Raw genomic sequence first — 72,089 nt, forward strand, 5'->3', positions numbered from 1 at the left:
GGGGTTTCAGTGTGGACAGCTATGCGTGAAGCTAGACTGCAATAACATAGCCATAGCTTCATTCTAGGGTGCATGGATAGGTGACTGTGCCTGTAGCCTGTGTCCACAGATGTTGTGTAAGGTATACGTACCATAGGCTTGGCTGGAATTCGACTGCAGTGTTCTATTTCTTGGTCCAGTGTGATTGGCTGGTCTCTACATTTACGGTCTCCCATGAATAAAAGTCAGAGCAGTGGGAGAGGGGCCTGAAGGGATGACAGGGCGGAGGGTGAGGAGAGGTTGATAGGTTGTTACACTGTGCCTCTGTTAATGCCAGCATCCATGGGTATTGGTGGGTAGGAGTGTTGCTGTGTTTGAGGAGGACGACAGTTTGCTACACAGTGCCTCTACAAATGCTGCCGGCATCTGTGAGGACATGGTGGGTAGGAGTGTTGTTGTGTTTAGGTAAGGATAGGTGAAGTAAGGGAAGATATGCATTAGGATGCGTATGTGGAAGAAACAGGTCCCAGACATGGAGTTGACTTGTTGGGAGAGGGATACATCTGTGCCCAGTGTGCATCTTTGGGGACACAGTGGGTTGGAGTGTTTTGTGTTTGGGAAAGAAGAATTTGGCATGGTGTAACACTGCAAACTCTGCAGGCATTCATGGGGTGTTGGCGAATAGGAGTGTAATTGTGGTTCCGCATTTCTGTGCACCTATCAAGAAAGTAGAGTGAGGTGCGGTTTGAAGGGGGGGCAGTTTTTGGTGGCCTTTCTGAATACTTGGCAGTTGTCAATATTGCAAATGTGTAGGGGTGGGGAGTTTCAGATGATCGGCACTTGGATGGAGAAAGAGGATCCACCAAGTCTGAAGGAGTTCTACTGTGGGACTACTAGGAGAGATGCTGCGCCAGATTGGAGAGTCCTTGACGGGTGGTAGCGGGTGACTTTGCCTTGACGGAATTCCAGCCCTATGTTGTGGATGGCCTGGTGGGTGATGCACATGGCTTTACACGTAGTGCATCAGCCTCTATGGAGCAAATGGATAGTAGGGCTGATTTGTTCTCTAGGATATAGGTTAATGAGAAGGTGGGCTACAGTGTTTTGGATTCTCTGCCATTTCCTCAGATGAAACGCTGGTGCGCCTAGGTAAAGACAGTTTGTGTAGTCTAAGCAGGTGAGGATGGTGGAGATTCTGGCAGATAAATGGTGAGGATAGGTGAGGTAAGATAAGATACACCTTAGGATGTGTAGGTGGAAGAAACAGGTTCTGGAAACAGAGTTGACTTGTTGGGAGATGGATGCTTCTGTGTCCAGTGTGCATCTGAGGCTTTTCACAGAGGTGGAGGTTGCCAGTGAGGGGCCTAGAGATTGTGGCCAGGGAATCGGTTGGGAGAGGAGTACTGGTTTCCTGCAGACTAGGATTTCAGTTTTCCCAGGATTGAGGATGAGGTGGTTGGTGGTCATTCAGTAGTCAATATCCAAGAGGCACGATGACAGATCTGGTGGGTTGGGGACATTTAGCAATCAGACTATCTGAATTATTACCTGTACCTAGACTATTCGTGGGGATTTTAAAGATGATCTACGTGTCATCTGCGTAGCTGTAGCAGGTAAGATTGTGGGAGCAGATGAGCGCGGGCAGAGTGTTTAAATAAATGTTGAAGAGCAGGACAGATAGGGATGATTGGGATGCTTCTTGTGGGACACCTTTTGTTATTGGAAGTGAGGTGGGGTGAGCGGGTGGAGGAGCTTGATTTGTGAATGATTAGAGATGAAAGAGGAGATCAAGAAAGGGCTGATTCTTTGGTTCCTAATGAGTGTAGCCTGCCTAGGAGGATGGTGTGATCGAGGGAATTGAAAGCGGCAGAGAGGTCAAGAAGTACAGTGCAGCCTCCTGCATCAGCTGTTCTTTTTAGGGCATCACAGATGGACACTAGGGAGGATTCTGTTCCTCAGAGCATTCTGAAACCAGATTGCACAGGGTCCAGGAGGTTGTTGACTTCAGTAAAAAAAAACAAGCTGCTTGTATGCTTTAAGGTCCATGAGTTTGGCCATGAAGCGGGTGTTGGAGATGGGCCGGTAGAACTGGGGGAGGAATGGGTAGATTGTAGGTTTTATGTAGGAGGATTTTAGGGCTTCTGGGAAAGCTCCCGATGTTAAGGAGTAGTTGAGGATTATTTTTGTGGAGGGCGGTTGGGCAGGAGTCCTCAGGGTAGCCTGATAGTGGCTTTGTGCTAGGAGTGAGAGGTACTCCTGCTGTGTGTTTGGAGTGAAAGAGTTGAACATTTTTTATCAACAGGGTTTTGACGTGGGTTGGGCTGTGGGTGGGTGGGGATTGAGGGCATGTGTTCCAATTTAGAGATGATGGTGGAATGTCTGTCAATAGTGACATTGTGGAAGGGTTCTGATAAGGTGTCACATAGGGATTGGGAGATGGGTGGACGGGGTTTTAGCAGGCAGGGGAGCTGAATTCAAAGATGATTCCATTCAGTTCCTTGTTTGGGCTCAGAGTGTTTAAGATTCTTTTCCCATAGAATGCTTTCTTAGTTTTTCTGATTTCAAGTCTCTATGCTCTGGTTAGTTTTGCTAGGACATTTTTGTTCTGTGCTGTAGGTATGGTTCTCCAGGTCCCTTCCAGCCGGTGCTTGAGGGTTTTGAGTGATTTGAACTTGATGGTGTACCACCTAGGTGTGGGTCCTGTTTTCCTGGGGCGAGGACATTAGCATTTAAGCACCAGAGGAGGGTGGACCTTCCTACAGAGGTGTTGGGAGAGAAAGACAATGAGGAAGTTGGCTAGATCTGGGGTGATTACAACTTTATTCCATAGCAGAATGAGAGGTATGGGGGTTGGTGGAGGTTGGGAGTGACTTTGGGTGCGAGCCGCAGTGGTCTGTGGTACATAAAAGAAGATTGCTGAGTGTTTGGTCCCTGATAGGGGCATGGGGGAAGTTTGGATATGTTTGTAGTGGTGATGATCACATTGAGGGTATGAATTCCAGTGTGGGTTGATGTTGAAATGTATTGTGTCAGGTTTAATGCTTCTAAGTTGTCTGTGAGAGATCGGATCATGAGGTTCAATGGTGAGTCAAACCAGATGTTGAAATCTCCTAGGATTGTAAGGGTTGGATGGAGATTAAGGATAGTTGTCAGAACATCACTGAACATGTCTGCAAAGTTTATGTTGTAGCCAGGTGGTCTGTAGATGAGTAGTAAGCTGTGCAAGGCAGAGGGTGAGAGTTGGAGTTTTACCAGAAGGGATTTGTGGTCTATGGTGTTGGCTGAGGTGTCCTTAATTGTTAATGGGAGTTGGTGTTTGTGTTGTATTGCAAGTTCTTCACCCCTTCACCATCTGAACCGAACAAAAATGTACCCGGGATGTACCCAGGTGGGAAGGCCCTGTGCGCAATGGGTTTGTAATAGTCAGCAAACCAGGTCTCTGTGATGAAAAGGACATCTCGATTTCCCTCTTTGATGAGGTTGAAGATGTGGAATTTGTTTTTGGAGACTGACCTGGCATTGATGAGTGTGCAAAAGAGTTTGTGGGGTGTGTTTGCAAGAGCTGGATAGAAGAGGTTGGGAATGGTGGAAGGAGTGCGAGTGGAGGAGGGAGGGTGCTTGGGATTTGAGGGTGGGGGTTAACAGGAGGCAGCATTGCGGAAAAGAGGTTGGTTGGGGTGGGTAGGGGCAAAGAGATGGGTGGTGAAGTGTGTGGGGAGGAGTCATTGGAAATTGGAGTTGCACCACAGGGGATGAGTGAAGAGGGCTAGCACTGTGTTGGCTGCCGGATGGGAGGTTTGAGCCCTATAGTGAGGTGGCAGGTTTTGGGATCTGTGTTGGAGGATGGGAGAAGCAAAGAGGGAACTGTTGTGGTCTTGGTCTGGGCGTTCCCTTGACTTTTGGGCAGCCCGTGATGTGTGGGTGATAGGGGGGCGCTGTGGAGGTTGGGTTTTTGGCCAGTGATGCTCTTGCTATGCTAAAAAAAAAAAGAAGCATGGCTTGAGGGCAGGGGTGCTATTTCACTCTGGTGAGTTGCAAACAGAGGGTGCAGGTGAGTAATTAGCAGGCGGGGGTGGGAGGTTTGGTTTACCTGGATCGCTGGGTGGTCCAGAATATTCCGGGGTCAATGTTTTCTGCTCCTGCTCTCCATCTTGCCACTCTTGTTTGAGAAGAGCAAGATCTACTTGGACGGTGTAGCAGGTGGGAGGTGGAAGGCTAGGATGATGGCTGGTCCGTTTGGGATGGCTGAGTTAGGGGGTGGTGGGTTTTGTCAGGCCTACTGGTGCACCAGGGAGTGTCTTTGATTTGGCCAGGGTTTGGCATGGTGTCTAACCTGTGGGAAGGGTACATCAGATTGTGTGACTGAGTGGAGGGGACACATCCAAGTGGGGTACCCCACTAAATGTGTACTTACCTGTTCTTGAGCAAATGGTCATGGTATTAGAAGCGGATTTGGTGTACCTGGATAGAGGGGGGGCACCTAAAGGGGGGTAGTACAGCAGGCAGTAAAATGTAGTAGCTCCTAGATGTGGGATTCCTGGATAAAGGGAGAGACGCTTAAATGGGGATACAGCAGTGGAACAGTAAAATACAGCAGCACTTAGATGTTGGACACTTAGATAGAGGGAGGTAGGACTAAATGGGCATACAACAGTGGACAGTTAAATGCAGTGGCACATAGATTTGGGTCACCTGGATAGCAGGATAAACACCTAAATGGGGTTGAAACAAACAGTAAAATACAGAAGCACCTCGATTTGGAAAACCTGGATAGAGAGAGAGAGGCCTAAATGGGGATACAACGGTAGACAGTAAAATACAGTAGCACCTGGATTTGGGACACCTGGGCAGATGGAGAGAGGGCTATCTGGGGATACAATGGTAGACAGTAAAATACAGTAGCACGTGGACTTGGGACACTTGGATAGAGGTAGAGAGGCCAACATGGGGATACAATGGTAGATAGTAAAATAGAGTAGCACCAGGATTTGTGAAACCTGGAGAGAGGCCTAACTGGGGATACAATGGTAGACAGTAAAATGCAATAGCACCTACATTTGAGACACCTGAATAGAGGTAGAGAGGCCTAAATGGGGATAAAACAGTGGAACAGTGAATATAGTAGCACCTAGGTTTTGGACACCTGGATAGCAGGATAAACACCTGAATGGGGTTCAAACAGTTAGACAGTAAAATACAGAAGCACCTCGATTTGGAAAATCTGGATAGAGGGAGAGATGCCTAAATGGATATACAACCGTAGACTGTAAAATACAGTAGCACCTGGATTTGGGACACCTGGGCAGATGGAGAGAGGCCTATCTGGGGATACAATGGTAGACAGTAAAATACAGTAGCACCTGGATTTGGGACACTTGAATAGAGGGAGAGAGGCCAACATGGGGATACAATGGTAGATAGTAAAGTACAGTAGCACCTGGATTTGGGAAACCTGCATAGAGGGAGAGAGGCCTAACTTGGGATACGATGGTAGACAGTAAAATGCAATAGCACCTACATTTGAGACACCTGAATAGAGGCCTAAATGGGAATACAACAGTAGAACAGTAAAATACAGTAGCACCTAGATTTGGGACACCTGGTTTGAGGGAGAGAGGCCTAAATAGTCATTCAACACTGTACAGTAAATTGCAGTAGCACCTAAATTTGGGTCACCTGTATGGCGGGAGAATGCCTACATAGACCAACAACAGTAGACAGTAAAATACATTAGCACCTAGATTTTGGACACATGCGTAGCGGGAGAAACACCTAAATGGGGTTGCACCAGTTAGACAGACAAATACTGTAACACCTCATTTTGGGACAGAGAGAGAAAGAGTCCTACATGGGGATACAATGGCAGAAGTAAAATACAGACACACCTAGATTTGGGCACCTGGACAGAGGGAGAGAGACCTAAATGGGGATACAATGGTAGACAGTAAAATACAGTAGCACCTGGATTTGGGACACCTGGATACAGGGAGAGAGGCCTAACTTGGAATACAATGGTAGACAGTAAAATGCAGTAGCACATAGATTTGGGACACTTGGATAGAGAGAGGCCTAAATGGGATACAATGGTAGACAGTAAAATACAGTAACATCTGGATATGGGAGGTCTGGAAGGACTGTGAAATGCCTAGATGGGGGTATAGCAATTCAGGTAGTAGTTATACGGTTTGGAATCGCAAGGGAGAATGGTAAGTGTCTTTTATTGCGAGTACAACTGTGGAAAAGTGTTGCTACCTCACCCAATCTATATAGATGCAAGATATGTCTGACTATCACAATTTATCTGGATACGAGACATGGCTGGCTAACACAATCTATCTAGTTGCAAGATATGGCTGGCTAACACAATCTATATGGCTGCAAGATATATGATATGATTTGGTATGGCATTCATAATGCGCCTATACACAGGTGTTTCAAGGCGCGATGAGGCAGGGAGGGGGACCAAAGGAAGACAGACCAGCGATCCTACTAGGCCAGGTGTCATTCAGATCGCGCAAGTGCATGGGAAGGGGGAAGGGAAAAGTGCGAGGGGGAAGGGAGAGGTGAAAGTTCAGTACATGGGATAGAAGAGTAAATTAGATAAATAAAAATGCCAACTGGTGGTAAGTGCAAGGTAAGTGCAGGCATAAGTGCTGGTAGGGGGACTGTAGGGATACAGAACCAGTCCCCAGGTGCAGGGATGGCCAGGGAGGCAGTGCAGGTGCGCAACTGGCGGGGCCTGGGCCCAAGATCAGAAAGGGTGGCCAGGTAACCAGTGCAGTTTCAGATGGGAATTCAGCAGGGGGCAGGGGAGAGAAAGCAGAAGCAAAGAGGAAGGTTTTAAGGTGCTTTCGGAACCGGAGATGGTTCTCCTCGAGTTTCATGGAGGCAGGAAGGCTATTCCAGTGGGAGGCCCCTGCCGAAGAGAAAGCTCTACCACCAACTCGTTGCTTTGAGAAGCGACTCACCCTGTGGGAGTTGGAGGCGGATGAGAGAAGAGCTCGAGAAGGAAGATATATAGGAAGAGAGAGTTGAAGGTATTGCGGCCCCAGGCTCCAGAAGGCCTTGTGGGCAATGCAGAGGGTTTTGAACTTAACCCTCGCAGCCACTGGGAGCCAGTGCAGAGATTTCAGTCCTGAAATGGCTGGTTAATTCGATCTATCTAGATGTGAGACATGGCTGGCTAACACAATCTATCTTGATGTGAGACATGGCTGGCTAACACAATCTATCTAGATGCGAGATATGGTTCATTGACGGCTGGTCTATTGGTTTGATGTGGCTAACATACAAATGTGCAAATGTAATGATAGGATAATATGTTAACAAGATAATAAGATTGGTTAGACAGTCTTAAGGGGAGCAGGAATTGTTGTCCCCTGTCCAGATCTTGCCTACCTTTTCAGTCGCTGCTGGTTGATGTCTATAGGTGCCACAGGCTAAAACGGGCAGACACAGTCAGTAGCTGCTTCTTCTACAGGTGCCATCTTTTGGCTCTGGGTCCTTCACCGAGAGAGTTGCAAAGGGCAAGGGGTGCCCTAGTGTGATGTTTAATAAGGGGCAATGGGTCAGGGGAGGGTGGGGAGGCTGGGAAAAGAGGGGGAAACACTAGGAAATGGGTCAGGAGCAAGGGGGAGCACAGAGGGGTAGATGGAATACTTTAAACATTAAACCATGCTCTAAACACCACAAACACTACAAACTGGCACCTAGACAACCTGCCTCACCTTAACTTTCTCAGATTGGTATCACCATTGCATGATTATGGTAGCACTCTGCAATACCTTGGCTTCAACTTTCTGTATTCCAATTTTGAATACTCTTGCAATACTGCCATTAGGTTTGCCACCTAATTTACTTAGGTCCAACCGTAACCGAGCAACTTACTGGCACACGTAACGGTATACGCTAGAGGGTGTGTCGCCTTTGGACTAATCATGTCCATTACACATCACCTGATATCCGTATGGCATTTGTTCATGGAGGCACATTCATACCTCATTCAAGCTGCCTTGCTCGCGCAATGTTTCATTCATTTTGCACTTTTTCGGACATGCCTCCAAACGGCCTTCGTTAGAGCACATTTCCTGTAACAGTACACCCCTAGTAAGGGTGTGTCGCCGGCAATCTATCAGGGCTGGCCACATCATGATACCAGCACTACTCACTCCACGAGGGAGGTGTGCCGCCCACAACCAATCAGGTTCGCACAAGCCAAAGTGATTGCCACCTGCTACCTATCAGGGCTGGCCACGTCATGAATCCAGCGTTGCGCATCCGGGGTGGGTGTGCCGCCCACTACCTATAATGTTCGCACAAGCTGCTTTAGAACACACACTGTGCACTGTTAACCAGTTCTCCCCGGCTACAGCATCCCTTGCGTAGCTTCTCTCCTTCAATGCTGCGGGTAAGTGTCCTGGCTCCACTCTGTGGACACACTGCGCCGCACCTTATCTTCATTTTCATTTTTTCTTTCTCAAACATCCATGCCAGCACAGTGCCTCGCCCCCTGTTGTAGTTAATTTGCTTCGAACTCTGTATAGAATTCTTTAACCACAATTCTCAAAGGGGTTTTCATTTGCTTTCCCCGCAGGTCTCCTAACTACATATGGAATTTGTTTACCTTTATTAACAAGACAATCCGGACAAGTAAGCATTATTGCATTGTTCTTCCATTTTTTTGCAATTTTTAGATACCTTTAAATGTGTAGCATTAATACCAGTTTATTATTTTTCCTACCACATTAAAAACTGCTAATCAACTGCTTTCAACACTGGTTTCCATGGCGAACCTACTATTTAAGAATGTAATCACTCAATGGGTATCACAGCAGTATTGCCACAAAGGTAGGCATCTGCCTGTCCCCTTTCTATATTCATGCAAGCATTGGTTTTGAGTCCAAACCTAAACACAAACATTTTGAATTATAGGTTTCACAGATGATTAGTGACTTTGATCACTCACTATGCACCTGTGCTCCTGATTGGCACTGAGGTGATTCTTGCGTCAGAAAATATTGTCCAGAAGATCCCCCCTCATTTATTTGGGTATGGTTCCTTTTCTAGATAAGTCAAATTAGTAGTCATGGCAAGCCCTTTCAAGAACTTGTTTATGCACCCTGTCAACTGAAGATAGTCTGTATAGAAGTGTATAGGAAGCCTATTTTATAGGATATTCAGTATTTTTGTTTGTCTGCTTCCCTGCAGGGATTATTACTTCTTACTTTGCCCTGAGGAAGGCGTTTTTTTATATCAACGGCCTTACAGGTGGCCCGCCGAAACGTAATCAGGTCTTTCTTTGTTGAAATCCTAACCTTCCGGAAGCAACATCATTTTGAGACCGTTCTTCTGACATTAGCAAATGTGAAGAGCTTACGTAGGCAGACATGTGAAGTTAATTTACACTTTTGCACTAATGTATTTATTTATTTTACATTTTGTTTGTGTTTCATTTATTGTTCAATCTTTGTGTTCCAATTGTTTATATGCACTTTTTCACCAAAATTGAATGACAACCCGCAAATATGATTTTTGAAAAATTCATGTCCTTTTTTCAATAAACAACTGTAATTATTTATAACATTAGCTCTATCTTCTTATATTTTCTTAGATTATCTTTTGGTTTTTCAAGGAAGAATTTTTGGATATCTTTGATACCAAGATCATTAAGTATGAAAATTAGACCATAGTCTATGAACTCATTGTATCACAGCTTTTGGATCTCTTGTTTGTATCACGTTAGCGAGGAACCAAAGTGGTGTGTTTAGCTGAGGGTTGCTGGTCTAAGCCCTTGTTGCTGGAACACATAGAGCTGGCCAATCAGGGTCGGGAGGAGGGTGGGAAGGCAGGGAAAAGAAGAGAAAGCACTAGGAAACAGGTCAGAAGGATGGGGGAGCACAGCAGGGCAGATGGGATTCTTTTAACATTATAAAGTGCTCAAAACAGCACAAACTGGCACCTAGAGCACCTGCCTCACCTTAACCAGGGACCAAAGTGCTGTGTGCGCCAAGGGTTGCTGGTCTGAGCTCTTGTTGCTAGAACCCACAGATCTAGCTAATCAAGGTCGAGGGGAGGGTGGGGAGGCAGGGAAAAGAGGGGAAAGCACTAGGAAACAGGTCAGGAGGATGGGGGAGAACAAAGGGGCAGATTGAATGCTTTTAACAATCACATGTGCTTAAAACCGCACAAACTGATGCCTAGTGCACCTGCCTCACCTTAACCAGGGACCAGAGTGGTGCAGTGGGCCGATGGTTGGTGGTCTGAGCCCCTGTTGCTGGCACACACAGAGCTGGCCAATCAGTGTTGGGGGAGGATGGAGAGGTAGGGAAAATAGGGGTAAACACTAGGAAATGGGTCAGGAGGAAGGGCGAGCACGGAAGGGCAGATGGAATGCTTTTAACAGCACAAAGTGCTCTAAATAGCACAAACTGATGTCTAGAGCAACTGCCGTACCTTGACCAGGGACCAATGTAGTGTGGTGGGCTGAGGGTTGCTGGCCTAAACCCTTGTTGATAGAACACACGCAGCTGGCCAATCAGGGTCAGGGGACGGTGGGGAGGTGGGTAAAAAGAGGGGAAAACACTAGGAAACACGTTGTGATGAAGGGGGAGTACGGCGGGGCAGATGCAGTGCTTAATTTGTGGGGGTGGTTGCCAGTGCCCAACACCGGCACTCTTTTTATGGGCACCGGAACTCATGCGGAGCCAGCGCGCGTGCCATTGCTTTGTTTGTTCTTCCACTTCGCTTTGCTTCGATTATAAATCACGGGGCACTGCATTACTGGGTTCCTGCAATGGGGACGTACCGGGTCATTCCAACATTGGAGGACCCGGTAATTCCTCCTTGCAGGAACCATTCCCCATTCCCATTTGAGCCCCCATAGGGCTCAATGGGAATGGGGAGGGAGGTTATAATGGGCACATTACAAGTGGCCCGTTATTACCTCCCTCTTCCCCTCGCAGGACCCGGAAAAGACGTCTGGTTTTACCAGATGTCTGGTCCGGGTCCCGCAAAGGGAACCTCGTAATCGGCACTCAAGGAATGAAGGGTGCCCGTCCCATACCGGCACCCTTAATTCCGTGAGCGCCAGGGTCGTAATGAGGCCCATTGGGATTTGTGATTCTGATCTCGATCTCTCTCGTGCTTGCAGGTTGCAGGCCATGGCTGGCTGGGCCTGGGAGGGGCCAGCAATAGCAATGAACAACAAACTGTTACAAACAGCCAATGAAAACTACCATTCTGTTGTTACTATGCAGTATTTGATACATTCTGTATAGTAACACAGAATGTGTAGTTTTCATTGGCTGATCATCTGAGCCAGTGAAATTACATGGTGACGTGTTGTTGCCACAGGAGGCAGTGTAGCGCCACCTTCATTTCACAAGTTACTGTGAAGTGAAGGTGTCGAGGCGTGGCGTCGTCGGTCCTGACTTGTGAGAGAGAGAGCCTGCCCTGCTGCACTGTGTGGTGCAGCCTAGTTGCTTCCTGGGGCCCCTTCTGCCTGCTTTTTCATTTGTACAGGTGCCAGTGTGCACACCCGGCCTGAGGCCCCAACAGGAGACCAAGTCACAGCTGGCAAAGCAGGAAAGTCTCTTGTTGCTGCGTGCGGTGCAGCTGGAGGCTGTCACAGTCAAGTGATCAGGCAAGGAAGGCCCAGGTCGGGGCCCAGGCAGCGGCATGGTCCCCTGGTGTTCTGACTGCCCAGGAGTCAGGACCCCAACAGGGGCCCATCCGCGCCCGGGCTTCTGTCTGTGTGACCTGTGTGCAGTGTGCTGCTGACTGCAGTCAGTGCCAGGCCCAGGCCAATTTCTATGACATGGGGCTGCTGGCTGCCGCAGACTGACTCTGCCGCGGGCGGCCGGGCCAGTGGATTGTACCCAAAAGTATGTTTTCTACTTTTTTCTTTGAAAACCTGACCTTCTGTGGGGCCGGTGGCCGGGGCCCTGCCCACAGAAGGTAGGTTTACAAGCAATAACTTATCTTGAGTGGCGGCTGTGGCCCATCACTTCGAAAGTGATGGGCCCCATCCGCCTAAATATACATTTTTTCTTTTAAAATCTTACCTTCCATTGGGCCGCTGCACTGCACACCTATTTTTGTCATCATCAGGCTCAGCATGGCGGTGGTGGCCCCATGGAAGATAGCCTAAGTGATTGAGGCAAGGCAGGACAAAGCCCAGGACACGGGCACGGCACGGGCAGCAGCGTGGTCCCACTAGTGTCTGTCACAAAAAGAATGAATTGTCGTTTGCAACTTTGGCCACTTTTTCATTGGTGCCGAGCCCAACTCGAGACATTTGTATGCCCCAGTCCGACCCTGGATAGCATTCATCTAAGCGAAACATGAACTATGAATTTTTGCCTGGGTGTTTCCCGTCTTCCTTTTAATGTTATCGGCCTCATTAGTTCACAAACGAGCTTCAGCGAGGGGACCCGGAACAGTGCACGTATTCGGCCGAAACCGAACTGGCTGCACTTCGCGAGAAAAGCCAATGCAAAGACAAACTTCTGAAATGCCTTTTAAGGCTTAAAGATACACACATGGAAACTAGACGGGGATAAACATGGTGCACGTGCCCAATAATCCGTCGTCATAAATAAAAGCACTAGTTGAGTATTTGTGTATAATTCTCAACCCTCTTTTGCTGTCATTTCTTTACATAATTCCAGTGCATGTTTTATATCCTGATGTGTGGTTTATACACCAGATGTGGCCCCTTAACCTGGGTACAATACGCTCCGAGCATGTGCTCCAAATGAGAGCGCATGCAATCCTCGGATAGAAATCCTCAGATAGGGAAGTGGGTGTCTGTTACACCCCAGAGTTTAGTGAAGTATGTCAAGAACATGCAGTGGGAATGAGGTATCCGAATATGCATTCTCCTCTGGCTCCTGAATATTGGGTGACAAAACATATTTAGTTTTTCAATATGTGGTAAAGTGGAAAGAGGCCCTAAAGCAGAAGTAGCACAGGCTGTTGATTTCACAACGTCTTGCAGAAATGACTTTTTCCAAGTTATACCACACCATGCTCATTCTTGAAGGAAGGGTGAAGGGGGATGCATTTATGAGATGTGATGACTGATAAGGGCTTGAGAGTAAATTGATTATAGAAAACACCTGGATGAGGTGCCTGAAGAACGGGCTGAGGGAGGGTGCTCTTCCTGGAGGTAACCGATTAACAGTACTTGGTTACTTTAACAGACTGTCAGATGGGGCAGAAGGGGTAGAGACAAATACAGTGCAACAGTGACTGAAACAGAATGTTTTTTTATTTATTTGCATTTTAAAGCGCTCACACAGCCCGGGGGCATCGAGGCGCAGTTACAGGAGGAGCATGTCTTAGTTGCGCATTTACTACTAGCCTGTGCCAGCAGTTGCTGCAGCACCAAACATGTGACATGGAGCAGCAGCTTTGTGATGGGCTGGTGGTGGGCCGATCTAGGTAGGTCTAGAACTGGGGCGGCAGGCGCGCCCGCGCTGAGGGCAGCACCGCGCCAGCACTGAGGGCGGTGCTGTGCCCACGCTGCGGATGGTGCCGCGCTCGACATTATGGGGCCAATATTTTTTGGGCACTGGCACTTATTTTTTTACAAATTAAGCACTGGGCAGATGGGATGATTTGAACAATAACAAGTGCTCAAAACAGCACAAACTGGCACCTAGAGCATCTACCTCACCTTAACCAGGGACCACAGTGGTGTGTGGGCCAAGGGTTGCTGGTCTGAGCTCTTGTTGCTAGAACACACATAGCTAGCTAATCAAGGTCGAGGGGAGTGTGGGGAGGCAGGGAAAAGAGGGGAAAGCACTAGGAAACAGGTCAGGAGGATGGGGAGAACAAAGGGGCAGATTGAATGCTTTTAACAATCACATGTGCTTAAAACCGCACAAACTGGTGCCTAGTGCCCCTGTCTCACTTTAACCAGGGATCAAAGTGGTGCAGTGGGCCGATGTTTGGTGGTCTGAGCCCCTGTTGCTGGAACACACAGAGCTGGCAAATCAGTGTCAAGGGGAGGATGGAGAGGCAGGGCAAATTGGGGAAAACACTAGGAAATGGGTCGGGAGGAAGGGGGAGCACAGAGATGCAGATGGAACGCTTTTAACAATAAAAAGTGCTCAAAACAGCACAAACTGGCACCTATACCACCTGCCTCACCTTAATCAGTGACCAATGTCTTATTGTGAGCCGAGGGTTGCCAGTCTAAGCCTTCATTGCTGGAACAAACAGAGCTGGCCAATGAGGGTCGGGGGAGGGTGGGGCAGCAGGGAAAAGAGAGTTAGAAATTATGAAATGGGTCACGAGGAAGGGGGAGCATGGAGGGGCAGATGAAATCCTTGTAAAAATAAAAAGTATTTAAAATAGCACAAACTGGCACCAGAGCATCTGCCTCACCTTAACCAGGGGCCAAAGTGGTGCGTGGGCCAAGGATTTCTGGTCTGAGTCCTTGTTGCTAGAACACACAGATCTAGCTAATCAGGGTCAAGGGAAGGGGGAGGCAGTGAAAAGAAAAGGGGAAAGCACTAAGAAACAGGTCAGTAAGATGGAGGAGTACAGAGGGGCAGATGGAATGTTTTGAACCATCAGATGTGCTTAAAACAGCTTAAACGGGTGCCTAGTGCACCTGCCTCACCTTAACCAGGGACCAAAGTGTTGTGGTGGGCCGATGGTAGGTGGTCTGAGCCCTTGTTGCTGGAACACACAGAGCTGGCCAGTCAGTGTTGGGGGGAGGATGGAGAGGCAGGGAAAATAGGGGAAAACACTAGGAAATTAATCAGGAGGATGGGGGAGCCCGGAAGGGCAGATTGACATGCTTTTAACAATACAAAGTGCTCTAAAAAGCACAAACTGGTGCTTAGAGCAACTGCTGCACCTTAACCAGGGACCAATGTAGTTCGGTGGGCTGAGGATTGCTGGAACACATGCAGCTGGCCAATCAGGGTCAGGGGACGGTGGGGAGGTGGAGAAAAGAGGGGAAAACACTAGGAAACAGGTTGTGATTAAGGGGGAGCATGGAGGGGCAGATGGGATGCTTTTAACAATAACAAGTGCTCAAAACAGCACAAACCAACACCTAGAGCCCCTGCCTCATCTTAACCAGGGACCAAAGTGGTAAAGTAGCCTGAGCATTGCTGGGCTCAGCACTTGTTGGTGGAACACACAGAGCTAGCAAATCAGTGTCGGGGAGGATGGAGAGGCAGGGAAAATTGTGGAAAACACTAGGAAATGGGTCGGGAGGAAGGGGGAGCATGGAGGTGCAGATGCAATGCTTTTCACAATAAAAAGTGCTCAAATCAGCACAAACTGGCACCTATATCGCCTGCCTCACATTGACCAGTGACCAAAGTGGTATTGTGAGCCGAGGTTGCTGGTCTAAGCCTTCATTGCTGGAACAAACAGAGATGGCCAATAAGGGTCAGGGGAGGGTGTGGCGGCAGGGAAAAGAGAGTTAAACACTAGGGCATGGGTCACAAGGAGGGGGAGCATGGAGGGGCAGATGTAATCCTTGCAACAATAAAAGTGTTCAAAATAGCACAAACTAGCACCATAGCATCTGCCTCACCTTAACCAGGGATCAAAGTGGTGCAGTATATGTTTTCACATGTATGGATTCTGGAAGATGTCATTAATAGGTATGTTTTTGTTTGTAGTATTTGTAGTAAGTACATTAAGAATGCTTTTTGATCTTCCTTGTGTTTGTGGTGAATTTTAGCATTCCTGCACAGTAGTCAAATTTGTGCTTTGTACCTGAGACACTGTAGGTGCTGTCAGGATAATTTGTGCCAATTGTATAAAGGATGAGCATTTGCAAACACAACTGGTCCAAGCCGTTAAACAAAATGTTGTGAACATTTGCTGGCAATGGTAAGAGAAGATTGATCTCTACATTTACGTAGCAATTTAATCCAGTTGTGTTGTTGAATTTAAATAGACCAGAGAGTTTTGCCTCTGTATTATTTGACACGAGTGCAGTTGTTTTTTTGACAATGTGTATCTGTGTCTTTTGATGGACATGCAGTAACTCATACCTTCTTTGAAAACTGTGCTGCCAGTCTCAATAAGTGTGTGATCAAGTGTTACATCTATCAACGTATACATAGTGACAGCATATGCAAGAGATAGAGAGAATTGTTGTCTGTGTACATACATGTCTTTGAAAAATAAGGATACATTGTATTGTGTAGCCTATTATTTTAACTTCTGTAAGTTTGTCAAATGAATGTTGAGAAACTGAATGTTGTTTTCATGTGGATATGTTTGGAATCAAAGAACTGTACCAATTGCTCCATTCGTTACATCTTGTTCTACATTAAAGTTTGGTTTTTTTGAGTGCACTTCTAGTTTGTCTGTGGAGTTAATATATGCAACATGCTAAGAATCAGGGTGAAGGAACCGTAGACAGCTGTCAAATTTTGAAGCTATTTTATTTTGCCTCCAAAACGATTTTGCACAGATGAAAAGGAATTAAACATTTACAAGACTTTCGATAAGCACAACAGTTTTTGGACAGACGTTTGTTATACAAGGGAAATACAGGTGAGTATCGTAAAATAGCTTCAAAACTCAACAGCTGTCTATGGATCCTTCACCCTGATTTTCAGCATTTTGCATACAGGTACCCTCCTGGGCATAGCAGGACTCCGCCAGGTGCCCTTTATATATTTGTGTGGAGTTAATATGCATAATGGGTTGAATTTCTTTTTTCAGCATTGTATCGTTGAATTGGCTACAGCTTGCACACATTGTCATTATGCACATGCATTTTAAATTTTGTTGTGTTAATTGTTCCATGACTTCATGGGCAGGTGTGTCCCGTACATATAAGTCATGGATTACTTGTTTTTTTAAGATGGATTTTGAATCTTTCATAAGCAGAACAGTTTGAATGCTTTTTAAAATGTTTGAATAGGTTAGATCTACAGACAGACACATGCTTTGAGTTAGTTCTATGTAGCAAAAATGTTGTTGGAGATTTATATTTCCAATGCTGCCAGGTGAATTACACCATTGTTTGTGTCCTAATGTTTTGAAAATAGGTTGACGATTTACTTGAGTTAACTGTAGGAGGTCTCTGAAAACAATAACATGTCTTCCTCCAGTTTTTCACGGTTAGTTTTTAGGACTTCTTGCATTCTAAGATGAATGAAAACAAGCATGAGGTTGGAAACCATGCTTACTTCATCAATCGGGAGGGCTTTCATTTGTTTCAGAATTCTGCGCACATCAGTAGCAGCTTCTGCTGAAATGTGCGCCTCTTGTGTTGCAGGCACCTATACCTGTGAGGACTGTTACAACCACTGAAAGATCGGTTTGTGTTAAGTCTTGTAGAAATGTGCTGATTATTTTAATAAATAACATTTTTCAAGAACCAACTTCCTACTTACTTACAGGAGTAGAGCTGTGTAACTTTTACAGGTGCATGTTTTAGTTTCATGTTTAAGTCCATGTCTAATTTCGGCAGTGCCTTCCAGGTAAATGGTGAGTTGTTAATCATTTAGCTGTGATATGAGAACTGATAAGTCTTCTTCAGGTGTTTTAGATTGATACATGGTGTTTTCTACCTCAGTCATAACTATTTCTGCTTCATTTAGAATGCATGGTTTTCCAAGTTGTTCTTGGCTTTCTGCAAGAGAAGGTTGACTGCCTTCAGAAGTGTCTTTATCTAGTAGAAGTTCAATTTCTTCCTCTTATTGGGGTACATTGTCCACCATTTGTTCATATTGTTTAAAATTGACATTTGTTATACTGCTTTCATTTCACTTGAATGCAGAGTCATGGTCACCTAATAATTCTTCTACTTTACTCAAAGGTTTGAAAAGTTGTGGAAGGGCCATGTACTAACATTCTCTATGTTGTGGAGATTTAAATGATAACTTTATATAATTAATTAGGCTTGGCTTGGCAAGTTTTGTCAGGCTTCCTTTGTAAGATGAGACTGAATATTTGCCAGTTGTCTCCTCTGGCATAACATGGTTTTTGAAGGAGTAGTTTTGGGCTATGTCTTAGAGGCACATGCTTTCCAAAGCAGTACTTCAGTTTGCCTAGTATGTGTCAATGAAATTGTTTTTAATATATCCTTGCGGTTGAGATCATTGGTAGCTATAGTTTCTATCTCTTGGTACCCTTTTTCCTCCAAGGTTTAGCCAGACTATGTTTTCACATACCCCATATAAAGGTGTACCTGATAAATGGTCTGTAGTTTCATAGCACCTGCATTCTCTATTTGACAGAATTTGTATGTCAAAGCTGCACAATTGTTGTGACAGTGTTTGTCAGATGATATGTCATCCCAAGGGTGTGTTAGCTCTGTCGTTTCATCTTTGGTGAAATAGGCTTTGACATATCTTTCAACTGCAATGGAATTGTCTGGAAGGTATTGCATGTCTATATTTGCCTACCAGAAGAGGGTAATGATTGCTTGTTAATCATTGATGTACTTGGATGCATTGTTTATTTTAAGGTTGTATGTGTTTTTAGGGAATTTGCCTTTTACATTGTGTCTAAGAGAAGACATCAAGTAATTTACTTGTTTTTTGTGTAAAACTGGTCTTGGGAAGCCAAAACGACATTTGGTATAGTATGTACCTCTTTTTATTTTAACACCGGCAGCATTTCCCCCACTTGTGTCTTTGTAAACGTATGATTTGTGTATGCAGGTCAATCTGTGTGGTTTGTGAAGGGATGTTACAGGTGATGTATTTTTGAATGAATTGTAAACGAGTGGCATCAAATTAAGAAGCATATTTTATTCACAAAAGCATGTGGATGTGTAGTGCTGCTCTGGATTGTTATTTTTTTCTGCAAAAGAAGTGCTCTACTTCTCTGAGTGCATGGGTAGTTTTATTGCAGATGAAGTGCAGCATGGCAATGAAGCGATGGTGGATGTATCTTGAAACATTGACAGGGTCAAGGGAGCAGAGTTCTCCTGGTGTTGTTATTTCTATTCTGTATTTATTTTGGTTTGCAGTGTTTAAGAAGTCCTGGAAGTCATCGCATGCATATTTTGCACAACTTAAAGTAACAAACCATGTGGGTGGGCCTAGGTTCCTTAACATACAACTTACATTACAGTGACATCGGAACGAGTATTCTTTTGTACAATGCATGTTTGCCAAGTGATTTCTGATAATTGACTGCTAAACTTCATCTTTGTCTTTTATCTTTTGAAGCAGTTGTGTAGCTGGCATGTTTAAGAAATGAGAGCCTGTTTTCAAAATGTGTGCAACTGCATACGATTGAGTTGCTAGTTTGCTTTCAAACAGGAAGTGGAAAATATATTCTACATTTTGTCTGAATCTTGGGTATTCAGAATACATTTGTAAAGAAAGATATTCTGATGCACTAATTTGTGTGGATTTTTTTATCATGCCTTCCTCCATTTCCTGTAGGAAAGAGTAGAGGAAAAGACCGTGCTTCTACACTTTTCTCCCATATGCTCATTGGGGATCCTTTGGCTTGACGCATTTGATATGTTTCTGATACATCTTCTACTGTGTCTTTTGAATGGATTGAGTGAATTGTATACTGGTCTAAAATGTTGGCTACTGTAACAGGATCTGCACGTTCGAATTGGCCAGTTGATGGTGAATCTTCAATTATTTGGCTGATTTATCTTAGGTTTTCCTCTACGTTTATATCTCTGTAGTATTCATTGTTTTCTTTTATATCGTTGGGCTTTTTCTCTTTTATTGGTACACCATTAACTAGTACAATCATTTAGTTGTATTGTAGCTGGAAATGGATTTACTATTTGGGTTATAATGCTCTCATACAAGTTAAGTTGTTGTTGAAGAGCGTTTGGAAGTGGAAAGATTTTAAGTTATTAATGCTGGCCCATCATGGCATTTGGTTATTATTAAGGCTTGTCTTGCAATACGTACAAACTTTTGAGGGGTCAGTTAATTTACATTTATTTTTTGCTGTTAGATCTAAAGCTTATTGGAACCATTGGGATTCCTCATTGTCTTCTATTTTGTAGGCCAAATCTACTATTTTGGTGCACTTTTTATTAAAAAAAAGTTCTGTGACAACAGACAGATTTGTTTTGGTATATCAGCAGATGTGTTTTGCAACTTTGCTCTTTCTTTTTTTTATTTCTTTGTAAGTCGGTTGTTGTGTGTGAGGTTTTTGCTAATGGTTTGAAAAGTTACAGAATTTTCAGTTCCAAAATCTGTACTTTGGATATGTTCAATTTCTAGAAGGAGTTCTTTGGCTGTTCCATATATGTTATGTTAACAGTACTTATATAGCACACCATCACCAACGGAATTGGTCCCCAGGCGCTCTCGAGGATCTGTGAATGAGAAGGTGGGTTGGGTTAGTAAGGTGAAGAGGCCGTAGGATAGTGAGTGGAGTGGTGTACTGGGTATGACATTCTTTCATCGCCTGCTTTTACATGCCCAGGCTTTTAAACATGCACATTACATCGAATGTGCTCATCAATTTTTTTAGGGGGGTGGGAAAGGTCAAATAAGGGTTTGGGCGGGTGGGCAAAAGTAAAAAAATAAGTGTGGGTGGGGGGTTGAGCATGTTTAAAAGGCTGGGGATGTAAAAGCAGGAGATGAAATGACATGGAACCGGTGTACTGTTGGCAGCTTCAACTTGGTAGACACCGGGTGCTGAGCTTTGGTGTGAGTATTGGATCAGTGTCAGTCCACGTGTGCTGTTGGTGCGGCTTATGTCTTGTTGCAATGGGGTGAAGTGCGTGCAGCTGGTTGTGCGAGAGATGGTTGTGTGAGTTTTTTAAGTATGCAGAGAGTTAGAGTTTATATTGGTTAGTGGGTTATGTGACATTTAACTTGCAAGCATTCACAGTTCTGTCTAAGTGTAGCACTTGCTGACCTACACAATTCAGTCTGAGTGTGTCACTCACCAACCCTCACAATACCATCCCGATACCGCACAGGCCAATGTTCATATTTCTTTTCAAGTTTGGGACATGCCAACATTCTCAATTCACTTTAAGTGTAGTGCTTGGCAATCTTCATAGTTCTGTCCAGGTGTGGCACCCGCTAACACTCACAATTCCATCCAGATACAGTGCAGGGTAATGTTCTCATCTCTAAGTGTGGTACATGCTAACATTCACAGTCCCGTCTAGATACGGTGCAGGCTAATGTTCTCAACTCTAAGTGTGGCACATGCTAACATTCACAGTCCCGTCTAGATACGGTGCAGGCTAATGTTCTCAATTCTAAGTGTGGTACATGCTAACATTCAAGTTTCATCTAGGTGTGGCACATGCTAACATCAACAATTCCGTCTAGATGCGGCGCAGGCCAAAGTTAGGAATTATGTCTGAGTGTCGTACATGCTAACATCACAATCCTGTCTAGATACAGCGCTGGCTAATGTTCTAATATATAGGAGAATGTTATTTCATGTTTTCAGTTCTAGATCAGGACTTTTTGCATAGTACAATCTATGCATAAGGTTTTGTATAGGGGAATAGTGTGTTGCTAACATTTTCATGTGATGAAAGGTGCTTTTGCAAGCAGTTCCTGAAATACAGGCTAATGAATGTCCTTGTAGCCCGGTGTGGATGCATACTGGGCAATAGTCCATGGTTTGTACAGTTTTGATTTGACATTTGTCTCTTAGTTTCACATATTGATTGAGGAACTATTGTGAACATTTGAATGATTGTTGGCATACATTACATATTGAGCTGCAGGTCCATTTGTACACTAGATGGCTTGTTTGGACAAAAAGCGAATTTGGTTGAACGTTTGTTAGTGAAGTTGTTTCCATAAGGGTTTCTTTTGCCATAATGGTGTCTCCTGCCACTTCATAGCCTCACCCATAATTGTCTATCACACTTGGGTTAATTAATTCTTCTTATTCATTGAAATATATATTCATCCATTTATTTTTACACTTATAAAGCACACTAAGCCTGGAGGCATCAAGGCCCTGTTACAACTAGTTACACTTTAGACATCAGTGGGAGTGCAGAATAGGGAGGAAGGGATGGTTCAAGGGAAACAGTGGGAGAAAGCACAGGATCAGGCTGAGTGAGAGGCCCTCAAAACATGGTTAGTTGAAAAGCCACATTCTCAGTGTTCCCCTGAAAACCCAGTATAACTGTTCTGCTCTCAGGGGTGGTGGGAGTGCATTCCAATGTCTAGCTGCACATTTGGGGAAACTTGCCTCACCAACTCTTGATGTTTTGAATTTAGAAAGCTGAAGCCTTTTTGTGTATGCTGATCTGAGTGGCCTGTCTGATTGGGGTCTGTTGATCTACTGCAAGTGGTAGGGTTAGGCTAAGTCGGAAAGGCATGTGTTTGTGATGGAAAGATGATCCGTTCATGAACTGGGAGCCATTGGACCTTTTTCCTGGCACAGGAGATGTGCTTCCTTTTGGCTATGTCGAGGGCCGCTCTGATTGCATTATTCTGAATCACCAGCATCTTACTGATTGCTGTTGTTTAGCCTTGCCCCAATGATTTCTCAGGCGATGTTGAGGTGACTGACCTGGGAGTGGAAGGCTCTGGGGGCATTGATGGACTTTGTGGTGTGTTCGGTGGATGAGGCAATGGCATTCACCTGGCGTGTGAGTGAGAAGGTGGCATTGTGGTAGACTGCAAGGGTCTAAATATGATTCTGTGCTCCTTGTGTGAAACCATTCACCTTCACAGAAGTTTTAAAAAGTATCCATATTGACATTGCTCATGTTTAGAAGTACTTGTTTGTAATGTATTGATTAATTTAGTTAGTGCTTTCATTCTGTTTGAGATCAATATAAACAACGTTTTCTTTAGTAGAAATGTGCTGTCACTCTGAGCTTTGAGAATTTGTATTGTGCAATAGTTTTTAAGCGTAGAACATGACTTTTGAATTTTTTCATGAGATTGTTAAGAACTCTACCGTGGAGCATTTTCTGTAAAATTGTTTTTCAGGAATTTTTTATTGTGGCTATATTAACATTGGTATATATAAAGCTAGGTTAATTTTTAGTTCTACTTTGATTTCTACATGTTTTTACTTTTATTTTTTGAAAGAGGGGGCTTACTCTTTTTAGTGCTGACTGGTTTACTTTCATTGAGTGAGGTTACTAGCTGTTCTGTTTCAATGTTTTCTATACATTGTTTGAGAGGTGTGTGACTATATGGCTTGTTCTTATTTTTGTCTGCTCTATATTTTGTTTGTTTTTTACAAAGTTGTTTTTTAGTAGGCATTCTGTTGTGTCTGTTGGGAAAAAAGAAAGTGTGCATTTCAAAGTTGTGGAATGTTTATCCATGTATTATTTTATAAACATGATGGGTGTGTGGTTGCCATATTAGTGATTAAATTAATGCTTTGTGATTGCGTAATGGGATGACAGGTGTGGTTGAGAAGGTTGCAAGTGCACAGGGCTGCTTAGGTGTGATGGGCTTGGGTAAACATGAGATTGAGTTAGTGTGGTGTTGTATAAAATAAGTATTTTCACGTGATGGAGAATGGGTAATAAACTGTTTACAGCAGAATGTGTTGGATAGTACTGCTGATATCAAGGCAGTGGTGGTGTATTTCAGTAAATAGGAATGTTATGTGTTGAGGAAAACAGTGATTGCTGTAATGGTGTGATTTAGTGTACAGGTATTAGGGTTCTGTGGGGGTAATTAAAAAGGTGTGAGGAAGAGTGTGCATGAGTAGTAATGTGCGTTAACAATTTGGATAGCAATGAGTGTGAACATTGATGGGTTGGAATTGAGGACTTGAGGGTGATAGAGGTATGGAAGAATAAATAAATGAAATTTTGTTACAGAAGTTCATGAGAGACAGTTTTGTTGTTAGGCAGTAAAGTATTGGTGGCATATTGGTGGCGTATTGAATAAGGAGCAATGTTGACACAGGATTAGAAAGAATGTGAATGTTGCATTAGAACGAGTAAGAGTTAAATACAATATTTTTGAGTAGAAAAGAATACTTTACGCTAATTTATAGTGAAAGTACATTACTACAATTAGAGAGATATACTTGCTTTATTTACATACTTACTTTGCAGGATGTAAAGCGTTTTCTTTGTTCAGTAGATGTCTTTGTGAATCTTCTTTTTTTTCCAGTAATTGTTAAAGAAAGTTAGTTGGTATATGTGGTATTGGTGAAGTAGTTTCAGTAGCAAAGATTGTAATTTGTTAAAGTAGGAGGAGTTATTGGAAATAAGAGTGAATAAAATGGCGTTATGTGTGGAGTGTTTGCACTATGCAAAGTGTAGTTTGTCATATTATAAGCAACATGGTCAAAATTGACATAGTGTGAAAAGGATGCATTTTTGGTGCATTTTTGCAGGACAGGAAAGTTTGCAGTAGGACTAATTTAGAATGCTATTAGCTGTACAGCAATGCTTGCCTTGATGCAAAAAAGCATGAAAAATGTATCTTTTTGCAGTAGGGCAATTTTTGTCCTAGTATTTTAATATGGAAAATGCACTTGTGCTGCAATGGATTTGTAATGTGTTGCAAGTAGGGGAAACTGTGCATCTTGGTAATAATGTGAAGCTTTGCAGTTGCAGCAGTGCTTGTTGTTAATATATGGTTTATTTTAGTAGTGGTTGTAAAAGACTGGTCTTTTTATATAAGCAACAGTGTTGAATTTAGATTTCCATGTTTGTAGTAGGAATTTATTGAAAGGGGAAACATGTGTAGACACATTGGCACAATGCACATACATGTGAGCAAGTGGTGAATGGTGGTACTGTAAGGGATGTGATGGCAAAGGTTGGAAAATATTATATTTATATAGAAGGAAAAATGATGTTGTTTTAAAAATGTTTCTTTTTAGGCACATTTTGCTAAAAATAAAAAAAGACATCTTTCTGTAGAGGTACAGTGCGTGTAACTGTTTTGTACAAGTAAGAAAAATGCAGTTGCAAAAGATTTGTACAACACTGATAACTGGCAGTTGGTGTGAGGAAGTCTATTAAGTTGACAGTGCATGTAAGTAAATGCCACTTGATGTGCAAGGTGCAGATTGTTGTAATATTTGGCATTTGATAGCAAAGTGGTTAAATACTCATTGAGATGCTTATTGTAGAGTAAGTGGTAGCAATCCTGTATATATATTTTAAAAGTTGTTGAAAAAATGTCTTTTAAAAATGTAAGTATACCTGTACTATGTCTTGTTAGATGTAGATAGTGTTTACTCTGCAAATAGAAATCTTGGAAGGTTTCAGAGTATGTTTTCATGTAGGAGGCTGTGAATGACAGGAGACATGTACTCTGAGAGTTCAAATGTACATCTGAAGTGTTGAACTGAGGTGACAGGGTTACATGTAATGATTTGGATGTGATTGGTGGATGGATGTGTGAATGTTTGAAAGTATCCAATGAGGGAGTGTTACAAACATAAACGTGAAAAGGGTAAAACAGCTGCCCTGTGCTACGGCATCTGTGGACATCTGCGATATTCCACAGGTTCACACATAGCATCAGGGTCCTTTAAGTACATCCGGCATGGAAATAGGTCTGCGGAGACTGTGGACAGTCAAAAATGTCTGTGGACATCAGGGATTGTCCAATCAGGTTTTGTGGTTGTGGGAGGGGATGTTGAAGTGTACAGGAGCTCAGGATAGCAAGTGCTTTCTTACTAGTGTGAAGTGAAGTGGTGGAAAGATCGTTATGGCTATGAAGAAACTTAGTGTGGAGATGCTGGGAGATTCATGGGTAGACTAGTTAAGGGTTTACACCGAATCCTATGGCATCTCTGTTAATTTTGGATTGGAAGAAGTGGAGGTTTCCTGGTATGAGTTTGAGGATTAAACTTGGTGGGTTTGTTACTATTGTGCGAGAATATGGTTTGGTTTGAACATCCTGACATCATTATTATTCATTTTGGAGGATCTAGTTTGGGGTATGTGATTGGAGCGTCATTGCAGTTTGCCATGACGAACATATTTAAAAGACTAATGGAACTGTTTCAAGATTTGAAGATTCTTTTTTCACAGATTATGCAAAGGCAAATGTGGAAAGGTTCAAACTTGTTTTGTCCACAAATTGAAAACGCAAGGTGTAATGTTAATAACGTTGTCTGTGCTCTTTTTACAAGATGTGGGAATTGCATATGTCCACAATGAGAATATTTTTCATAGGGATGGGGTTCATTTGACAGATGTTCGAAGAGAGATTTTTCTTTCCAATGTTCAGAATGCCTTGAAACTGTTTTTGTGAAAGAAAATAAAAGGGAACAGGTGAACTATATAGTACATCAAAGCACATTAAAAAGAAAAATGTAATAAAAGTTTGAAACGGTTTTTACAAAAGTTATTATAAAAAAAAGTACAGTACAACATTTGGTAGTATAGTACATAAAACTAAAAAAATAAGTTGAGTTTAAACCCACCGCCCTTTAATTCCCCAAGATGTCAGTGGACAGTGAGACTGTCTGGGAAATGTATGGCTGCAGAAAAGGGAGGGTGACTCATTTTCTAATGGTAGCGTAATATGAGTGGGAAGTATGAAAGCTATAAATAATGCCTAAACACTTCCTATGCATATTACAGTTTACATTTCGTATGGCAGAGAAAAGGGGTTGGGACAGAAAAGTATCACTGTCTCTTTTTCTTTGATAAGTTATGCTACTGAAAATTGTAGATGTTCTTGAAGAGTCTTACTACTTTAAGTATAAATATAAAGAAAATGGAGCATATATGATTTTCTTTGCTGATTATATTTTTAAACTTTGAAAGTCATTTGTTTTTTAGTTTATTGATATTTTTCATTTTTGTTTTTTTGCATAGGGAAAGAGAGAACGAAGCAGAGAGGGAGGGTGGGAGAGAGGGAGGCAGGGAGAAAAGGAGGGCAGGGGCACCAACCATAATAAGGTAGGGAGAGCAGAACAAGGGAAGATGTAGGAGTAGAAAAAAACTATGGTAGAGGGTAATCCTTTTCATGTGCATTCATAGCTGTCTCAAAGGTGTGTTGGATGCTCTCACATCTGCCGATAGTTGTGTGACACTGTATACACATGACTGTTGACCATGCAAGGTATGGGTCAACAGCCTCCTGTATGGACTCTGAAACAGCAGGAGGAATGCTCTGTCCTACTGCAGTGTCCCGAGTGGTGGCAGGAGTGGTTGACGATGGTGTAGTGGCAGATGTAAATCTACTCCATGAATAGAGAAAGGCCTTTCTCAGATCTGTCATATGGAAGGTGAGGGTGTGTTGGGGTATGGAGTTAGTACTAATGGAGCACTGCCCCTTTTGTGCGTGACTTGATATAATTGTACACACAGTGCAATGGATGTGAGCAGCTTGAGCCTTCAGTACTCCTCCAATGTGATAAAAAAACTCCATGCCCACGACTCCTTCTGCCAACCTGACATAGTAGGAATTCCCTCCACTACATCTTTGTCTTTCTCTTCCCCCTGCATGTTACCTGCTGCAGGTCCCCTACTCCCTTGTCCAGGTCCTCCAGGTGGTGGTGGCCTCTGGGAAGGAGGAAGAGTCATGGCTATTGCATATGCAATTGTAAAAAAGTCTACAAATATGTCTGCTGTGCTCTCTCAAAAAATAGGTCCTCTCTGCTGTTGTGCCAGATTGAAAAATAAAAGAAGTGGGTGGGTCCCCTTGGAGGAAATGTCTGCAGACTACCGTCCTGTCCATGGACTTCTGTGCACAAATAATGCCTTGAAAAGGTGCAAGTGGGAGTGGTACTGGGAGCTGTGAAAGGGCAGAGATTTCACTTGAAATCAAATTTAAAGATGTCCATGAAGCCCAAAAATTGAGCGCGGAGACATCATCATGCCACATGGGTGTGTTCATGTGACAATTGTTAGGCAGAATTATATGCAGTACCCTTTGAGAACACCACACACAATTAGGACTACAAGTGACAGTACAATTTCACCTTTGGTACAAGCCTGTACTACACAGTAAAGTGGTAGCGATAGCTGAGCAGCTAGATTTATTTCAAGAGTAAAGTGAGCAGATCAATAGTTACATAAAGGGCAGCAATTATTATGATTCAAACAAACACTGTCTCAAGGTTTCTGAGTAAAATAATATACATTTATTTACACATCAGTTATAAAACATTTCTCTATTATGAAGCAGTTGAAAAATCACGATTCTAATAGACTACACCGCACCCAATAGATTCTGGACAAATTAGGCTGAAAATGAAGTGTGAGCAAAATGGCACTCCAGTAATTCAAAAGGAGGGAAAGAAAAGTTAGACAGAAGTTGAGCAGCACCAACAAGTAAGTAAGCAGGGCAATCTAGAAAAAGGAACTACACTGAGGAAATCAAATCAAGAGGCCAGGGCCAAAGTCAATGGACCAAAGTCTTTGCAGAGTATCACACAGTTCAGGGTAGTTTGCGGTTAAGTCTTTGTCAAGAGTTCAGAACGAAGTTGGCCAGACGAAAAGTTACTTTAAAGAATAGAGAAGGACAGGCCCTCGGATTGGCGTAAGATTTTATACACTTTCACCGCAGCTGGACAAAACGAACATCCGGGTTAGCACAGTAGCTTCAGAGCAGAAAAATGCTGCAGCTGAGGCAGACGTTCCTGGCAGGTCCTGCATGCTCACGGTTCCTGAAGCGACTGTCGGACTGACAAGAAGGAGGAAGACTGGAGGGTCCTGCACTGCCCAGGGAAGAAACCAGCAGCGGATCAAAGCGATGAATAAATGGTGCGCTCCTTAATACCCAAGCAGGGTCCGATCTTCCTGGCTATCCAGTTCACTGTAGGTGTGCACAGCAAATTCGACCAGAGCAGGGAGGCCTGACTTGTAGTTTGGCGAACTGGTTGTTACCACCAGTTTAAGGGGAGAAGATTCCTTGCAGATCTTCCGTGTCATCAAAGTTTGGAGATTCAGACCCGCAGCAGGGCTTCACCGGTAGGTTCAGTCATGGAGAGGTCCTCTTCTGTCAGCTTCTCGTCATTTCTCTCGATCCAGTGGAGACTCTGCCTTCTCATTCCCAGAGACCTGCTTTTTATGCAGTTTTCCACCATTCACCCAGCCTGGCTGTCAATCACACAGTAGGGTGGCTGTTCCGCCGGGACAGTCACAAGAGCCAATCATACCAGAGTGCAACATGGTTCTCCAAGGAGACCCTGTGCAGGGAGTCTCAAACCCCTACCTCACATCCTGTCCCCCTCAGACATAAAGATGCCTAAGGAGGGCTTCTGTGCAGAAGCCCACGAAAGGCTAGTGAACAAAGGAACCAAACCTGGTTTGGCGCGCAGAGTAAAACATGAGAAAGAGTTTTACAAAAAGAAATGGCGAATAAACCCAGCCGGAACTGTATAAAAGTAAATATGGGCCAGCGGGTTTAAGTTCAAGGCTACCAAGATAGCCTAAAACAATACCAAGGCTATTTAAAATAACCGCAGTAGGAAAAATAAACCACTGCCACCAGCCAAATCTTAATGAAAAGGGAACTAAACAATGTTCCATGAGAAATAGACAAAAAAGGATAAATATTGACCCTTTCCAGAACTCTATGTAAGATAGTTTGTACTGGGTCGTTGAGTTTAAGAAGACCAATAAAGTCAATAACAACTTTACATGTTCTGGGAGACAGTAGTCAGTCCCAGAAAATGGAGTCTGATTTGGGAAGTCAAAAAAGACAACCCTGTGTCACTGTACTGAAGGTGCTGTGTAACCCACAGTAAAAAGATGATTCCTATGGAGTAGGTGAGGCTCCAGAGTCTATGAACACAAAAATGTTAAACACACACAGCAACATACATGTAAGAGTGGGAGAAAAGGCTCACACTCTTACCAGGGTAAAAAAAATGAATCCTAGAAATCCAGCAAAGCTGCTGAGGGACTCAGTAGGTAAGGGCAATTAGCCATTTTGGAGAATTTTCCCTAACACTGCCCCCCCCCCAGACTAAGGGACTGGAGGATTGAATCCACTCCTGGATGAATATCTTCACTCTAGTTGGTTAAAAACATCCTAGTGAGACTATCAGTATTTTGGTGGTGACATCCTGCCCTGTGCTCAATGGTGAAATCAAACCCTTGCAGGCAGATTGACCAAGTTTTGGGTTCTCCCCGTTCATTTGCATTAACCATCTCAATGGTTGGTGGTCAGTTTGAATCACAAAAGTAGATCCATACAAGTATTTTCTAAACTTCTTCAAAGACTACACAATGGCAGAACATTCACGTTCTATGGTTGCCCACCTTATTTCTGGTTCCTTCAGTTTCCTACTGATGAAGCAAATGGGGTGCTCCCTATGTTTCTCATTCAGTTGACTAAGGACTGCACCTGTACCTGTAGTGGATGCATCTGTCTGCACAATGAAGGGTTGGTGATAATCAGGAGCTCTTAGGACTGGAGCTTTCTTCAGGCTTTCAAAGGCTTGAGTGCACTCTTCATTCCATCTAACATTTTTAGGGAATTTTGGAGAGGAGATCACATTCAAGGGAGTAGCTATGGTTCCATAGTTTTCTATGAAATTCCTGTAGTACCCAGCACAACCTAAGAAGTCTCTCACTTGGGATTGAGTAGTACAGGTTGCCCAGTTTTGTACAGCTTGTACTTTGCTAGGCAATGGCCTTATTGCACCTCCTCCTACCTCATGACCAAGGTAAACCACTTTGCTCTGACCAATTTGACATTTGCTTGCCTTTATGGTCAGATGGGCCTGCTAAAGAGCCTGCAAAACATATCCCAAGTGATCAACCTGTTCTTTTCAAGTAGGGCTGAACAAGTATGCCATTCAGAAGTCCTCCATCCCATTCAAAACTTCATTGACCATCCTTTGGAATGTAGCAGGTGCATTCATTAATTCAAAAAGCATAACCTTAAACTGGTAGAGGCCTGCTGGGGTTGATAATGCAGTTTTCACCTTGGCATGGTCTGTCAGGGCTATTTGCCAATAGCGTGACGTCAGATCAAATGTACTGAGGTACTTGGCTGAACCAAGTCCATCCACCAGTTTATCTGTCCATGGCAAAGGATGGGCATCAGTCTTAGTTACTGCATTTAGAGCTCTAGAGTTCACACAGAATCTCACATCCTTGGATCCTGCCTTTGGTACTAGAACAACTGGATTATACCATGGAGTTGTAGAGGCTTCGATAACCCCGAGATCAAGCATCTTGTTGACCTCTCCTTTGATGTGGGATCTCACATGTTCTGACATTCTGTAACCTCTGCTTTTCACCACAGGTAGACAGTCACAGTGAGAATATCATGCAGGCCCCAAGAGGCCAAGTCTGGTGAAGGTAAAAACAGGGAGGCAAACTGATTTAACAGAACGTTGCACTCTTCCTGTTGTTCACATGTCAGTTGAGAAGAGAGATTGACTCCTTGAATGTTTTCATCCAAAGGTTGGCCTCTGAGGAGCTCAGGTAGAGGTTCACTCTCCTCCTCCTCTTGAGCTGAAGCTAGAAGCAGAGCTCCCACTTCTGGTCTCGAGACATATGTCTTCAAACGGTTGGTGTGAAAGGCTCTGGGAGCCTCCTTAGGTATGCCTAAGTCCACCAAATAGTTCACCTCTCCAAGTTTGCCCACACCCTGAAGGGTCCTATCCGATTGTCCTGCAAGGCCCTCTGCCTTGTTGGCACCATAACTAATGCAAGCTGGTCTTGAGTAAACTCAACCATGCTGGCCTTCTGGTCATGCCAATGTTTAACCAGTGCCTGACCTGCTTTTCAGTTATCACTAGATTCTGCCATCATGTGTGACATTCTCCTCTTGAGACCTATCACATAGTCAGTCACTCTGACTGGCTTGGGGGAAGGAGCACTTACCAACACCTCCTTAATCAGGGCCAAGGGGCCTCTGACTGGATGGCCATAGAGAAGTTCAAAGCGACTGTAACCAACTCCCTCCTGAGGGACTTCTCTATAAGCAAAGAGAAGGCATGGCACTAAAAGGTCACACTTTCTTTTAAGGGGTTCCTCTAAAGCACCTATCATGCTCTTCATAGTACGATTAAACCGTTCTACCAGTCCATTTGTCTGTGGATGGTAGGCTGTTGAGAACTTGTAAGTGACACCACAGTTTTTCCACATGGCTTGCATGTAGTGGGACATAATATTGGATCCCCTTTCAGATATCACTTCCTTAGGAAACCCTACTCTGGTAAAAATACCAAGTAGAGCCTTAGCCACAGCCTGAGCTATACCAGTCCTCATAGGTATTGCTTCAGGATACATATTAGCATGGTTTACTACAACCAGGGTAAACCTGTTTCCTGAAGATGTGGGAGGGTCAAGGGGACCGAAAATGTTGATGCCCACCCACTCAAAATGAACTCCCACCACTGGGAGAGGCACCAGGGGTGCAACATTCTTGGCCCACTCTTGCCAGAGGTTTGGCAAGTGTGACAGTTCCTACAGAATTTGTCAACTTCTGAACCCATTTTAAGCTGGTAGAACTATAAGGAGAGCCTTTTTTTGGTCTTTTTGAAACTTAAATGACCATCCAAAGGTATCTCATGGGCTAACTGTAGGAACTGGAGTATGTTTGCTAGGGGCACTACAATTATTTTGCACTCCCCAGGGATAGACTCAGTTGGTTGACTGTAGAAGAGGCCATCTTCCCAGCTCAACCTATGCTTTCCAACTTCTTGCCCATCAAGTTGAGAAGCAGCCGGTTGTCGAAGACCTTCAAGAGTAGGACACTCTCTTTGTCCTCTGCTGAGTCTGCCCTTTTGGGTCCACCTTCTGCTAGTAAAGACTGCAGCCAGGATGGTCAACAGGGTCAAGATCTCCAACCAAAACAGTGTCCTCCTCCAGATCTGACACTTCAGAAACTGGATCAACCTCACATGGTTATACTTCAAACTTTGCCTCAGCAGGTGGAGGAGTCACAGGTGTGACTTTGGACAATCTTGGGGATGTCCTTGTTGATAGCACAGCGGTGCTGTCTGTCTTTTTCCTTGAGGTCTTGGGTTTCCCCTTTGCCTCTTTCTTGCCAGAAATAGCAGTGAGCAACTGCTGTTAAGTGGGAGTGATAGCTTACTCTATCTCCTCCTCGGGAGAGCCTCTTAAGGTACTCTCCCTTGCAGGCCCAGTGAGCTCCTGTTTCCTTTTAGTGGGAGGCCTGGGGGTGCTTGACACAACTCCAAGAGTTGTCAGGTCATTACCCAACATGACTCTCCCAGGCACTTCACTCAGCACACTAACAGTTATTTTGACAATCGTATCATTACACTGGATGAGAGCTGGTAACTGGGGAAGCATTTCCACAGGGCCTCCAGCTAACTTTGTGCGGCATTTGGGTGCCTTAGCAACATCCTCCACCTTGAAAAATGATTCATCCACCACAGTTATGCTGGCTCCAGCGTCTCTAATGGCAGGAGTCTCCTGGCCATTCACAACAACACTATCTTTATAATACTCTTTCGTATTATCTGGAATGCAATTATAGACATCTAAATTATGTTGTTCCCACAAGCCGAGGGACACTAAAGAACCACTATCGGAGACCCGCTTGGGCTCATCAGCCAGTAGGTGAAAGTTTCCACTTGCCATAGGTACTTTTTCCTCTGGGCAGAAGGCTAAGGAGACAGTGTGTATCCCTGAAGGTTTAACCTTATATCTTGGATGCCCTTTCACATGGTTAGTTGACCTACAAACATAACATTTCCTACATTTCTTGATAAATGGGGGTTTGTTGTGACCTCCATCCAGTTTGGGTCCAGATGGTACACTAGCCTGATTTGGTTTCACTTGTGGTTTACCCTTATGTTGCTGTTTGTGGCCCTCTTTTGGATTGGAGGTATTTGAATTCTCCTTGTTATCTTTCTTTGGATGCTTTCTCGCATCCTTCTTCTTAGTTGCCCCAGAATCTTTGAGAGTAGCCCTGTTGGTAACCCACAATTCAGCAGCCTTAGCTAACTGCTTGGGATCTATCTCCTTAGAATCAGCCAAGTGCTGTCTGTGCTCAGGATAGCAGGCATCATAAATTGACTCCAACATAACAAGATTTCCCATACCTTCATAAGTGTTAACTGTGTAACCCTTAACCCAACCATCTATGTTTTTCAAACATTCACATACCCAGGTATCCCAAGGGGTACCATCATGCTTTTTGAGGGTCCTAAACCTCTTGAGGTACTGGGAAGGGGTCTTCCCAAATATAGCAATTAAAGCTAGCTTCACAGACTCATAATCCATCCTAGCCACCTTCCCCAACTCCATCACAAAATCAGATGCAACAGTGGGTAGCCTAGAGAACAACCAAGGAAACAACTGATTCCCTGTAATGTCTTGAATCCCATCGTTATATTCAAACATTGCCAACCAATCCAAAATATCAAGCTTAGCCTCATAGATACCCAACATTTCTTTAGGCATACAGGGTCTCTTAGGACTGGAAGACCTAGAAGACTCTGGGAGGGAAGCATTTTCCAAAGACAGCTTTTTAATTTCTAAGGAATGATTCATCTCCATTTCTCTGAGCTTAAGTTCTTGATGCTTTTGTTCAGTTTGAGCATTTAAACATTTAATTTCCAATTCAAGCCTCATCTTTCTAGAGCTACTGAGTGTAGGACCTGTTAGGGGTCCCAGTAGACAAAGGTTGAGGTTGCTGAGCAGGTAAAAGAGCAGTGGGGCCTACATTGTGGGACACACCTGTTTCATCTAACTCATCAATAATAGACACATTATTATCCTCATCATTTTCCACATTTGCTGTGGGATCAGGTATTTCAGAGACACCCTCCAGACTTTGTTTCTCTAACAACCTTTCAATCAATTCAGACTTTTTGCCTTTAACAGAGAGATTCATTTCTCTACACAGATTTTTCAGATAATCCACAGTATAACTAACAATGGTCTCCTGACTGCAGCTTTCCATATCAGACATGATTAATATTGCTTGTTAATGATGTTTAGCCTTGTGGTTAGTTGATCCAAATTAATAGCAGCACTCTAAGTGTAATCACTATAATTGATCCTCACCGCTGTACACCAGTGTTAGGCAGAAATATATGCAGTACCCTTTGGGAACAATCTTAATTCAAAAGGAATCCCGGTAGTCAGTGGTCCACTGCAAACGTGGAACTCAACAAACTACTCTGTCTATACCCGGGTCGGGGAAAACGTGAATATATATAAGAGACAGAGCTCAAAGAGAGGTTGTACACTGACCTCTGAATAATACTGGCTGATCGCCAGCACGCATACTTTGAAGCAGCCTTCTGCGTCTGTTATATGCACTACCCCTTCCTTTCTTTGGGGTGATAGATATTGTGCTTACATCATTTCATCCCTACACTATCAGGTAATCTAGACCATTATCTCTTAATTATTATTCTGGTTGACGGGCAGTAGGTTGCACGGGATCTCCCTCCACCCAAGCCTTATGCCCCTCTCTAGGGGGGTATCATTTGTGTATTATGAATCAACTCTACTGGTTTTTCAGACTTATTGTGGTTATTTAAGCTTTATGCTACGCAAACTGATGTGAATGAGAAAACATTAGCATTGTTTATGTTTAAATCTTGGAAAGAGTGTTACACTTGATTTTTCAGTTTAGAAATTCTTCAACTTTTAGGTTATAAATGTACAATATACCTTGCCATATTCTATTTTTTGTAATATGTATATTTGTTTATAGTCTGTTTAGGCCTAAGAAATAGAGGGGTTCATCCTCGAAACGCATCGCCTATTGAAAGCAGACTACTGGCAACATTTCTTCAAATTGTTCTTTTTCTGTAATAACATTGTGATTGTGATTGGTTTTGTCTTTATACCTAATTTGTAATTTAAAACAAAATATATACACTTTTGTATTTTAGAAAATTTGTTTTTGTTTATTAGCATTATTTACAAACAGAAATGCCTATCTTTAGGTCATAGTGGTTGGTTTATCCACCACATAATAGTGTGCAGGGGACGGGAGGGTTCAAAGCTTGAACCTTCTCCTTCTTTGTTTGTTATTTGTGTAGGTCTTGTGCCAGGATCTCAGTTCCTCCCCCGCACCTTAAAATAAATTAACAATATTATTTACCATCTTTTAAAAAAAGTTCCCCACATTAGGAGTGCACCAATTTTGGAATCTTGTTTGAAAATGAAGTGTGAGCAAAATGGCACTCCAGTAATTCAAAAGGGAGGGAAAGACAAAGTTAGACAGAAGTTTAGCAGCACCAACAAGTAAGTTAGGAAGGCAATCTTGAAAAAGGAACTACAGTGAGGAAATAAAATCAAGAAGCCAGGGCCAAAGTCAATGGACCAAAGTCTTTGCAGAGGATCACACAGTTCAGGGTAGTTCACAGTTAAGTCTTTGCCAAGAGTTCAGAACAAAGTTGGTCAGACGAAAAGTTACTTTAAAGAATAGAGAAGGACAGGCCCTCTGATTTGCGAAAGATTTCACACACTTTCACTGTGGCTGGATGAAACGAGCAACCGGGCTAGCACAGTATCTTTAGAGCAGAAGAATGCTGTAGCTGAGGCAGACGTTCCTGGCAAGTCCTGCAGGCTGACAGTTCCTGAAGTGACTGTCGGACTGACAAGAAGGAGGAAGACTGGAGGGTCCTGCACTGCCAAGGGAAGAAACCAGCAGCGGAGCAAAGCGACAAATAACAGGTGCGCTCCTTAATACCCAAGCAGGGTCTGACCTTCCTGGCTATCCGGTTCACTGTAGCTGTGCACAGAGGAGGCTTGGCTTGCAGTTTGGTGAACTGGTTGTTCCCACCAGCTCAAGTGAAGAAAAATCCTTGCAGATCTTCCCTGTCGTCAAAGTTTGGAGATTCGGACCTGCAGCAGGGCTTCACTGGGAGAGGTCCTCTTCTGTCAGCTTCTCATCGGTTCTCTCGATCCAGTGGTGACTCTGCCTTCTCAGTCCCAGAGACCTGCTTTTTAGGCAGTTTTCCCCCATTCACCCAGCCTGGCTGTCAATCACACAGCAGGGTGGCTGTCCCACCGGGACATTCACCACACCCAATCATACCAGAGTGTGAAATGGGTCTATAAGGATACTCTGTGCAGGGAGTCTCAAACCCCTCCCTCACTTCCTGCCCCCTCAGACATACAGGCCGAAGCCCACAAAAGGCCGTTGAACAAAGGAACCAAACCTGATGTGGCGCGTAGAGTAAAAGACGAGAAAGACTGTTAGAGAAAGAAATGGTGAATAAACCCAGCCGGAACCATATAAAAGTAATTATGGTTCAGCGGGTTTAAGTTTGAAGCTACCAAGATAGCCTAAAACAATGCCAAGGCTATAAAAAATAACCTCTGTAGGGAAAATAGCGTAGTTACTACTGCCACCAGCCAAATCTTAATGAAAAAGGAACTAAACAATGTTCCATGAGAAACAGACACAAAGGGATAAATATTAACACTTTCCAGAACTCTATGTAAGAATGTCTGTATTGGGTCTGTGAGTTTAAAAAGTCTAATTAAGTAAATGGCAACTTTACATGTTCTGGGAGACAGTAGTCAGCCCCAGAAAATGGAGTCTGAGTTGGGAAGTCTAAAAAGACAAACCTGTGTCACTGCACTGAATGTGCTGTGTAGCACACAGTAAAACGTTGATGCCTATGGAATAGGTGAGGCTCCACAGTCTATGAACACAAAAATGTTAAACACACACAGCAAAACAGTGAGAAAAAAGGCTCACACTCTTACCAGATGAAACAAAAAAATCCTCGAAATCCAGCAAAGCTGCTGAGGGACTCAGTAGGTAAGGGAAATTAGAGATTCTGGAGAATTCTCCCTAACAACAATGTCTGGGGACGGATGTCATGTCTGGGGACACCCGTGATGATTTTACGAGATTGCAGATTTCCGGTGCAGGTAAAAGTGTGTAGAAAGTTTATAGAAGCACTTGCAATGGTTGTAGGAGGTGTGCAAGGGCAGGGTTTGAACATTAAAGTCCCGATTCTAGACAAAAATTGCATTTAAAGATTTCAGTTAAGCACAGACATTGATTGCGTACATGTCATTGAGACGTATAGGCATCTCACATAATGATGTCCGGGGACGTCTGCAGGCTTGCACGATGACCGCAAATTACCACGTGACCTATGACATAGCATGCACACAGTATGGCGCCTGCATCCAGACGATGATGTTCAAGGATAAATTAAAAAGTGTGTAGTTCACTCCGCAGACTAGGAGGTACGTGTGGAAACACTGAAACATCCACACTGTCTCATTGGCATGTAAATATGCAGAAAATGTCTTTATTATAGTGTGCAGACTTCAAAATGGTGCTTACATTTTTTGGAGCAAAAATTGGGACATTACATTTTGTATTTACATTATTTAATTACAAAGAAAATCATGTATGGAGATATATATATATATATATATATATATATTCAGTGAAAACACTTTGTTAAAGGGACGTTATGGTTGCAAGTAAAACCGAAAAACCCCTGAAATTCGCCAGTTATGGTAAGCTAAGCAACCATAACTCACGCCACCACCGTGCACTGTTAAGAATAACACCCATGACATCAAAGATGACATCACAAATAGGACTGATGACATCACATGTGCATTTAATTTTCATAGGAAGTCCCTACAAGGGTTTGTGAATGTAATGTTGGCAAAAAAGTGTCAGGGGTCATCTGGAGTTGTGTGATGAACTACATACTTGATTATGCAATGTATTGCTCCAAAGAACATTCCATTGCAGTGTTGTTTCTAGAACAGGAACCTACTCATACAGAAATAATAGGCATTGGCTCCAGCATACACCATAGAGATGTACTATTTCTAAGTTTCTCATGTTGGATAGTAAAACGGTGAATGCTTCTGTATCACACTTTTGCATATTGTGAAACCTTCACTAAGTAGGTAATAATGCATCACTTACTGCATGCTTGTACTACTACACACAAAACATTAAGAGACCACAATGTATACAAATATGGGGATTATACAGGTAGAGTAAAGTAAGTAAACAAGAGGCAGTATCATGAGCCACTGTGTGTAACCAGCATGATTACTTTTAAGCATCAAAATGATTGCTGTGTTTCAGGCCTGCTTCTTCCCCTATGTATGTTCATCATAAGATGTGATTGAATTCTAAGGAAAGGACTGTAAGAACATGTGACAATAGCAACGTCTACAAATGTAATACCTTTTGAATTTGATGTTTTGACTGTCAGTGAATAAACTCACCTGGCCTAGATATGTCAATGAACAAAAAAACAGGGGCTAGATGTAATGTCATCAGTGGTGTCATCAATCATATTTGTGATGTCATCTTTGATGTCATGGGTGTTATTCTTAGCAGTGCACGGTGGTGGTGTGAGTTATGGTTGCTTAGCTTACCATAACTGGCAAATTTCAGGGGGTTTTCGGTTTTACTTGTAACCATATCGTCCCTATACCAAAGTTTTTTCACTGAATTTGATAGGTTTTTAGTAGGTAACATAGAAATTAATGCAGCAGCGAACAGGATAATTTGGAATCCTTCAAAACTAGCAAAAGCAAATGAGATCGCTCAAGACGAGCTAGTGAGATTTATAGTACAACAAGCAACTGATCCATGCCCAAACAAAATAATAAAGGCATTTGAACAAATTGTTAAGAAAATTAAATTAGTCACTGCAAAAAAATGGAAATACATCAGTATTGGAGAAAGATGGAACCTTTCACATAATACAAATAAGACTTTTGACTGTGAAATTCATAAGGAAAAACAAAGGCTTAGACAATCTATCAAAGAGATAGCAAATTCTGGAATAGATGACACTGCCAAGCTAATAAAACAAGAGAAAAAACAATATGGGATATGGCTACAGCATTATCGTAAATATAAAGAGGAAGAAGCATGGCGATCTATTGCATTATGTGCGCAGATCGATGATCATTGTGGAATGTGGGCGGCAATTAATGCCACCAAGAAGAGTTGTTTACCAGTAAATAGTGTACCTGAAAACAAATGGATTCATCATGTTAAATCTACCCTGGGGTTGTATAGGAGAGAAGAGAAGATCTATGAGGCTGTAAGAGCGGAATGGGATGGTAATTACACCTTAAGGAGCCTGAAGAAAATGATTGAAAAACTATATACCTCCAGAGCAACAGGCCCTGATGGTACATATAACGCTCTTCTGAGGCTATCTCCTGAGCTATGGGCAAAGGTATTGTACTGTTTGTACCGCTTTATAGGAAAAGCTGGTGTCCTCCATGAGACGTGGCCTGAAAGTATAATTCTCCCCATATACAAAAAAGGGGTCCAGAGTGATCCAAGAAACTACAGAATGTTAGCTAGGTTAGATATACCAGCTAAAATATTTGCCACGGTTCTACTTATTGAACTAAATGAATGGATCAATAAAAATAATATACTTCCCAAAAAATCAAGCAAGTTTCAGAGCTGAATCATCTACCACTTACAATGTCATTAACTCAGTATCCGCAGTGGTATATTCTTGGGAGGTAAGGAAGCTACCAGTATATGTAGTCTTTATAGATTTCACTGCGGCATTTGACACCATCATAAAAGAAAAATGATGGTGTAAGTTAAGGAAGTGGGGGATATCTGAAGGTCTGCTATATATGATCCAACAACTCTACCTAGACACGTCCGTACGTATAAGACTTGACACTGAAAGTAGATTGTCTGAAGCTATACCTACTCATCGATGTGTCAAACAGGGATGTACACTGGCGGCGACACTTTTGAATTTATACTTGGCAGATTGTCTGAATGAAATATGCAAAGGGAATGCTGATATGATCAAGACTGCTAATCTGCAGCTGTGTTGGTTGGGATATGCAGACGACTTAGTTTTATTAGACTGTACTCCACATGGTGTACAAAATAGGCTGAATAGCCTGGTAGAATTTGCGAAAGTAAATGAGCTGGAAATAAATATCAGCAAAACTAAGGTGATGGCCTTTCTAGACAAAAGAAAACAATCTAGATCTAACAGATATAAATGGAATATTGATAAAACACAAATTGAGCAGGTAAATTGCTATAAATACCTAGGGGTGATTATTGACGATAAACTAAGCTGGAAGCAACATTGGCAAGAGATCAAAATGAAATGTATGTAAACTACGGGAGTCATTAGTGATTTTATTGGCAGACAAGGAGGCCTCTCTGTCAATACAGTTCTATTATTATATTCAACAAAAATGATCTCATGTTTACTCTATGCTGTCGAGATCTGGGGGAAAATGTTTAGCAATGAAATGCGTACGTTTGAAGGAAGGATTTTAAGATCGCTTTTTAGATTACTTAATGCTGTTTCTTGTGAATACATTTTACTTGAAGGTGATTTTAGATATGCAAGTGATATTTTAGAATATAAAGTTGCCATGTTATTTGTGAAATTATGGACTTTAAAAACCACACTTTTGAAGTTGATTTGATGAAGATGTTCAATGAAGGAGATAATCTGCAAAGTCTAAAAAGCATCTATTACCTATATACGACTTATGTGAAATGGGCAAAACAAAATGCATATAGTTGGTTATTCTATTCCCATGCAAAAGTTTAAAGGCTGTTGAAAGAAACAATATATACCTTAGCAAAAGGAAAAGATATGGTAAATTTAGCTGCCAAATCTAATAGTGGCATCTTCCTTGAATACTGGACTTTGTACACTGGAAAACCTAAATATCTATATGCATATCTGCGTGTTGATATAGTGAGATCTTACATGCTTTTTGAATATAACAAATGTGATACCATGGAAATTATTGGCGCTAGATTGGGTGTAGCAAGAAATTTAAGAATGTGTAGACTATTTGGCTGTGGAATCATAGAATCTGACAATGCGAGTGTGAAAGCTTAAAGAACTTAAGGAATTTATACTTGAAATGATATAATAACACCTCTACAACAGCTGAAATGGAAAAAATATGGCAATGCCCGTTAGAAGGCAATGATATTAATTTAATCTATCATATGATGAAATTTTACAATCTAATTTTAACGGTTTTAAGAAATTTGTCATTAGGAATTTTATATGAATGAGTGGATATGTTAAATCATGTTTTAAAAATGCGTTTAGTGTCAAACAGATGTATTTATGTTTTGTATGTATGTAATATGTAAAGCCAATTGTGCTATATGCATATTTAATAAATAAATAAATACAAAAAATAATTACAGGGTCACTACCGCAGGCCCTGTAATTTATATTATATATAATCATATGGGCTGAATATACTTTGGTTTTACTTTGCAAGGCCCTATGGGAGCCACAGAGAAAATAAATACATCTACCAATTTAGCCTTAGCCACCAGTACGTTTGGGTGAGCATTTGTTAGACCGCTTTAGAGGTGTTAGTTTTGGCTATACATTTCTGTAAGACAGTATGCGGTTGACAAGTCTGTGTCTTTTTATTCACAGAGACTAGAACAAGTATAAACTGACTCAACAGATCTAGAAGTTTGGGGTACGTACATCGGACAGCTGAGGGAGTTGTCTGGTGAAGAAGTTCTATGTTAGCAATATGTTAACAAATTGTAAAAAGTGTCCAACAAGTGTTTTATGTGTCACAAATTGTTGATATGGTTTGCGTTCCCATGAAAAAGGATAGGTTACTCTCAAAACGTGTTGGGTGTTTTAGAATCCACGCTTTCCTTGACTAAGAACATTACCTGAAGCTATGTTTAATTTAACATGAATCACTAAGGTGATTGGAGGAGAAATCAATGTTAGAAACACTGTGAACACACAAACAGTGTGTATAGCCAATTGCATAACAATATCATTTTGTATACCTAGAACATTTTTGTGTGTATTAAGATTTTCTTTGTATGAAGTATTTCTTTACATTTTGTGAAAAAAAAAACACTTTCTATCTTTACTTTTATTGTTGTCAATTAAAAACACTGCTTTGCATGATGTCTTGAAGTGGAGAGTAAGTTTTTGAATCCTTTGAAGTTTTTGAATTACTTGAATTATTGTGTTCTATACATTGTTGGAATCATTGACTTATTTATATCCTTTATACATGTGTTGTGTATATCTTCATTTAGATATTATTGCAAACAATTGTTTTAAATTGCCATACAAAGATAGAAGGGGAATTATTCCCCCTATTGAGTGCATTTGAATTACTTGTTATGCCAAATGAGTCTTACTGTTGTGCTATAATTGTGTTTTCCCATAGGACCAAGGGAAACATCCATTTGCAACTGACACATATTTATATAATCTATACAATGTGGTACCCTTTAAAGGACTATAGCGCTGTGCACTCCCATTTTTGACAATTCGTTAAGAAGAGGTTCAAATGGGTGGCTTAACCAGTCTCAACTGCATCAAAGGTGAATCAAAGGGGCAAGGATCTTGCAACATTACCTTTCTCAGTTATAGGTTGTTTCTTAATATTGTGTTAGTGGGTTGAATCAGGTCCTAATGCCATGAGACGTGGTGATCCAGACTGGGAACGGGTGTTGAGTTACGTTTGAGATTAAGTTTGTTGCAGTTCCATTAAAGATTTGAGGGATGCAGTTTGAGTGGTGTGGGTCCATGAAACCAACAGGTTTGGTTGAACGGTCTCAATTGGGTTGGATGTTGAAGATGCTTGTGGCTTGATGAACTGTTCAAGATGTGGCAATTTGAATACTTCCACAGAGGCAAGAAGCCTGGGCTCAGGGACAAGATTGTTCCTTCTTCTCCTTCGTCCCAACCCAAGAAAGTCTAGCTATCATCTGGAGGCATCCTTCACCACCATTGAGGAGCTTGCGTGCAAATGCAGCTTGCAGAGAGAGTCATATTTAACAGCTGTTCTGATGGAATGTGCCCTGCGTGTAGGTTGGCATAAGAACCTTCCTCTGCCTTGTAACACCTTCCTTCACCTCTCAATGGTGCACCTCTCCTTATCAACCATTAGCGGGTGCTAACGCCTCCGACCAGACCGCCGGGTCACTGACGAGTTGGATTGAAACAGCCATCTATGCATACTTGACCATGCACTCTAATTAGTAAGTGTGCAGTAATACCGGCCCGACTAACGCTGAGATAAACTTAAACTGTAATTTGATGTTCCAATTGGGACATATATACCACACCATACCATATAGTAAACACATATGATTACAGATTTACCGGCATTGTCCCGCTGGTGACTGATATGGAATTTTCCTGAGAACATCACGAACACTTGCAAGCCACGACAACATATGTTTTTTTCTCTCTCTGGACTGGCAGGTAAACACACACCTCTTGATATCATAGTTGATAACATACCAACAGGAAGTTTATGGACAATAATACTTTACGGCAACTTGCTTTATTGTTTTTCCAGTGAATTTGGGCACTGACCCATGAGGAGAAGACAAGTTGTTACTAGAAAATATCTTTTTACACCTCTTGCTAATTGCAGGTATATTTTTGTTTAATAGAAGAGTGTGACAATGGCCTCCCCTAAACAGTCTCAATGTTCTTGTGTTCTTGCTTTCTGACTTATTGTCCTTGGGTTCTGACTATATACGCTCTGGCAAGTCTGACCTAGACACAACGATCTATTTCGCCCAAGAGATTTTTTGATGCAGTAACTTATGGAAAAATAAATGGAAATTATTCACTAATAGTTTATTAAGTGGAACATTTAGCCATATTTATAATGACTATATTGACAAGCTACTTACAAGGTTGCAGTATGTTTACTTATCTTTCCCCTTTTTTTGTTCCTTCCTCCTCTCCCCCTTTTTTGTCTCCAAAATAGAACATCTCAGAATTTGTTGGATTACAAAAGTCAAAAACTGTCTTTTTGCTTTCATATATCTTGTTAGTGCTTGTACTAATTATACTGTCAATGATACAACCAGTACAAATAGGCCCTGAGGACGACCTTAGAGGGTTGAAAGACTTTTTGGCAAACGTTTTCTATTGTGGCAGTTGGCAAAATCATATATGTGGTAAACACTCTCTATGTGGTAATTGGAACAATGGAAAACTGTACTTATATGAACAAATTAAAGACGTGATAATGAATACACTGAACACAACAAGCAACTGTATTTTATGAATGCCACACACTGATGTTATTAATTGTGTCAACATATCATCAGGATAAATAATACCTTTCCCTTGAGGATGACACACATGACTGGCATGAACGCCTGTGTATAGAGTTTTTCTTTTTTTAATTTTATCTGTCTTTCTTTGACATGTATCAACAAACACAGTACTTCAAATTGACAAAGATACTTTTTCATGTCCTTCACTTCTGAAAGTTTGCGCAACTAGTGAGGACACCCTTTAGACAAACTACACTACAGAAACTCTAGACTCTGATCTAGACTTACAAGATGCTACAAGCCTCTTACCAGATCCTTACCCTCAATCAACAAAAGATCCAATATCCAGAAGGTAAATATCACCAACCTCAATATCCTGAGGCCTCAAAGCCCTACCACTAAAATAAAACCTACTCAAACCACTGCTGTGGCCCCCCCTCTTAAAGGAGCACTGATAAATGTCAGATCCCTGACGGCACATGCCACAGATATCTGCAACCTGATATTGGCCGATAATCTGGACTTTCTTGCTATTACAGAGTCTTGGCTGCATGAAGCAGCAGGACCCTTACTTTCATTAGCAATCCCGGATGGTTATACCATAATGAGACAGGATAGAAATAAGATGCGAGGAGGCAGCATTGCCATCATCGCTAAATCCAGCCTAGATATAAGAACTACACCCATCCTAGTTACTGATTCATGTGAAGTGCTCACAATCAAACTTCCACTACTTAACTCCCAGACATTGACAATCCACTGTATCTATAGACCACCTGGCCCTATTGGAACATTTGAGGAGGATATTAACAGCCTACTCTCCAATAATCTTAAAATCTCTACCCAATTAATCATCCTAGGGGACTTTAATCTGGGATACAATGACCCTCTAGACATATATGCCACCTCCATAGCCAGCACCTTCACTGAACTGGGTATAACTCAAAAAATCACTGAACCCATCATATTAAAGGGAGAATTCTTGATTGGGTGGCAGATTACAACTGCACCGCCAACATCACAACCATTTCCCCACAACTTTGGACGGACCATTTCCTCGCGTCCTTTGAACTCTCCACCTCTAGACCACTCCCTCTAGCTCCTACCATGGTCCCGCCATGTCTATCTAGGAATAAAAAGAGTATCACAATGGACAAAGTGATTCCTGCTATCCTACCTACTCTCAACCGATTAGCTGATCACCTAGACCCGGAAACGCTTGTTGAGGAGTAGAATAACAGTATGTTAAATACATTCGACTTTGCCCCTCTAAAACTCAGACTGAGCAAACCTAAATTCCATCTAAACAAATGGTTCACCCCCGAATTAAAGGATTTACGACAATTTAAGAGGAGTTGTGAAACCTCATGGAGGTTATTCCCCTCAGAAGATTGTAAAAATAAAGTAATGGAAATCTTGTCTCATTACAAAAAGGAAATCCACCTGGCCAAGCGCAACTCATATAATAAGCGCATATCTAATGCTAATTCGAGCATGAGGGAATTGTTCACCATCCTGAAGGAATTAGAGTCACCTATCCCTATTCCGGACACATGTTCCAAAGATAAAACATGGTGGTCAGACATACAACAAGCACTATAAATAAAGTAACTATGCTCCAAAACAAAATAGTTATGAAAAAAGCCACACTCAATCACCCATCCCAGTCTAACAATTTTAACAATGACCCCCCCCTTAAAGGAACATGACTCAGTGCTCGATTCATGTTCACCAAAACTTCTATCCTTGAGGTAGAGAAAGTCATCGTCTCACTCAAGCCATCCAATTTCCAGGGCGACTTTTGCCCAGCCCAGCTTATAAAAGATGCAGCCAGAGATCTTTCCCCATTTGTATCCATACTTATCAATGCTTCATTTGCATCGGGTACTGTGCCCACCAACTTGAAATAATCTTGGGTGTTGCCTCTGCTCAAAAAGCAAACCCTAGACCCACTCATACCTACAAACTGCCGTCCTATCACGACAGTCCCATTTATGCGAAAAAACATGGAAAAGATTGCCTACAACCAAATTCATAAATTCCTTGAACGACACAATCTCTTAGGCACACGTCAATCAAGATTCCCCCCCCAACATGGTACCGAGACTGCCCTCATCGATTTGAAGGCAATAGATGAGCTACTAGAGAAAGGTAAAACAGCCCTTCTCCTTCTGCTTGACCTCTCGGCTGCATTCGACCTTGTCGACCACAAGGTCCTTTGTAGCTACCTAGATTAAGCTGCACACTTTTCCAAAGAGTCTATAAGCTGGATTGAGTATTTCCTTAGCAATAGGACTATGAGGGTGTTCTCCCCCTCTGCAGCGGCAGACCCGATCCCCATTATGTGCGGAGTACCCCAGGCTTCTTGTGTCTCCCCTATATAACATATTTACTAAGCCCCTTTTTGATGATCTGGACCTTCTTGGTATCACTTACACTAATTATGCAGATGATACTCAGATTCTCCTCCCACTTTCCGTGGATTACAAAGAGGATTTGGCCTTGGTAAATAGGGTGTATCTCAGCATCCAGGCATGGATGGCAACCCACAGTTCATGCCTGAATGATGATAAAACAGAGCTAATCATTATAAAAAGTTAGGCCAAGACTACACCTCTTTTGAGATCAATGGCAGTATCATCAAGGTGGCCAAGGAGGTGAAGACACTTGGCTTTTACCTGGACTCCACCCTCTCCTTCTCCAAACAGGTGAAATCCCTGGCATTAGCCACATCTTAAACAATATAAGCTCATCAGAGCAGGTAACCACTTTCTCTCAGATGACAACTGTATTATTTTAGCTAGAGTCCTTCTTCTATCCAGGCTCAACTATTGTAAAGCCTTCATCAGTGCTAACAAATCGATCACCCATGGAATTCAAATCTTACAAAACAATGCCTTGAGAGTGGCTATCGGTGTGCCTAAAAGATCCCACATATCTAAGATAAGGTAGCAAAATAATTGGCTTTCCACCCAAAATAAAATCTACTTAAAAGTTACATCCCTTACTCACAAAGCTCTGAACAATGAAGCACCCATATATTTTACGGATAGATTTCTAAAGAGAAGCTCCACCCGACCTTCAAGAACAACTAATGCCAACAGCCTTATCATACTGAGATTCAGGGTGGCTAAGGCTGGGAGCGGCAGCTTCCCTATCCGAGCGGCACAACTATGGAATTCATTGCCACATATTTTACGAGAAGAGCAGCCTTATCTCAAATTCAGATCTAATTATATTAATCTGCTGAAGTCTTCGGACAACTAATTTCATACTAGCTTATACAAGACTCCCGCTCCCACCTTGTTTGTACATACTCCTTGTCCAGTTGCCCATTTGTACATTTTCCCATTCGTCTTATTTTTTCGACCTATTATTGCCTTGTATATATTCCGTTTTGTTTATAATCTGTAACCATGTAATTTAAAGCCTTGCATATTCTGTACTGTTGCGCCCGGTTACATTCAGGTTTGGTGCGCATTATAAGTGAATAAAACAAACAAAACTAACAAGTAAGATTGCAGGTATGTCTGAAGATTTACATATATTGGCAATGATGCCCATTCTATTTCCTAAAATGCAGTTCTCTGACATAGATAATATATTTGTGGGCTTTCTAAACCATTACCATTAAAGGCACGGCCCTGCACGCTCACACCAGTATTAACACTGCCGGTAGGGACAAAGGCCTAAGACACGCTTGCAAGGATATCAAGTATTTATTTATACAAAATATAAATGCATCAGCAAAGAACTCTGCAGCCACCAAACGTTCTGAACTCTGTAGCGACGTGCAGCACAGTACAAGCTCCTTTGAATCCTTTGATTCTCGGACAGGAATCCAGCTGCCTTGTCCTCGGTGGGGGGCGTGGCAGCCCCTCAGCCAATGAGGAGGCTCGAAGCGGGGCCATCCCCGCTCTGAGCCTCCCCACGGCTGAGAGGCTGCCTCTGCCCCCACCGGGGACTCGGGTAAGCTATTTCTTTTTTTTTTCTTCCCTCCCTTCTCCCTACCCCACCCCACTTACCTTCTTGCTCCTACATCACTGGTGGGGGACGATGGCAGCCTCCAGCAGTGTGGAGACTCTGATCCTCCACACAGCTGGAGGCTTCCATCGTCCCCTGGCAGGGACGAAGGTACTTTTTTCTTTTTTTTTTCTCCCCCCTTTCCCTCCCTCCCGCCCTCCCAACCCCACTTACCTTCTGCTTCTTTTTTTTCGGGAGCGGACGTGCTGGGAACACTTGTGTTCCCAGCGCGTTCGCTCCCGAAGGCCGCCATGGAAAGAGAAAACAGACTCCCGTTTTCCCTTTCCCGGCGGCCATTTTCTTGGTTGTTTTTTTTTTTTTTTCTGTCCCGAAATGCTGCGGCTTTTCGGGACAGAAAAAAATCCTTTTAGTGCCCCGGTTACGCCTATAACTATGGGCCCCGGGGCATTACCTGAGTCGGTAATGCCCCCGCCGCTCGGGTCATATTGCTTAAATAACGTCACTAATGATGTAATCATATATTGTACAATTCTACAATCTTAACTGTACAAGCTCTACAAATATAGGGCCTGCTTCATATGGGATGCCAGGCCATGGGTCCACCTTCATCAGTTCATCTCCATTCACGGGGGTGCTGCTGGGCTAGTCATCCAAGGTAAGGTTGGCCTAACAATTAAGTGGCTGCTAACACAATGCTATTTTATTTTTATAACAAGCACCTGGCAGATACAGGGATGGGCTTGAGGGAGAGCTGTAGTCACACTAACTCACGCTCTTCACTCGCTCACTCGCTCCCAGACAGATCAGCAACTCCCAAGGTCTTCCACCTTAGTTTAAGACTATAATTGTGATGCTACCCTGCACCTCACTGAACAAATCACATGACCTATTTCTGAAGGTGCAATTGCCTTACCTTCTGATCTTACTGATCAATCAAGGGATGTAAAGGTTTATGCTCGGTGGTCTAGGTTTGGACATGCTATGGCATGCGGGGGTCATGGGATGAAAGCATGGCAAAGCTGTATTTCTCTTGTGGTGATCATTGGGGGCAGGAGGGCCTTGTTATCTGCTCCCATGGGATGATACTGTCAAGAAGCACTCTGCTCCCTTCTCATGAATTTGCAGGACACATTCTTTCTGGGATGCGAGGGCCTGTAACTCTCTTATAACAATGGATGATTTAATGGATTCTGTGGGAACTGGCTGGGCTAGGATGGTGTTCACGCTCATGCAAGGGGTCTAAAACGTATACACAAAATGTTGTTCACCATGCTTCGGCCTAACTTCTAAGATGGCTGCCGCTCACCAAAATGGCGTTCATACCTGCATCTACCATATAACTTATGCTGCATGCACTGAGGTGATTGCGCACCCTCTTCTTTGTGCACCCCCATCCCCCTGCTTCCTGGATGTACTCTCTTAGTGTTTATTTCTCATTTGGTATTGCCCTCTCTCCTTCCCCACATCTTAAAGCTAACATAAAGCTTTGAATCCTGTGAACAATCTCTAAGTGTGGAGCCACCCGGTTTAATACTTGGTAACCTTCAAATCTTGCCTATACAGAGAGGGTGGTCAAAAGGCTACACAGATCATCTCTCACAAACATTTATCTTTACTTTCCCATATGTATATCTATGCTGAAGTCCATTTTCTCACATTATGAATATGTTGCCAGTCTCTTCTGCTTCAGTAAGATTATTTGTTTGTTTCCCTATAGTGGTGGACCAATGAAGCTTTTGACACAAACAGATACCTTTCCAAGACTTGCTATCTTGTCAGTTTAAGTTTTAAAAATTGCCTGCCAGGACAAGATGTTGTTCTGTGCCTGAATATGTGTTCTTACATGGGAATGACCTAAGCAAAAAGAAGTGTCAGAATGGTTTAAACTATTTGGTGTCAGGGTTATTAGCCTAGCAGGTTTGTAAAACACCCTTTAAAATAGGACTCTACCTAGTGCTTTAAGTATAACAGAAAATGTGGCACTGGGTCTGCAACAAGATGTGTTCAGTGGGGTCCAACTTTAGATGTTCAGGATTCTTTCTATATTGTATTTTCTAATATTGATACTGCTGTATCTGAGGATCTACGTAATCATTACCACCTTAAGGCTATAGCACCCTAAACACTTATTTTTTTTATTTTTTTTGAAACTTCAGACTTAAATGCCTCAGTGCTCACATAAAGGTTTTTGTTGGATTCTTCGCTAAACATACAATTTAGTATTACCAATGACACTTCAGCACCATGAAAACAAAAAAAAACAAGGAAGACAACACATTTTCGATCAATAATCATATAAAAGCCTCCAGCTCCAAGGAGTCTATAAAGTCCACCACAGCACAACTTAATTTCACTGAACTGCCAGCCATTGCATATGACCACCAGTCCCGAGATTCAGAATTCACTAGACTGAAGCTTCCCAAGTGCAGAATCCATTTTTGCATGGTCTGAGCACATTTTGTAAGTAGATGTTCTAAAGATTCAATTTCTTTCAGACAGAAGCGACACTTATTGTCATTTACTTCTTTTGAGTGACGAAGCCACATCATCGCCCTGGTTTTTATTGAATTTAGACGAATACGCAGAAATTGCTCACGATGATGTCAGGAAGGACAATTTGTTAGGTAGCGGCATGGTACACCTAGCTTATGTGCTCCCAACCCGGAGTCTAAAGTCGTTGGCATCTTTAGGCGTTCGTCATTGTTTTGAATCCAGCATGAAAGTTTGATTTTTTTTTTTCACGGATTGTGGTCTCATTACCAAGGCTTCTACTGTTAGATCAGCGTGTATTAGTATTTGTTCCATACATTGTTTCCACTCTTCAAGAAGATTTGATTTTCCTGTGCCTGGTCTGGCGGAAAAAACTTGATAAGCTGGTGGAATTGGCGTTGAGATCATTTCCCGCAAAGCCATCAAAGATTTCCACATGAACCATGCATGAAGAGAATTCAGAGAGAGTTCATATCTTAGCTGCCTCATTGAAATATAAGCCGGTAGCTTCAAAACTCGCCGCCAAAAGATGCCTTCTAATTTCTGCCAAAAGGTGATGTCAATGTTCCATCCCGCTTCAGACCCAAAAGTTATAGCCGGTACTACTTTTTGGGTATAAAATGTCAGTACGGGGGTTAAGGTGAATTTTCCGTAGGTTTTATACAACAACTGAGCTTGGATACTAAACTGAATCATTCAATTTGTCATGTGGCTCTTCCAATGCTGTTCGCACAATGAATTGTTAAATGAAATTCCCAGGTATCTTATTGAGTCTACCACATCCAGATGTTTCTTGTCAATTTCCCATCTAAATTGACGTTTATTTTTGGTATGTGTTCGACCAATGATGATAATCTTGTTTTTTTCAGTATTTAGTACCAAATCATTTTTATTAAGATAGTCATTTAGATTTGTTATTTGTCGTTGTAAACCTATCGGGGTCTTATCTAAGAGAACCATGTCATCAGCGTAAATAATGCATCCGATTTCTGTGTTGTTTAAAGTAGATGGAAAACATCTTATGTTTTTAAGATGAGCTGGAATACCAGCAATAAAAGTTTGAATAACTCCGCAGCCAATGGGCAGCCTTGTTTCATGCCCATATTTGTAGATATCTGGTTAGATAAGGTGCCTTGGTTATTCAATCTTATGCTGATGACGGTATTTGAATACAACGCTCTTATAGGTTCAATTAAGTTACTGGGACATTTCAAATTTTCAAATTTTTGCCACAATTTAGATCGGTTGATGCTATCAAAGGCACCCCCTAAATCAATGAAAGCTACATACAATCGTGTTTTTGTTCTTAAACTTTCAAGTCTCAGAATAGTCATTAGTAGGAGGTTCACTTCGACACCAACATCTTTGGTAAAGCCTGTTTGCCGTATGTCTGGAATTTGTTCCACTACAGACCATTGTACCAGCTTCTGGTGTAAGAAAGAAGCAAATATTTTCCCAATAGTATCTGACAGGGCAATCGGGCGATAGTTTGTTGGATCTGTCCGATTTCCCTTTTTATAAATGGGGACAATTATTGCTTCGCGCCAAGATACCGGAATCGTCATTGTTACTGATAACCGTAGGAACAATGATTCCATGAACATTTCCCATTCCTCGTCATGTTTTTTCAACATTACGTTGGTTATTAGATCTGGACCAGCGGCATGTGAATTTTTCAGGGTCCGTATTACAGCTTTTATATCTTCGGCTGAAATTTGCATGTCCCATGATGATAAATTATGTTCAGCAGGTCTTATTTCTTCATGCTGTGGATTACTGAAGATTTTTGCAAAGTGAAGTTCCCATTGCAATGCATCGATCCCATTTGACAAAGTAGAGTGATGTTTTGAGTTTCCTGTGTTCAGGATTGCCCAGATTTCTCGATAATTCTTCTGGACTGTTTCATTAGTAACTCTGCTTTGTCTTGCTCAATAATCATTTTTTGGGATTTTAACCCAAACACTTGTCGATGCTTTTTAATGGCAATTTTGATGGACCCTATTGCAATACACGATTTTTTCAATTTCCTCATATCACGGCGCATCGCCTTTTTGGTTAGCGTCAATAATGTTGATGACAGGTGTTTATGTTTTTGTCCCATGACAGAATTAGACGCTCTTTCAATGACGAAATCCGAAAGCAGGGGAACGTAGTCAACCGACATTGATTTGTCATAAAGAAGTTTCTGATTAAGTATTTGTATTTTGGAACCATCTATCCTAAGGCGATTTCCGCCAGCATTCACAGAAACTGGCATATCGTGTATTCTTATTTAATTTGTCCATTCCACTGGGCAGGCCAACCGCAACAAGTTATGGTCACTACTTGACATAAGAGATATTATCAGTGACAAGTCCTTTTCAAATAGATTTTGGGAAACCCAAAAAAAGTCAATGATTGATTGTAAATTGTGGTCCGACCACGTTTGCTTTGGCGGTTGATCACCTGTCACATGACCGTTGACCATTTTACAGTTGCGATTTCCTAATGCATGGCTCCAATAGTGCCCTCGACTACTTACTTCATTGTTTGGTGGTAGTTTAAACACCTGGTTAATTTGATCGTATTTGAACCACGTACAATTTAAGTCTCCAGCGCAAATTATTGAAAGGTTCTTATAATTCAATGTTGCTTTGTCAATAAGATATTTTATTGAATCCAGAAACGATTTTGTGCTGATTTTTTTCGGGTTCCAATATCCATTTAAAATTAGCAGGTGCTTCTTTATGTTCATATTTTTGTTATTTGTTTGAAGTAAGGCTCCTTGCACAAATGGATTAGGACTAAATGAGTCAATGAGCCGCCACCATGTGTTTATCCTAATCAACATCAGCATTCCAGAGGAAGGATGCCCCTTTGTGTTTTTAATTGCAGGGTTTAAGAGAATCACAAATCCGTCTCTAGCTGTTGGATCACATAACCATGTCTCTTGCAGGCAGATGACAAAAACCTTTTCTATCTCGACATCAAATTGGTTGAACAAATGAGTAAATCCTCTCGTATTCCAGGACAAAAATTCCCGAATACTTTCATTTTCAATTGCTGGTGGCTAGTGCCAACCATCTTTGTTGTTTTGTGTTTTATATTCAATGGCCTTCTTTGTGCATGATCTTTGGGAGTCTGACATTTGCATTGCTCGACGTAGATTAGCATATCTTTGTTCTGAGTTATTATGAGAGGTACTCTTCAAACTGGTCCTAGGAGTCTCTGAACCAGAACTAATTGTTTCAACTGATATATCAAATCCAAACATCAACAGTTCGTCAGAGGCATTCAGGATAGTACTGCGAACACAAGCTGAGGAAATGTGCAATAGCACTTGGTCACAACACCGCTCAGTTGCGTACTCCACAATTCTTATTTCATCAGATGTGATTGTTCGAAGTGATGGGATGCAGGAAAGTAATTTCATCACATTATTGCGGTTTAAATTCAAATCTTCTTGATGGAGATTTTGCAATCTCAATTTACAGTTTGAGGATTTGTTATCTGATCTCAAGGATGTGAAAGCACGAGAAAGGTAATGAACTTGCTTATTGTTTTGAGTTCTTGTTTGTTTGGGGTTCAAAAGTGATGGTATTTTTTCAAACTTTTCTCAGTCACTGTTGATCTGTACTCAGAACTCCTATCTTTATGCATCTCAGATGTTAGAATTTGTGGTGGTTGAGCATGAGGGGTTTCAGGAACCATACATTAAAGTTTGTCGATCACTTAAAGTGTCATACGAGTATGTAGAAAGATCACAAATATCAATCGAGGATCCTGAAGAGTGAATTCTGATACTTTCCGGTCCTGAGTCCACTCTTTGACGCTTGCTATAAGGAGCTGCAAATCGCAAAGGGTCCTTTTTAGGATTCACTTCAGCACATATAATATTAGGTGCACTTGATTTGGACGGCTCAGAGCGACTGAACAAGCTTAACCTGGCATCTCCGGGTACATTTCAAATAAAATTTCATGGTTTCTGAGACTGTACATCCTTGTTAGTGACAGGCCTCCTTTTGCCTTGCGCTGGTTTACGCTGGTTTTGCCGATTTTGCGTGCAGTCCACCTTCTTTGTTGTGGTCTCGATTGACTTGGCTGATCCTTGAAAAATTCCAAAAGACATCGAGGGCATCACGGAGACTGCACTTTTGGTTTGGTCTTCCATTTGTTGGCTCATTATTTGCGCTGGAGCGGAAACAGTGCAGCGGATGTCAAGATTTATATTATTTGCTGGCAGGTCCACATTAGGGCATGGTATAGTTTGAGGAATCGTCATAGACGTCATTTCCACGTCTGTTCCATTTGAAGACTGCTCATGTGATTTATTGATACGTTCAGTTGAATTTTTTGATGTTGTTTTTGATACTGCATCACGTTTTCCTACAAGAGTTAATGCATTTTTTTGTAACTCGATATTAGAGTTCATCAATGTGGAAGAGTGGCGCATCCATTTCACTGCGTCGAGCAAGCCATGAGATAGAGAGTCATTCTGACAATGGTGGCGTGCGGCCAGATCGCTTAGCCACTCTTGCCAACGCAGTGTACGTTTAGCTTCCTGGGTCAGCTGAGCTTGCAGAAAATGTGTTGCCGAGTCAAAGCTATCCATCTTTTCCTTTAATGATATTATGAGTAAGGTCTGATCTTTATGGGCTTCATGAAGAGACTCATAAATCTTCAAAAATGGCAGAAGAGCTGCAGATGAGGCCACTAATACATTGTTGTATATCTGCATAGCTGCCGCCGAGGAAAGGCTAGGTTTCGACTCAGCGCCAGTTTTATCTGCTGAACATGTGTGTAAATTATTTGTTGACTCTGAATTGGGATTACTTGTTGTTGACAAGTTCCCAATTTCGTTCATCACAGGAACTTGCAGTGATTGCAATTGATTTGGTGGCAATCCTCTCTTTCTTGGTGAACTCTTTGAGGTTCTCATATGAGAATGAGTTCTAAGTTTGGTTGTAAATGTGCTTGTTTCTCGATCTACTTCATCGTTTAAATAACGATTTTCTCGTAAGAGTGGGCCAGTAATGTGGCATTTCTTCATCAAGGCGACATCATGCTTCACTCGAGATATTTTTGATGTTTCTACATCAAGGTTATGGACGTAGCAAGGTGAATCAGCTTGAGATCTTTGATTTTCACGTCCTGATGAAAAACGGCTCAATCGTTGCATTGCATCAAATTCATCGAATCAAAACCGTGAGTGCATTGAAATGTTTTGTGGTGATATTTGTGCTGTTGTTGACCTCTCGTGTAGGTATTTCAAACTGATCTTTCATGTTCGGATGTAGAATGGTCTTTTTAGTCATGTTAATCACTGACGAAGAGCCAGCCAAAATTGTATCATCATTATCAACAGAATGAGTTATCGTTTCTGGTACCGCTGTACACATTGTTACTGTATTATTTGGTGTTTCATTTACATCCTCATCTTGGGAGGCTTCCATTAAATCAGCATCCGTTAGTTTGTGAGCGGTAAAGAAAACATCGACTATTTCGGAGTGAATTGGAAATGGTGAAACTATTCTTAAAGCACTCCGGTTGAGTAAAGGTAGGTTGAGCAAAGTTAATAGTGGTTTTTGTGGTGGAATGACAGCAGGGATGGCCGCTATATCCGTAGCGGCTGTAACTTCAACTTCACCAACATTATCTGGCGCGCTATTGGACCTACTAAGATCTCCAGAGTTATTTGAGTGGATTCGCGCAGCATCAAAAGCTACAGGGGCAACAGAAGAGTTCTCCACGATGTTTAGATCAGCCAGAACTTGTGTCGAAAGATTATTTAAGGTTTCCATTTCATCAGACGGGGCAAGAATGCTAGTTGACGTATCTTCGTCTCCGCCCCCAACTTCTGCCCCAGCTTCATCAGTAGATAAATATAAAAACGCTTTGGGTAAATCTTCCAAATCTTTGCTGATTATCAAGGGGGTTGTACAGTCTACTGATAGATCAATGTGCTCAATAGGTTCTAATTGTAAACAAGAATCCACTAATTGTTTATATACACTTTTTCGTGATTTGGAGCTTACCTTGGATATCTCAAGACCAGAATCTGCTTTTAAAGCTGTCCAAGGATTCTGCATCCGCCGTTGTTGTATGGTCTTTTGTCTTGTTTGTGGCCCCGCCTGTCCCCCCGAGCCCGATTGAGCGGTCATGTTATTTGTGATTCTGCACCACTCTGCACACAAACTACAGTTGAACGTGACCAGGTGTCCTCAAAGCCTGGGATCTAAGATCAGCAGCAGATCCAGTAAGTGCCAGGACAAGACCAGGACCCAGCGCCAAACAGCAGCAAAACAGTTCTTGCCGCTGAAAAATGCGCTGCCCTTTACTCCGCGGCCGGGCTTAACGCCACAAGGGTGGTGAGGCTGCAATTTCAGGTGGAGAACAGGTCACTTGATTGCACACGTGAGCGCCGATGGGCTCCGCCTCTTCCAGGAAGCAAGCGTGGATTCTCGTGGCAAGAGTCTTCCAAGACTCGCAGTGCCAGTGGTAGAAATTGAAAACAAACATTCTTTCAGAGCAAAGCAGCTAACTCAATCAAACAAACGCGCCGCTCGGGCAGTTGACACTGCAATTTCAGGTGGCGAACAGGTCACGTGAATGTACACGTGAGCGCCGATGGGTTCTGCCTCCTCCAGGAACCGAGTGCGGATTCTCGTGGCAAGAGTCCTCCACGACTCACAGTGCCAGTGGTAGAAATTGAAAACAAACGTTCTTTCAGAGCAAAGCAGCTTCCTCAATCAAACAAACGCACCACTGAGGCAGTTGAGGCTGCAATTTCAGGTGAACAGGTCACGTGACTGCACACGTGAGTGCCGATGGGCTCCACCTCCTCCAGGAAGCGAGCACGGATTCTCGTGGCAAGAGTCTTCCAAGACTCGCAGTGCCAGTGGTAGAAATTGAAAACAAACCTTCTTTCAGAGCAAAGCAGCTTCTTCAATCAAACAAACGCTTATTTCTACGAGACATATCTTATTTTGCTCTCCTCTTTATAATAGTGTCATGCCTGACACAATTATGTCCTGAGCTGCATGTATCCTGTTTGCGTGCCAAATCTCCACGCGGACGTTGTCTGCAAGCGCGGCTGCCCTGAGCTACGTGTATCCTGTTTGCGTGCCAAATCTCCACACGGACGCTGTCTGCAAACACGGCTGTCCTAGGCTGCGTGTATCCTGTTTGCGTGCCAAAGCTCCACACGCGAACGCTGTTTTCAAGCGTGGCTGTCCTGGGCTGCGTGTATCCTGTTTGCGTGCTAAATCTCTACGCGGAAACGCTGTCTCCAAGCGCAGCTGTCTTGGCTGTGTGTATACTGTCGCATGCAATCCTGCATGTGGTTTTCTGAACTACTTTGAACCTTTGGTACCTGTGACAGTTAACAGGTGAACTTCTATTTTTTGTTCTTTGTGGGAAAGGAAGTATTTCATGAAGGTGATTGTGAACAGTACTTTGGACGCTATCCTGTGGTGCACCAACCCGGTATCTAGCGTGAGCCTCGTGCCGTTCGGGATAAGTCTCCATTACTAATCTTCCCCTCCTTTGTCGTTGGTTCAACTCCTGGCTTTTCTTCAAGAGACTTCCGTTGAATACTTCAGTTTTTGCCATAAGGTCAGTGTTTTGAATTAATGCTAATACTGTACTATCATAGTGATTTGAGTTTGGGACAGTTTCTTATGATACTTGATCTATCCTAGGCGTACTTCCGATACAATACCCATGCCCTTTCCAGTGATCCATCTCTCTGCCTATTTCATCAGTCAGAGAGTTGTATCATTTGGAAGGTCTAATTTGACCTACCTACAATCAAGTCGTGTGAAAAAGGATCCGGAAGAGCCCTACCAATTGTATCCTTTTTTGGTTACTGTATCCTTTTCAATTGATACATTGGTGATTTATGACAGAATCAGAAGCCATGGAGGGTACGGATCCTTTAACTGTTTTGACTCAGTTAATCACTGACTTGAGAAATGAAATGATTACGGCACAGGACATGCTACGGCATCGATTGGCTGTTTTGCAAGATGCCATGCATGCAACTCCTCAGGGAGCACAGGTTCCAGTAGCCACTGCATCTGAATCTGGGACTACAACACCATCATTATCACAGGAAACTCTTAAAGTGGTTATGCCAACAGAGTTTCCCTTGGCTTCCCCGGAAAGGTTCACAGGTGATTCTAAAACCTATAGAACTTTTGTTAATCAGTGCCGACTTCATTTCCTTTGCCGGCCTAATTCGTTTCCCGATCTTACTACTAAAGCAGCATTCGTGCTTTCCCATTTGGGGGGTACAGCGGCTGCTTGGGCTAATCCTTTAATGGAATCAAATAGCCCTTTGTTGTATGATTGTGATGATCTTCTGGCTGCTATGAGTAAAGTCTTTGATATGCGCTATGCTACTCAAGCCACAGATCTGGAGTTGCTGAATCTTCAACAAGGCACTTAACCTCTGTTGGCTTACATCGCCCGATTCAACCAATTAACAGCCAAAACCCAATGGCCTGAAGACAAGAAGACGGCTGTTTTCTACAAGTGTCTCTCAGAAGAACTCAAAGATGCCTTGTCCACGGTCCCAGTGGTTCCTACAGGTTTCTCAGAATTTCTTGATTTGATTTTACAAATTGATGCCCGAAGAAATGCTCGCAAAGGAGAGATAAAACCTTTTCTGCATGCACTGGTTCATTCTGAGACACCGGCAGCTTCTTCGAATGATCCTGAACCTATGGAAATTGGTGCGGTGAGAGGCCGGTTGTCTAGAGCAGAAAGAGAGAACCGAAGAAAAAATAATTTATGTATGTATTGCGGATCATCTGACCAATTACTGGCGGCATGTCCTAAAAAAACAGTTAAGCCTTCGGGAAAGGCCAAAACTCGACAGTAGCAGGAGTCCCTGTGTCGAGTGTTAAATCAGACTCCATTACATTTCCAGCGCACGCACCTATAGCTGTTGAGATGACTTTACGTTTTGATGACCAGGAATTGGTTTCCAAGGCTATGGTTGATTCTGGAGCCACTAATAATTACATCGATATTACATATGCCAAGAAATGTTCTATACCCCTTGTAGACAAGAACAAACCTGAAACTGTTAATACTGTGGATGGATCGGTCTTGATTTCCGGTATGGTAACTCAGGAGACTGTACCTATTCAGATGACTTTATTAAATGGTCAATTGGAGGAAATAGTCTTCAATGTCATTGCGGCTCCTCAGTACAAAATATTACTTGGACTTACTTGGTTGACTCTTCATAATCCCGCCATTGAATGGGTTACAGGATTGATCCAATATCCTTTCGTTTTTTGCAATGAACATTGCTTTAATAGTCAGGTGGTGTCAAATAAATCACATATTTTGGCCTCATTGGAGGGAATTTCCACTATTAGTGTGGTACATCAGAGTGGTACACATATACCAAGTGAATATACAGATTTTGCTGATGTGTTTGACAAAGGCCAGGCAGAACAGCTGCCTCCACATAGACAGTATGATTTTCCAATTGAACTAATTCCTGGAGCTAAAATCCCTACTGGTCGAGTCCATTCTTTAACTCCCAAAGAAGATGTTGTCTTGAAAGAATACATCGATAAAGCTCTTGATATGGGATTTATACAGCCATCTCAATCGCCGGCTGCCTCTCCTTTATTCTTTGTTCGAAAGAAAGAAGGAGATCTAAGGCCTTGCATTGATTACAGGGCTCTTAACGACATCACCATAAAGAATCAGTACCCTTTACCACTGATAAATGTTCTGTTAGATCAATTAGGAACTTCCAAGTACTTCTCTAAATTGGACTTGCGCGGTGCTTACAATCTGGTTCGCATTCGCGAAGGAGACGAATGGAAGACCGCTTTTAAGACGTGGAACAGCCTTTATGAATATTTAGTGATGCCTTTTGGTCTTTGTAACTCTGCCGCCACATTTCAGTTCTTCATGAACGATATCTTCAGAGATATGATGGACCAATTTGTGGTGATTTACTTGATTGACAATTTTGATTTATTCATCGTCTTTTCCAGAACATGATAAACACCTGTAAACTGTCTTACAAAGACTGAGAGAGAACAAGCTTTTTGTTAAAGCCGAGAAATGTGTCTTTCATACACAAGAAGTGGAATTTCTGGGTTACGACATTACCAATCAAGGTGTTCAAATGAGTCGTTCCAAAGTGAGGGCCATATTGAATTGGCCCGTTCCACACAATGTCAAGTCATTACAATCATTTCTAGGTTTTGCGAATTTTTATCGCAGATTTATTCGTTCTTTATCCAAAACAGTGGCCCCATTGACAGGTTTAACTAGTTCCAAAGTTCCATTCTGTTGGAACCAGAATGCCCAAGCATCTTTTCAGATGGTAAAGGAAGCATTTACCACTGCACCTGTACTTCAACATCCTGATCCGGATTGTCAGTTTATCGTTGAAGCAGATGCTTCCAGTGTCGCTACAGGAGCTGTACTTTCGCAAGTTTGTGCAGAAACCCAGGAGGAGCATCCAGTTGCTTTCTTCTCAGGTAAGCTTACCTCATACGAACAGAACTATACTGTCACTGAGCGTGAATTACTTGCAATCAAGGATGCTTTCCGAGAATGGCGACATCATCTTCTTGGAGCCAAACATCAGGTGCTGGTGTACTCGGATCATAGAAATCTTCAGGCATTCAAAACTATGAAATGTCTTACAACTAGACAGGCCAGATGGCATGTCTTTTTTGCTCAATACGATTTCCGAATTACTTATCGCCCTGCCAGACAATATGTCAAGTCGGATGCTTTTTCTCGCATCGGTGAAGAGGTGAAGGAAGAACCATCGGTGCAAAATAAGTTGTTGGCAGATCACGTGATATGCAGTTGTTCTGCACAACCTTCCCTAAAAAACGAGTTACAGGAGTGGGTGAAACTAAATCCACAATTGATTCAGGAGTACTCTATCTACCAACTGGTACCACTCGGAACAAGGCCCTCAGTTGGTGTCATGATTCTTTGATTGCAGCCCATCCTGGACAGAAGAAAACCCTAGAGTTGCTGGAAAGATGGTGTTGGTGGCCGTCTATAACACAAGATGTTTTAAATTATGTTTCAACATGTTCTGTATGCAGTCAATGCAAGAACACTCCTGGCAAACCAGTGGGTTTACTCCAGTCCCTACCTGTTCCTAAAAAACCATGGGACATGATATCAATGGATTTTGTGGTAGAACTTCCAAGAAATAATGGCTACAATACCATATGGGTTGTAGTGGTCTACTTTACAAAATTGGCGCTTTTTATCCCCTGTATTGGTTTACCAACAGCTGCTGGTCTGGCTGATTTATTCATCCGGCATGTATTCCATTTTTTTGGCCTACCTTCATTGATAATCACTGACAGGGGCTCACAATTTGCGTCACGTTTTTGGAGAGCACTAAATTCGGCATTACTAATTGATGACAGGTTGTCTAGTGCTTATCACCATCATACGGATGAACAGACTGAGAGAGTCAATAGCACTATGGAACAATATCTGCAATGTTTGTGCCTGCAGTTTCAGTCAGATTGGCTCAATGTCCTGCCGGCAGCGGAGTTTGCCTATAATAATTCCTACCATAGTGCCATAGGTACTTTGCCTTTCTATGCTCTGTATGGGCACCACCCCCGATCCATTCCTTTGGATTACAGTTTGTCTTTGGATACTCCTGCAGCAGGACGTAATATTAGAGATCTAAAGAGTCCACAGACTAAAGTTAAGCAGCAATTGGAGCAAGAGATAAGACCTATGCTGATGCTCATAGAATCCCTGCACCTGTCTACAAGGCAGGTATGAAGGTATGGCTGTCCACTAAAAACTTGAGGAAACCCAGTAAAAAGAAATTGTTGCCTAAATATATCGGGCCATATGAAGTGCTCCACGTTATAAATCCGGCTGCTGTCCGTCTGTCATTACCACAACGGTGGCGAGTGCATCCTGTATTCGACGTGTCACTCATCATACCGTGCTCTGATGCTACTAGATTGCCTATACGGCCTGTTGCTATTTCTGTGAAAGGGTCAGAGGAATATGAAGTACAGGACATACTGGACATGAGGCTACGGTCTGGGAAGCCGTATTATCTGGTGGATTGGAAAGGTTATGGTCCCGAGGATAGATCCTGGGAACCTCTGTCTAACATTCATGCTCCTGCTTTATTAAGGTGATTCCACTCGAAAAGGGGAGAGGTTGCTCCTTTGGGGGGTGGCACTGTCATGCCTGCTGGACATATCTCTGGACCAGGAACGACCAATCCATACAAAATGAGTTACGCCCATAGAACTGTTAGACCATTCTATTTGAAATGGAGGTTGTTCGATGCATTGCCCAGAAAACGACATTTGCATTTTTCACGTTGTTAAATTCACGTGACTTAGTTCCGTCACGTGTATCACGGCAGTACGTACATAAGCAGCATGGAAACGTCAATCGCTGCTTCTGATTAATTCATTTCTTGGTGTTTTGTAGCTGAACTCTGGACCTGCATCCTCGCATTCCCTTCAGCAACTTCTTTGGCCTTTTGGAGCGTGTTTTCCTCCACACGCTAATTCCTGGAGCCGTGTATCCTGTTTGTGTGTCAAAATCTCCACGTGGATGCTGTCTGCAAGCGCGGCTGTCCTAGGCTGCGTGTATCCTTTTTGCGTGCCAAATCTCCACGCGGACGCTGTCACCATGCGCGGCTGTCCTGGGCTGCGTGTATCCTGTTTGTGTACCAAATCACCACGCGGATGCTGTCTGCAAGCGCGGCTGTCCTGAGCTGTGTGTATCCTGTTTGCATGCCAAATCCCCACGCGGACGCTGTCTGCAAGCGCGGGTGTCCTGAGCAGCGTGTATCCTGTTCGCGTGCCAAATCTACACGCAGACGCTGTCTGCAAGCGCGGCTGTCCTGGCTGCGTGTATCCTGTTTGCATGCCAAATCTCCACACGCGGACGCTGTTTTCAAGCGCGCTGTCCTGGGCTGCGTGTATCCTGTTCGCATGCCAAATCTCCACACACGGACCCTGTTTTCAAGCGCAGCTGTCCTGGGCTGCGTGTATCCTGTTTGCGTGCTAAATCTCTACGCGGAAATGCTCTCTCCAAGCACGGATGTCCTGGCTGCGTGTACGCTGTCACGTGCAATCATGCACGTGGTTTTCAGAACTACTTTGAACCTTTGGTACCTGTGAAAGTTAACAGGTGAACTTCTATTTTTTGATCTTCGTGGGAAAGGAAGTATTTCATGAACTATTGGAAGGTGATTGTGCACAGTACTTTGGACGTTATCCTGTGGTGCACCAACCCGGTATCTAGCGTGAGCCTCGTTCTGTTCGGGATAAGTCTCCCTTACTAATCTTCCCCTCCTTTGTCGTTGGTTCAACTCCTGGCTTTTCTTCAAGAGACTTCCGTTGAATACTTCAGTTTTTGCCATAAGGTCAGTGTTTTGAAATAATGCTAATACTGTACTATCATAGTGATTTGAGTTTGGGACAGTTTCTTATGATGCTTTATCTATCCTAGGCGTACTTCCGATACAATACCCACGCCCTTTCCAGTGATCCATCTCTCTGCCTGTTTCATCAGTCAGAGAGTTATATCATTTGGAAGGTCTAATTTGACCTACCTACAATCAAGTCGTGTGAAAAAGGATCTGGAAGAGCCCTACCAATTGTATCCTTTTTTGGTTACCGTATCCTTTTCAATTGATACATTGGTGATTTATGACAAATAGGTTTACTGGTCTCCATCATGATCTCTATGCTTAACACACTCTCAGAGATGTATCACCCATAATAATTCTAAATCACAGTAACAGGAATATAGGGCTCAACCACTTCCTGATTCTCATTGCTCAAGTATACAACCCCTACATTACCTTTTGCCCATATCACTGTCATAGTAAAACACTGTTCAGTGAAACAGTGGCCAGGGATGCTGGAGAGTATTCTGTAAAACAGTCATATCACTGGCTGAGCCTATTATTACCCTTTTACACTAATTCATTTAAGACAAAAAGACACACATGTTCCTTTAAAGAGGCTATTATAACACATCTCATCAAAAGCAAAATGTAACACCATCAACTTAGACAACTACCATTCAGTCTTAACTATTACACATCTATGCTGACAATTACCTATTCATTCACAACCTAGAAAGGAGCCAATAATCCCTTGTACTGGTTTTGAAATACCTACAGGCAGTACATATGTGGATGATAGTTAACAATCGTTTAAAATACAGAAATATGGTAATTTTCTTTGCACTTCCTGAGCTTTCTTATGTAATTAGCCAGAGTCCCTAGTAGAATATGTCAAACTCCTGTTGGCCACTTCATTAGCCTTGCTTTTAATTTATAAAAACAGATTTATTTAACATGTAAGACTTTTTATGGAACAAGAATTGATTTGAAGTTAATATATGTATGTCATGACAATAAATGAAATGATGATCACACACTTTAATTTATATGCACCATTTATTTGGTTATGTCAATTGTTAGCACAAGTTCTTTTTTAGTTTAGTAAAATAAGTAGTGCAGACATAGAATCATGCATTGGATAAACATAGTCTCACAGGTCTAGTATTTTATCATGTTTCTCCTTGCTGCTTATCTTTTACAAAATCTTGGAGTGATAGATGTGATATTTACAATACCCAGATTGTAATCTAAACCCACTAACAAACCTAAGAGATTTGTATAATTGTATGTGATATTTAACACTCAAATGTCCATCACCCTCCCCACTTAGTGAAATAGGTTACCCGAAAATCTCATTTTCAAATCATGCTACCGAAAAGCACACCTTATCTTGAGATAGCACAGATGATTGAAATGGCCAGAGTGTTGGCCAAGTCAAACACCGGCTATTGCATCGTGTTTTATACAGGGCTGAAGAAATATCAAATCTTTTAACAAAAATACATTAAGAGCAAAGTGGCCAGTCATATTAGTCTAAAAAAACATATCCCCCTGAATTTTAGCCTCAATGCCAACGACTTGCTGCCTACAGAAAACAATATTGATCCTTAATTATGTCGACCTAACTCATCAGAGGATCCAAATACCTAAAAACCATCCTCAAAATATAAATACCCTTCTGAAGCCATCTGTTAGCAAGGGGCAACTATGCCACTCTGTCTATAAACAAATAACTTCCCATTGATGGCTCTCAAGGAAGACCTCACCAAACTCCACCTCACATGGGCTGTTCTACCTCTGACAACCCAGGACTGCAACTCACTTCTCCAACAACTTAACACCACCATCACAAAAACAACAATGACCATGCCCCAGTAAAACAACACAACCTCAAGCATAAGCCTGCACACCTAAGATTCAACTTCAGTAAACAACCAAAATGAGAAAAGACTTGGTGAACATCTTGCAGTGCATCCAACCTCACCCTTCTCAAGAAACTCCATGCTACAAGCAGATGACTGATCACCACTGCGATGGCCAACTACTACCAAAACACCACAGCCAAGCAAACAATGAAAGCAGATCCATCTTCAAAGCCATCAAGCACTGCATCAACCCTCTCCCTGTACCACATGCCATTGAAAAATCAATTGCCATCAACTCAACATCAACACATCGGCACCAACACCACAGCTACCAGTACACTGCATATGTCAAGTTTAAGAACTTCCTCCCCCTCCTCCTCACCTGGCTCCTCAGAGGTATACTCTATTGGGATGGTCTTGGTCTTCTTTCGTTCCTTCCGTGAAGTGGGGGTCTCTCTCTTGGGTATCCTGATCTTCTTTTCATGCAGGTAGGGTCTGGCCCCTGCGGAGGCCACCTTGGCAGAGAAGGAACCCTAACCGCGGGGATCCCCGGGGGGCCAGCCCTAATCAGGGAAAAAGCATAAAGGCGGAAAAAACCCTGTAAGTTCAGATGGGTTCAGTTGGCTGTAATACACTTCCTTGATGAACTGAAGGCAGCCGGTGTTGGTAGAATTCAAGGGAATGCTTGTTTGTGGCAATATAAATCCTTGGAGTTAGGGCAGGAGTTTGATGAATAGCTGGAAAAGGAGGGTACACAAAAATAGAAAGGAGTCGAAGAAAAACCCGATAGTGGAGGTGACAAGGGATAGTGAGAAACAGTCAGAGCTTGTAGTAAGTACCGAACAAGAAGCAATAAGGTAAGCCGACAGGAAGATGCTTACGGAGCGGGAGACCGCTCAGTCAACGAAATTGAGGAGCCGGGACCGGCTGCAGAAAATAGCAAGGGCGAAGTAAAGGCAGCCCTAGCAAACTATAAGGCAGGAAGACAGAAAACCTGGAAGAGTGTACAAACAAACTTAGGAATGGAACCTGACAGAAAAGGAGGATGCGAGGAAGTAGAAAAGTAGGACGTAAGAAACCAAAACAATACAGGTAAGTCTGGAGGCGGCAAGGCTAGCAACGGATAAGGACTAGGGAGAGGCAGGCAAAGGGGGCTACAAAAGGTAGAAGGGAAGTAGACGTTCCGACGAGAAGGAACAGGAAGGCTGAAAAGGAAAACAAGGGACGAGGTAAGAGAAATTCACGGACGTTGTTTCCTCACGAACCGTAGTGTTGGTAAACAGATACAACGCGTAGGTCGGTGGGAGGAGTCGGCATATAAGGACTCGTCCGCCATCTTGGGTGAGGACTGAAACACGCGTACGGCAATCAATGCCTCCAGCGTTTCCAGACCCTCCAATCCGAGTTCCTGACAGTATGCCCCCTTCTTCTCGGAGATCCCCCGGGTTTACCCGGATGAAGTCGGTGGAATCTTTGTACTAACTGTGGGGCATGGACATGGCTCACTGGTTCCCAAGTCCGCTCTTCTACTGGATAACCCTTCCAGTGGACCAGATAGTACAGTCGTCCTTTGTGGTATCTGGAATCCACTAAATGGGATACTTCATATTCGTCAGGAACAGGAGACACTTGAGTACGCCCTCTGAATACGGGTCTCTTGAAAGGGTCCTCCTTATGTTCTTTCAGAAGGGAGACTTGGAAGACTGGGTGCACCCTTTGAGATATTCCGGTAGCCTGAGCTTCAATGTCACAGGGTTTATCTGTTGTAAAATTGGAAATGGCCCAAGGAAGCGCAAGGAGAATTTGTCTTTATGAACCCATCTCGGCAGAGATCTGGTGGATAACCAGACCAACTGCCCTATCTTCCATGCAGGATTGCCACTCCGTCCCTTGTCTGCCCATTTCTTTTGCTTGATGAGCTTCTTTGGCCAATCTGTGTACCTCCAGTAGGTCTTGTAGAACTCCATCAAGAGCTGGGATCTTGGTAGAAGGAGGACTAAGCCAGGGTAAGTGTTGGGGATGATACCCATATGTACAATAGAAGGGACTCATCTGGATCGAGGTATGCAGGGCGTTATTATAGGCAAATTCTGCTTGAGGGAGAAAGCGATACCATTCTTCTTGTTGAGGACTGCAGAAGCATCGGAGATATTGTTCAAGGCTGGCGTTTAACCTTTCTGTTTGTCCATTGCTCTGCGGGTGATACCCTGAAGAGAGAGCCTTGTGAATACCCAGAATTTGGCAGAGAGACGTCCAAAATTTGGATGTGATTTGGGGGCCTCTGTCCGGCATGATGGTTCTGGATAAACCATGTAGGCGGACAATGTCCTGGAGAAAGGTTGCTGCCATCTCGGAGGCAGACGGTATCTGTTTGAAGGCAGAAAAATGGGCCAATTTGCTGAATGAGTCTATGGTCACCATGATGACTGTCATGCCATAGGATGAAGGAAGGTCTACTATAAAATCAGTGGATATGTGCTCCCAAGGGCAGTTTGGTAAGGAATGCTGCTGCAACAATCCTAGGTGTCTTCCAGTTCGGTATTTGTTAGAGGCACAGACTGAACAAGCAGAAACGTACTGGTTTACATCCCTTCTTAAGGTTGGCCACCAAAAACCTCTCCGTAGGAGGTCATATGTCTTCCTTATACCTGAGTGTCCTGTTAAAGGCGTATCATGACACCAAGACAATATCTGTACCTGTAGCTTCTTGGTCGGAATATAGAGTGCACCTTCATAGTAGTACAATCCATCCTTGTCTTGGCTCACTTTAGATGAAACTCCGTGCACATCTGATACTGTGGTAGCAGATCTTGTAGAAAGGAAACCGTAGATGCCAACACAGTAAGGTTTGGGAAAATAAGCTCATGTCCCTTATAGGAACCAGCTTCTTCTCCCAGGCTTCTCGACAAGGTATCAGCCTTCTTATTCTCTGTTCCTGGTATGTATGTAATAACGAAATCATACTGTAAAAAGAAATATGCCCATCTGGCATGTCTGGCGTTAGAACATTCCATCTGCTGCAAAACCCAAAGGTTGCGATGATCCGTTCGAATGATACATTGATGGTTAGCTCCCTGTAGTAGATGTCTCCACTCTTGACAGGCCAACTTAATCGCCAAAAGCTCCTTCTCGATAACAGAATAGTTGCGTTCGCTACAGGTAAGTGTCTTAGCATAATATGCTACAGGGTGTTCATATCCATCTTCCTGCTCTTGAAGTAGGACTGCCCCTACTGCTCCTGAAGAGGTGTCCGTCTCCAGAATGTACGGTCTGGTCTGATCTGGTTGGACCAGGATGGGTGCGGTAGAAAAGCATTTCTTTAGAAATTGGAGCGCTCTTTGGGGTTCATCGCCAAAAATGAACTTAACACCCTTCTTCAATAAAGAGGTCAGAGGTAACACCTTGTTGGAGAAGTTGGGGATGAACCTCTAACAAAAATTGGCCAATCCTAAGAAGCTCTGCAGCTCCTTGATATTAACTGGATTCTTCCACTCAGTAATGGCCCTGACCTTGTTAGCATCCATTTCGATACCTTCCTTGGACAAAATGAATCCCAAGTAGGACACAGAAGTAGATTCAAAATTGCATTTCTCTGGTTTAACCAGCAACTGATGGGATTGAAGATGTCGTAGGACCTGTTTGACCAATGATCTGTGATCTGAAAGAGTCTTGGAGAAGACAAGAATATCATCTAGATACACTACCACAGATATAAATAGCATATCCGAAAAAACCTTGTCCATGTACCTTTGGAAGACTGCTGGAGCATTTACTAGGCCAAACGGCATCACTCTATACTCGAAGAGTCTGAAAGGGGTACGGAATGCTGTCTTCCATTCGTCCCCCTGTCTTATTCTCAGAAGGTGATAAGCTCCTCTTAAGTCAAGCTTTGTAAAGTATTCCGCTCCTTGAACCGCCTCCAGGATATCTCGAATCAAGGGCATGGGGTATCTATCCCGGATGGTGACCTTGTTCAAGCCACTGTAATCTATACAAGGGTGTAGTTCAGCCGAGTCTTTCTTAGGAATGAAGAACAATGAAGCTCCACAAGCAAACTTGGACTCTTCGATGAGTCTTTTCTGTATGTTTGCGTCAAGGTAATCCCTTAAAGCCTTCCTCTCCGGTAACGACAGTGGATACATCCTCCCAAAGGGAACCACTTCATCTGGTGTTAGGTCAATGCAGCAGTCCTCCGCTCTATGTGGTGGGAGTTGTCGGGGTATGGTATCCAGGAATACCTCAGAGAATTCCTGATAGTGGAGAGGAACAGAGGCAACTGTGATCCATTCTGGGATTCTGCTTATGGAAGACTCGGGGTTCTTTGAGACCAAAGGAAAGTAGACGCTCCGACGAGAAGGAACAGGAAGGCTGAAAAGGAAAAAGAAGGGACGAGGTAAGAGAAATTCACGGACGAAGTTTCCTCACGAACCGTAGCGCTGGTAAACAGATACAACGCGTAGGTCGGTGGGAGGAGTCAGCATATAAGGACTCATCCGCCATCTTGGGTGAGGACTGAAACGCGCGTACGGCAATCAATGCCTCCAACGATTCCAGACCCTCCAACCCGAATTCCTGACAGCATATCTGATTAGGAAAACACACAACTACATGGACAACTTTTAAGACACTCACTATGGAATACCTCAATGCCACTCCAGATGACATCCCTCTTTCTCTCTACTCAAGAACCTTCCCACTGAAGCACTCCTTATTACCCGACACTCGTCAACAGCTGCCTAAATTCCCCCTCGACCCTCAAGACAAATCTTCCCACTTATCAAGAAACCAACACTGAACCCTGATGACCTCAGCAACTACTACCACATCACACATCTTCCTTTCATAGGTATGATCCTTGAGAAAGCACTAGCCATGCAACACTTCCAACACATTGGAGCCAACAATATCCTTCAGTCCTATCAATCTGGCTTCAGACCGCGATGCATCACAGAAATGGTTACCATCAAGGTTATCAGCGATGCCATTTAAATCCTTGATGATGGCCATCATTGACATATTGTTATCCTTGATCTCCTAGCTGGATTCAACAAAGTAGACTACCAGACTCCTACAGACATGATGCATTGCTGCATGGGGATCCTGAGATAGTCTTCAGCTCGTTCAAATCCTACCTTGCTAATCACTGCTAGGATGTACAAATGGATTTCTACAGATCACCAAACCTACCCATCATCTGTGGAGTCTTGTAAGGATCCATTCTTTCCCTGAGATTTTCAATCTTTATACGGAGCTGGTCAAAACCATCCTCGGCCCACATAACATCAAAATCCACCAATATGCAGATGGCACACAGCTCTATCTTACAATATCCTCCAACAAAGATATCCACAGGCTCAAGACCTACCTCACAATGATCCAATTGTGGATGTCCAGTGCTTACCTGGAACTAAACCCCTCCAAGACTGAATTCCTACCTCTGAGTAACAACACTTAACACCCTGGCATCCAATTCTGGCTCTCTGCTGTGAACCTTGAGGGCTTCACTATCCTGTTGACCTCCTGCAACAGGTCTCTTGGGCTTAACAGAGACAGACACAC

This window comes from Ambystoma mexicanum, chromosome 1q, assembly GCF_040938575.1.
Source record: "Ambystoma mexicanum isolate Mex_15411 chromosome 1q, UKY_AmexF1_1, whole genome shotgun sequence".
NCBI classification, from domain to species: domain Eukaryota; kingdom Metazoa; phylum Chordata; class Amphibia; order Caudata; family Ambystomatidae; genus Ambystoma; species Ambystoma mexicanum.